This window comes from Neophocaena asiaeorientalis, unplaced genomic scaffold (assembly GCF_003031525.2).
Source record: "Neophocaena asiaeorientalis asiaeorientalis breed wild unplaced genomic scaffold, Neophocaena_asiaeorientalis_V1.1 scaffold35, whole genome shotgun sequence".
Taxonomy (NCBI): domain Eukaryota; kingdom Metazoa; phylum Chordata; class Mammalia; order Artiodactyla; family Phocoenidae; genus Neophocaena; species Neophocaena asiaeorientalis.
In genome coordinates, this window is record NW_020172984.1 from 505,253 (window position 1) to 575,969 (window position 70,717).

General features: G+C 51.1%; 3 protein-coding genes across 3 annotated transcripts; 1 reads left to right on the forward strand and 2 right to left on the reverse strand.

Annotated features, from left to right (window-relative positions):
- Window positions 1-3,572: 3,572 nt before the first annotated feature.
- KCNA10 (potassium voltage-gated channel subfamily A member 10) lies at window positions 3,573-5,108 on the forward strand. Its single transcript, XM_024742113.1, has one exon. It carries the CDS (start codon window positions 3,573-3,575, stop codon window positions 5,106-5,108), a length of 1,536 nt encoding a protein of 511 aa, XP_024597881.1.
- A 21,091-nt stretch (window positions 5,109-26,199) lies between these two features.
- Window positions 26,200-37,898, reverse strand: LOC112397813 (chymosin). The gene is made up of 9 exons (XM_024742094.1): window positions 37,827-37,898; window positions 35,274-35,424; window positions 34,318-34,435; window positions 33,188-33,306; window positions 30,676-30,875; window positions 28,782-28,895; window positions 27,875-28,019; window positions 27,181-27,279; window positions 26,200-26,449 (listed from the first exon to the last, which is right to left on the reverse strand). Exons 1-9 carry the CDS (start codon window positions 37,886-37,888, stop codon window positions 26,312-26,314), a joined length of 1,146 nt encoding a protein of 381 aa, XP_024597862.1. The 5' UTR covers window positions 37,889-37,898; the 3' UTR covers window positions 26,200-26,311.
- Window positions 37,899-58,564: 20,666 nt separating this feature from the next.
- PROK1 (prokineticin 1) lies at window positions 58,565-63,192 on the reverse strand. The gene is given in 3 exon segments (XM_024742104.1): window positions 58,565-58,684; window positions 60,430-60,555; window positions 63,121-63,192. Coding segments are annotated over 3 exon segments (318 nt in total).
- Window positions 63,193-70,717: the final 7,525 nt, after the last annotated feature.

Below are 70,717 nucleotides of genomic sequence, written 5' to 3' on the forward strand. Positions count from 1 at the left end.
TGGCCCCTTGGTAATCCCTTCTTCTCCCTCCCCACCCCCATCCCCAGGCAACTGCTGATCTGCTTTTTGTCACTCTAGATTAGTTTGCTGTTTCTAGAATTTTGTATAAATGGAACTACTCTATATGTACCCTTTTTTATCTGCCTTCTTTGACTCAGTGTATTTTCTTATTACAGATTGTAAAAATGGAGTCTTGATGAGGAAATACAAATTGTCAGGGATCATAAAGCAGGGGAAGTATTGCAATTCCCGGATGCTCTCTGCCTCACTTCGTTCATTCCTCCCTCATTCATTCATTCACCGGAGGTTAATTGGGCTCAGCCCTGGGCTAGGTCCTGGAATCATAACGGTGCACGAAACAGATATGATCCCTGTTCCTGTGAGCGTGAACTTCTCACTTCTCTTTTCACTGATGCATTCACCTGCTTAACAGGTATTCACTGCACATCCACAGAAAACCCTGTTTGAACTTGGCACTGCCCACACCACCTCCTACACCACCCTGACCCTCATCAGCCACATTGAGCTGGTCACTGGGCTGATGCAGGTGGGGATCATCAGAGGTGAATCTTGTCCCCCAAGACCGTGCAGGGCAGAAGGAGAAACCATAAGATACTCCTGCACTCTCAAAGCTCACAAGAGAGCAGAAGGGCTGAGGCTGACCCTGCGGACGCGGGGGATCCAAACTGAGTGCAAATGTGAGCCATCTGGGCAGGGAGGCGGGGACTCAGGGCAGGCAGAGGACTCTCCAAGCGGGACTGGCCAGGCCAGGCTCGTCAGACAAGCAGGACCCGAACAGTCCCCAGATGGGCAGGGAGGAAGAGGAGAGACAGAGGAAGGGAACGTGGATGCCAGGCAGAAGCAAAACAGGCACAAAGTCAAGGAGGCAGGATCGGGAGAGCGGATCAGAGGACAGTGAGCTGAGAATTCCTCCTGGGGCCATTTGAGGCCACGTAGAATGTGCTTTCTGCCCACAAATACGTTGTGTTGCCTTTATGTATGGAATAGAGGGGAGGGGACTAGGCAGGGTAATTCCTTTCATTTTTGCAATAACTTACTAAGTGTTCTCACTGTCGTTACCTCATTTAGTCCTCAGTATGATCTTTGAGATGGGAATTATCATTATTTTCCCCATTTTACAGATCAGAAAACTGAGGCTCATAAAAATCCAGTGATTTGCTCAAATATATACAACTCCTAAGTGCTGGGGCAGAGCCTCAAGCCGGGTCTCTTGTTCCCAAGACCAGTTCTCTCTTCCCTCTGTCTATAATGACCAACATTTGCTAATCTAAATGTAACGTGTGGAGCAACTGTACAGCACACCTCTGTAGACCACAGAACACGCTGTTTGGACTTGGCACTGTTCCACCCCCTCCTACACCACCTGACCATCTTCAGCCACCCCCGTATCTGTCACTTTGAGCTGGGGGTGGAAACAGCAAAGAGGAGAGGGGGAGTGGGGAAGAGAAGTGGCCTGGCTCCCAGGAGAGGAAGTTACTTTGGCCAAAGAAGCTCTCCCTCATCCCCACATGCCTTCTACCCCCTGATAAAAAGGAGAAGGCTCTTGATACGGGCCCACTCTAGCCACTTGGAAGTGGTTCCAAGTCCCTGCCCCAGAGCCCCCAGACGTACCTCTTCCTCTCAGTCTGGATACAATGGGGTGGGATTCACCCCAAGAACGAAGTACCCCAAAGCTTCACCCAGGGCCAGAATTCCAAAGAAGAATGTGCAGCTCTGAAGTCACAAGGTGGACACAGAGCTGGAGTCCTGGTCCCACCTCTGCCCGGCAGCCAAGTGGCCCAGGATGGGACCCTCTAAATTATCACATGGATCACTGTGAAGGAATAGCAAATATTTCTCCAGGGCTTACTGTGTGCAGAGCCAGGATTCTAGCTCACAGCAACTGGCTCGGGTCTTGGCATTCTTAACCGCTACTCCATCCTGCCTTCCAACCCCCCTATTCCTCACATGATACCTGACGTGCTCAGCAGTGGGCACATCCTCCCTATTCCACAGCCCAGGAAGCTGCAGCTCAGTGAAATTAGGCAGCTTGCAAAGGCTGTACACTCCCAAGAGGCAGGGCAGGCCACCCTAGCCTGAGCTCTTCACCCCACACATTGCCCTGAACTGAAAAAGGAGGGCGTGGGACCGAAAGAGCTCTGAGCTCCCACACTTCTGAGGCCCTGGCCTGCATCTCCCCACGAGGCCTCAGCTTCCACGCAGGGCACCCACGGTCTAGTGGGTCTCCCAGGCCGGGAGGCAGGTTCATGTTGGGTCTCTGTGCCACTAGTTGTGTCACCTTGGGAAGGTCACTTGGCTCCTGTGACTCAGTTTCCCCATCTGTAAAATGGAATTAACATTTTCCAACCTCACATGATTATTGTCATTTAAGTGAATGTGAATAAGTGAATGTGGAATCACTTTGAAGAGACTACAACACTGTACCCTACAGGATACCCTTGTCATCTGTAAATGAAACTACTTCAAGGCTATGACCACTACAGATTTTACCTCTCCCACCCTGACCCCCAGTGTGCCTGGTTTCAGTGTTCTTATGTTGAAATCAAAGGTTGAATGGACCTAAGGAAGGACTTTTAGTCTAGGTTTGTGGATATCCAAGCTCACTGGGCATGCTCTCCTTAACCCCACCCCCAACACACACACACACACACACACACACACACACACAATTACTTACTTCCCACTGCCTGAATGATTTTTAATGAAACCATTCCCCATAAGCACCTTGGACTTAGGCCATAAAAATACCAGAGGCTATTGTCTTCGAAAGTCCCTGTTAAGTGGGGAAGTTCACAAAAACAATGGCTATAAATGTAATGATCTTTCCACCAGGCACTTTATATATGCTACCTCAGTTAATGTACCCTCAAAACAACCCTAGGAGTTACTTACAGAGGAGGGGTTAAGGCACAGATGGCTCATTGCTGGGGAGGGCAGTGGTTGTGTGCCTGGCCTCCATCTTCTTGTTCACCCTTCCCCACAGAATCCCAGCTGGCTCCAAGAGGTAGTGGTGGAGCTGTTAAGAAATGGTTGAACTCTAGATATATTTTGAAGATACAATACCCAACAGAATATGTGAGGGACTGGCCGTTAAGTGTGAGAAAAAGAAAAAAGTTAAGGATGAGATTGGGCATGAAAAGTGTTGGGTAAACTGGAGGACCTCATACAAGTACAAAGTTACACATTTTATTAAGAAACGTGAACTTTTCCATTATGGCCTCTCTCCGCCATGGTGTACAGAGACCCTTTTTGGCTGGAGGAAGTTTTCCCCTCTCAGCCAGGCTCCGTCATTGCCACTTCTCCTAATTATTAGTGTCCGCAGACTCAGAGGGAGCAAATGGATTTCAAGAAGAATGTTGCCAAAATAAGCAGAAGGTTCCATCCCAAGCTAAAAATAAACCAGTTTTTAATCCGTTGGAAAACTTACCGCAATAATCCAGAGCCAGCTGTACCCTATCCTAGCTCCTCCATGATGCCCTTCTTCCTCTCCACAGCTCACAGCAGGCAGGGAAGACTGAGGGTCTTCAGGCTGCTTCCCTGACTCCCCTAGGATGGATGCGTGTGGCTGGAAAGAAATGGAGGTTGCCCTGGTCGATTTTGATAACTCAGATGAAATCCAGGAAGAGCCAGGCTACGCCACAGACTTTGACCTAACCACCCCGAAAGGCCAGCCTGGGAGCAGCTCCTTTTCCAACTGGAATATCCTCATCAACGACAGCACCAACCATGAGACGGCCTTCTCCAAGCTCCCAGGAGACTACGTGGATCCCCCAGGGCCTGAGGCAGTGGTCTTGAATGAAGGAAACCAGCGGGTGATCATCAACATTGCTGGGCTAAGGTTCGAGACCCAGCTCAGAACACTCAATCAGTTCCCAGAGACCCTCCTGGGAGACTGGGAGAAAAGGATGCAGTTCTTTGACTCCATGAGAAATGAGTATTTCTTTGACAGGAACCGGCCCAGTTTTGATGGAATCCTATATTATTACCAGTCTGGTGGGAAAATCCGGCGCCCGGCCAGTGTCCCTATCGACGTCTTTGCTGATGAGATCTCCTTCTATGAACTGGGCAGTGAGGCCATGGACCAGTTCCGAGAGGATGAAGGCTTCATCAAAGATCCTGAAACATTGCTCCCCACCAACGACATCCACCAGCAGTTCTGGCTCCTCTTCGAGTACCCTGAGAGCTCCAGCGCCGCCCGTGGTGTGGCCATGGTCTCTGTCTTGGTCGTGGTCATCTCCATCACCGTCTTCTGCCTTGAGACACTTCCCGAGTTCCAAGAAGACAGGGAACTGAAGGTGGTGAGAGACTCCAGCCTCAACACGAGCAGGACAGTCCTCTCCCACACCATGTTCACCGACCCTTTCTTCATCGTGGAGTCCACCTGCGTCATGTGGTTCACCTTCGAATTGGTGCTCCACTTTGTGGTCTGCCCCAGCAAGACCGACTTCTTCAGGAACATCATAAACATCATCGATATCGTCTCCATCATCCCCTACTTTGCAACCCTCATCACGGAGCTGGTCCAGGAGACAGAGCCGAGCACCCAGCAGAACATGTCCCTGGCCATCCTGAGGGTCATCCGCCTGGTGCGGGTCTTCCGCATCTTCAAGCTCTCCCGCCACTCCAAGGGGCTGCAGATCCTGGGGCAGACGCTGAAGGCTTCCATGCGGGAGCTGGGGCTGCTCATCTTTTTCCTTTTCATTGGGGTCATCCTTTTCTCCAGTGCAGTCTACTTTGCTGAGGTGGACGAGCCAGAGTCCCATTTCTCTAGCATTCCTGATGGCTTCTGGTGGGCGGTGGTCACCATGACAACTGTGGGCTATGGGGACATGTGCCCAATCACCCCAGGAGGGAAAATTGTGGGTACTCTGTGTGCCATTGCAGGGGTCCTCACCGTCGCCCTCCCTGTGCCTGTCATTGTCTCCAACTTTAACTACTTTTACCACCGGGAGACTGAGAATGAGGAGAAGCAGAACATCCCAGGAAAAACTGACAAACACCTCAACAGTGTGGGCTCAAGAATGGGCAGCACAGACTCTCTTAGGAAGACCAACAATGGCTGCTCCTCAGAGAAGTCTAGGAAGTGATGTGTCCAGGGCTTCTTGGCCCCCTGAGTCTCCCGGGTCTCTCTGTGTCTCTCTCCCCCGCCCACCTCTTGCTCTCTGTCTTTTCAGAAACCAAAATGTATCATTCGTGACCAACAGGCCATCTTTGATTGGAAGCTATTTTAATAAACTGATACTTCTGCTGTATTTTCTGAGCTGTGTCTTTTCAATCGACTGTAGAAAGGTCCTTTCCTATGAGGGGGTAGTTCAGGTCCTTGCTACTCACCTGTGGTCCCCAAGACCATCAGTATCAGCATCATCTGGAAGCAAGGAGATACAGAATCAAAGGCCACCTCAGACCTGCTGAATCACAGTCTGTATTTTTACAAAATCCCAGGTGATTCATTGTCACATTAAAGAGGGAGGAGCCCTGGCTCTGGTGTCCCTAAGAGGAAGCACATTAAACCGCCAGGGATGGCTCTGAGCAATGAGTGAGTGCTCAGAGTTGTTTGATGATAATACCATACAGCTATGTAGCATTGCATACATTTTCCAAAGCTCTTTCACCTACATCACCTCACTGCATCTAAAAATAACCAGTAGAACAGATTTGATGATTATTTCCCCTTTGCAGATAAACAAACCAGGAGACAGCAACTTACCTAAGATCACCCGGAAACAGTGGCACAGTCAACGCTGGAGCCTGAGTTTCCTACCTACTGGTCTGGTGCTCTTTCTACTAATGAAGAGAATGTGATAGAATTGGGTGCAGAAGGAGAGGAACTTGAGGGGTCGGTCTTTCAGAGGATCCAGGAGGCAAACTTCTGGGAAAGCATACTCTTCCCGCAGGGTCCCCCTGCTCCATGCAGCCTGGGAGGCAATGCCGGCCTGGTCCCCTTGCTCCTCAGTCCCTCCCTTGGACAGTGAACAAGCAGAAACGTTCCCAGATGTTTTTCTCCTGGCCCATCTCCATGAATTTGTGCAAAGACTGGGATCCTGAGTTTGGGAAGTATATATACCAGGGCCTCGGAGAGCTGCTCCAGGAAAGTCCACCTGCCTTGGGGTTCAGCTCCCACAGAGTCATCGGGAATTGACCAGTAGCCTGTGGGGCAGCTGGGGCAGGAACAGCAGGACCCTAAGACATGTGTGCAGAGGCCAGGCACCCCCCACCCCGCCCCAAGGAGGGCTATTGTCACAGGAACTGCCCTCTTGGGAGAGGATCTTCCTCAGTCCATCAAGCTCCCAGGATTGGGGAATGGAGTAGGGATTCTCCAAAAGGCAGGAAAGGAAGTCTCCCCTCTGTCCCTCCCTCCTCACCCCTCAAGTAAGGAGGCCTGTGCCTTCCTCCGACCCAATACTCAATGTCTGGCCACGCCTCAAAGGCGAGTCAACACCGGAATAATGCCCCTGGGCTGCAAGCCACAGCACAGCTCCACTGCACACCCACAGCACACAGCCCTGGAACACACCCAGATCCACACAACTGCAGCCCCAGGTACCATCACACAGCTTCCACTTCAGGACAGTCGAACAGATGAACTGGTGTGGGAGAAAGCTGCTTCTATCCTTTCCTATGTCCTTAGTCTGGGCCCTAGGAAGCTGGACTTAGTCATTTTAAGTCCCCCTCCTGCTCTAAAAGTCTCAATCTCCTTCTTGCATTTTAAACCCAAGATGTAATTTAGCACTGAGTCATGAAACGACCTAGCCTTGGCTTTACAGCCCTTGGACCTCGGCAAGCTGGACTCCTGTCCCAGGCCTGAGCCTCGGAGTTCTGGGCTCTGGAATGTCTTCCTCACAATTTTCTAAGCTCCCTTTCAATTCTTCCTCTTCAGGTCATTCTCCAATTCTTTACCCACACTTCACTTCCAAGCATGTGGGGTTGACCAGATGTCTTGGACTTCCACCTGTGGGATTGCCCTGAACCCCTGTGCCAGCCTCCAGTGCCAAGATGGTGGTCTAGTGAACAGATTGCTCCCACTGTCCTTTGTGGAATTTCTTTTACAGGATCACACAAGCTCAGATGCCAGGATGGTGATTGCACTCTGATTTGGGGTGATGTAAATTTTTATATACACCAGGCCCTTACAAAAACCATTTGCCCAGAATCCAAAGCATATTTGACAAAAGAGCCCACATGCCCACATTCTGCCTTCTGGGAGCCACGTCATCATGATCTTTTACACCAAAACTTCTCCCCACAGAGAAACCCTTTGCCCTCTCACGTCAGCTCTCCAATTTTGCAACGTGAGGAAACTGGTTCAGAGGTTCAAGGACACATGGCCAGGAAGCAGCACAGAGGGATATGAATTTAGGTCTCTTTGATGCCAAAGTGTATCCCACCAGGCTGCCTGCCCAGAGCACCCTAACCCGGAGAACGGCTTCTGCTGGGGCAAGGAAGTGGAGCTGTGTCATGCAGACCGACTTGGTGCATCCCTGGGAGCAGGGAGGCTCTTCTCCTAAGGCCCCTGCTTTCTTATTCTCTCTGATTCCATGTTCAGTGGCTGAGCCACAGGCTGGCCTTACACCTTCACGTACTGCAAACAGGGTAAGATAATGAGACCCCAGAGCAGACTGGACCAGTGCCCCCAGAGGCCAAGATAGAGCCCTGGAGCCTGCAGCCCCAGCCATTTTCTTCCTGGGATCCTGCAGGAAGAGTCCAGTCTAGCAGGACAAAGGGAGCCACTCTTTTTCTCCAGCTAATCCAGTTACCCGACAAGGTTAGGAGGTCTGATCAGAGGCTTCTGAGGCCCAGAAAGCAGGTCCAGGCCTTCAGCCTTGAGTCAGGGAGTGGGGCTGCAGAAGCAAGCCCTCCACTCCCCATGCCGCTGTTGCCAGTAGGGCTGGTGTCACAGTCCTGTGGGCCAGCGCTGAGTCATTTATTTCTTCCCCAGCAACCCAGGGAGATGGGCTATGGGAGCCCCTTTCACCATCCATCTGCCCAGCTTCCTGTTTGCAATGAGATCTGTGGTCCACAGTGGAGCACCCAAGGTGACTCACTGACAGAGGGAAAGGAGAGAGGCAGGGCAGACAGGACAGGGCTGCCGAGGGGGTCAAGTGCGAAACACAGAAGGAAGGATATTCCCACTCTCATCAAGGAGGGAAGGACTGGTCAGCAGCTGGGCTCAGAGAAGCCTGTCTTAAGGAGGGCAGAGCAAGGCCTGAGGCTTCATTCAGCCACTTAATATTTATTGAGCTCCTACTGTGTGGCAGACAATTTATAGCCACTGAATAAGGACACAGAAAGAACGAAAGTGTCCCCTTAAATTTCCACAGTAAAAATATGCAAACAGTGTAAGAGAAACAACAGAAACATTTTCAGAGAGTGCTACAATTTGCAGAAGGCTTCCAAATCTTGTGTTTTCTCTTCTACCATATCATGCCAGCTATCTTTGGGAAGAACTGTGCAAGTCAGGACTAACAGTTGTGTCTATTCATCATTCTCTTTGAAAAGTGCTTTATAAACCACAAAGAGTTTCCAAAATTTAAGGATTTTTTGAGTAGAAAGCTCCCTAGACTTGGAATCGAAGGACCTGGCTGAATTTTTAACAATTGTATGACTTTGGCCTCGATGAGCCTCAGTTTCCTTACATGGAAAATGGAGACGAAAAAAAGGCCAACCTCACAGCAAACGGGGCAGTTTCCCCCCTCCCTCCACAGCAAGGAGTAGTCTCAGGGTCCGCCCAGCATCCCTCTCCCACCTAAACTGGCCAACCAGGCTCCTCAGGACCTCTGCAGGTGGCCAAAGTGGCTGCTTAGGACCTGCCCTCTGTTTGAGACATGTCCTTTTGTGACTTCTTACTTCTCTCGTTCTTATACTTGTACGCAACCTCTTTGAACTTACTTCCAAATCTAAAGAAACATACAGTGTTACACCTGCCTCACCAGGCTGCTGGGAAGAACTTCCCCGCGACTTACTCAGCACTCCCTGACGGGACACAAGCTGCTGCAGGAATGCGATGGGCAGGATGCTTCCGGTTGCAGGTGGCAGAAACGCAATCAAATGGAACCAAAAGAGAGGGCTTTATTGGCTCACGTGACTGAGAAATGCAGGAGAGCTGATGGTAGGCCTACTGGGCCTGGAGACTCACACGCCACCTTCAGAGCTCTCGTCACTTCTGTCCATCGCCCTTGTCTGCTGGTCTCTGTTGGACAACCAAGCATTCTCCATGGGGAGGGAGTATAGCAGTCCCCAGGCCCCAGCCTTATCACCATCTAACCAAAAATACATAAATACGTATAATCATCTTTGTATCTAATTACTATCTTTAAGTCCTCACATGTTAGATCAAAAAGATAGGCATTTTTGGGCTTCACTGGTGGCGCAGTGGTTGAGAGTCCACCTGCCGATGCAGGGGACACGGGTTCGTGCCCCGGTCCGGGAAGATCCCACATGCCGCGGAGCGGCTGGGCCCGTGAGCCATGGCCGCTGAGCCTGCGCGTCCGGAGCCTGTGCTCCGCAATGGGAGAGGCCACAACAGTGAGAGGCCTGTGTACCGCAAAAAAAAAAAATAAAAAATGATAGGCATTTTTGTCTGTCTGGTCCACCGCTATAGTCCCAGGGCCTATCTCAGCACAGAGCACGTGTTCAATAAGTGCTTTTCTGAATTAATGAATTGTCCCTTTAAGCTCTCCCTCCCAATTACCCTAAAGATACCAAACCAAGCCACTCTAGGCCTGTTAAGATTTTGTTCTACTCCCACTCTCCCCCAAATCCTAGACCTTCAGGCTGAAGCCAAATATTCCATAATGTAGAGTATGATGGGCAGGTGCCCCTTGGAGGCATTATAGGGGTGGGCTCTGAGGCCTGGATGTAGCCAGGGAGGGGCCCAGGGGAGGCCTGGCCTAGAGCATGCTCCAGCCATCTTTAGGGAAATCTTCCTGTCCCCTCCCACTGGGGCTGCTCGGCCTGGTGGACAGGAGAGAGGATGACAAAAAGCCCCACTCTGCAGGTCTTCCTGTCTCGGATCCCTTCACAAGATTCCCAGTGGAACAGCTGAGCCTTCAAAAGTTTGCTCGGCTCAAGCATCCCGGATGTCCAGCCTCCCCAGTCAGTTTGAACTGCTCCCCTTCATGCCCTGGCTGCCCAGCCCTCGCCCACCTCAGCAGGCCCTCCTCCCATGGAGTCCTCCAGGCCCACCTCCACAGCAGCTTCTGGGGAAGGAGTGCGTTCCCCACTGGTGCCAAGGCACCCAACAGCCCTCTCGCCAGCCCCACCCTTCAGGTCCTGGGATGGAAAGGAAAGAGACACCCAAAGTGTTCCTGCCCAGAAGCTGATTCCAGCCCCCTAAAAAATAAAATGCATTCACCCCGTGGAGTGCAGCACTCCAAAGTCCCTTTGAAGTGAGAGGAAGGAAGCCACCCAGTCTCCCCAGAGACCACTGAGTCGGCCCGGCCGGCACATCCTAGAGATAGGAGAACGTTTGCCCTCAGACGCAGGGATGAAAAGGAACTGGAGGTGCAGGAAGCCAGGGAGATGGAGGAAAGGAAGATCAGACGAATCTTTGTTATTGCATCTCAGGGGAAGCAGAGGTAAGAAGCTGCTTGAGAAATGTCACCGGATAATGAATGCTATTTCACTCGAGCGCTGAGGTGTCAGTCAGATGCACGCAGAGGGATAACAGCCATCCTCCTTAGGGACTCTGGGTGGATCTTCTGCTCTTCTGAGCCCCCTCCTTCCCACCTGACCCTATTGTTCTATTGTCAACAGGGAGAATAAATATAAATATAACAGGAAAAGATAAATATAGCAGAAAGATAAATAATACAAAACTCCCAAGGCTATTGTGAGAATTAAATAAGATAATATATGAATTCCTTACCAAAAGGTAAAACATGCTACAAAGTAGGAGGAGATGGCTGAAGCCTAAGATCAAAACTCCCCCGCAGGTGGTAAACCCTTCAAGGGCTTGTGCCTTTTTAATGTTAAGATCGCAACACAGTGCCTGGTGCATAATAGATGCTCAACAAGTCAAGGGAGGAAAGGAGGAAGAGAAAGAAAGGGACATCCAAGGCAGAACTGAGGCCACAGGAGGGCGGACTGAGAGGCCCCTGAGTCCCCCAAATGATAATCATCATCACCCATTTACCTGGAGAGTTTGGGTTGAAGTAATTTCTTGACACAGAATCTTCTGTTCAGGCCCTGAATTCTCTGTTTTCTGAGATTCCAAGCAGGAGAAGAAAATGAACACCCACCATGTGCCCAGTTCACTTTCTTAGGCATGTAGGCAGCATGTGCTCTCTCTCCTCCAACATTCACCCCATCCCTGCTATGAACCAGACACCAAAAAAGGCTCTGGGGTTACAGAGACTGAGAGGGGTCTCTGCCCTCAGGGGGCGGTAACAGCCTTCTCAGAAGAGCCAGAAATCCACACCCTCCCTGAGGATGGGTCTGAGGCCTGTGCCTCCTAATAAAACATCATCTTTCTGAGCTCTCCCTGTGAGTGAAAAGCCAGCCACCCCTCTCAGCCCCTGGCCCCTTCAGACTCAAGGGGCACCAAGCCCGCATGAGCCCACCCCCTAACCAGTCCTGGGATGGAGCCCACAAAGGGGAGCCTATAACCGTAGCTCAGACTCCCCCGAGGCGTTCCACTCCTTTAGAAGTGTCGGCACATTCAAGTGGGAAAGAATCTGAAGCCCAGGAGGGCAGTCCTGCCAGCACTGACACAGATTCTAGTCCTGGAGAATTCTCTTGCCAGAGAGAGCAAAAGGACAGTGATGTTCCCTTCCAGTTCTGAAGGATCAAGTACCAAGATGCTTCCCTTTGAGTGGAGAGAGGGGAAAACAGGGTTTTGCGTTTTCCAAAAGAGGCTCATCTGGCCTTGTCTTAGAGAGAGTGAGGACCTCACTGCAGGAGGTGGAGAGAGAGGCCAGGCGTGTGGCTCTCTTTCTCTTCTTTGGGGTGACAGAGAGGCACTGAGGGGAAGGGAAGGTTTTTGGCCGGGGCCGGAAGTCTAGCATGTTGGTAATGGAAGAGGCATTTTTTAAAAAGCTTAAATAAGTGAGTAGAAAGAACAAAGAGCTGCAACTCTTTGAAACTGGATAAAGGGGCAAAAAAAGAGGGGAAAGGCTAAGACTAAAAATAGTTCCTTGTAAAGGAAAGAGGTGTTCAGATATCTTGAGGTTTGTTATAATTTTCTCAAAAACATCATCTGTAAATGAAATGCTCAAGTGTGTAATGACAGATGGGTGCTTTTTTTAAGTTAAGTAGGCTTGGAGCACCTTACTTGCTAGGGAACCACGAGCAGAAATGGCCGTGTTGCATCTGGAAAGTCAGGATGTGTAAGGAGCCCAGGCTTGACAGTCCTTACATTACAAGTCCAGGTTGCTCAAACTCCCTGAGACTCAATCCTTTCAACTATAAGTTGGGGTTATTAGGGGTAATTCTTCAAGAGAATTAAGTGAGATGTCGACTACAAAGCCCCCTTCATAGAACTGGCACTAAATAATTCGTAGATTTCTGCCCCACACCCCTCCCCTCCATGAGATCTCAAAAAAAGTTTCCAAACATAGGCAGGATTCCTGTTGCCACTTGGCGGCAGCATACCTGAGCTCAGGGTGGCACAGTACTCGGAACACTCCTGAGCAAGCCTCTGGCTTCTGCCTCTGTGGGATCCTTAGGACAGTATCGCATTTTCCCACAAAGCAGGGATGCCTCCTTCCATGCTCCCCTGTGACACCTTGCTGCGTCTTCAGAATTCTTTCTTATGCCAGGAATAACCACAGTTGTAAGTAATGCTGAGGGAGGTTATAAAATGATTCCACACACATGGTTATCTCACTTGAACCTCACAATAACCCTTCAAAGTAGTCGAGGAGGTTTGGGTATTTGCCTTACTTTAGAGTTGATAAAACTGAGATTCTGAAAAGTTCAATGACTTGTCCCAGGTGTCCGTCTACTCTTTGGTGGGTGGGGACCTGAGCCTGTGGCCTCCCCCTGACACCTGACACCACAGCTGCCTCCCCCGAGCAGGGTCTCACAGAGCACAGCTTGTCAGACAAGGAACATTTGCTCTGGAAGAAAATGGGGGCAGGAATGGAGAAGAAGCCCCTTCCTTCTACCCCAGTGGAGATTAGTCTTTCCTGTAGGCCAGATGTTTGTTTACTAGGGCTACCATAACAAAGTACCACAAACTGGGTGGCTTACACATCAGAAACTTATGGTCTCACGGTTCTGGAGGCTAGATTAGGGCCCACCTAATGACCCGTTTTAACTTGATGACCTCTGTAAAAACCTATCTCCAAATAAGGTCACATTCTGAGATCCTGGGGGTTAGGACTCCAACATATTCTTTGGGAGGGGGGGCACAATACCCCATAATAATTTTGATCTCCTCTCCCAGTTTCCTTTACAAGTGAGGAAACTGGTTCAGAGAGGTTAAGTCACATGCCCAAAGTCACACAGCGAGGAAAAGCAGCAGCCACTAGCCCTGATACCAGAGTCTGTGTGGGCCCTACAACACCATGCGCCCTCCCTCCGTGGAGCCCGCTACCTGCCATGGGAACAGAGGCCACCCCACTGCAGAGTTGCCCCTCGGACTGTGTCAGGGATTAAAGTGAAGAGTAGGAGAAACGTTCCCAGCCAGCAACCTTGACCTTCCCCCTCCGTCCCTGCCGCTGCCTCCTCAGGCTGAGCAGTGGGGGTCAGGAGCAGTGAAGGTGGGACAGGTGAGGAGTGGGTGGGAAGGAGAGTGGCGGAAGGCAGTCAGGCGAGGGGTGCTGGGATCGCTTGGCGAGTCCCCTGAGGGTGAGCGCCTACCCCATCCCGAGTTCCTCAAGCCAGTAGATTTGCAATCAGCAGAATGCCTGAGTAGGTTCTGGAAACAGCTCCCACTAGTGACTTGTAAAATGAAGCTTTTTCCTAAACCACTTGAGTCATGTTTTGGAGTTTCTCAATGGCTTGGTTCCTGCCTCGCAGGACCCCTGAGATCAAGAATTACTTCCACACATACACACACACACACACACACACACACACACACCCTGCAGGCCTGACTCTGCCTCCGACACAATATCCCTAAGCCCTTTTCCAGGGAATGAGAAGCATCCTGGGCTGGGGGGAGGGAAGGAGGAGGGAGGCAGGAACACCCTGGGGGCCCTGGAAAGGGCACAGGACAGAGACGAAGGCAACGCAGGGCAGCCTGACATAAAAGACGTTTCTGGCGGGAAGACTTACACACCCTTGCTCTGCCTCTGTTGTCGCACCTGGAGCAGGGGACCCAAGCTCTGTCAACGTCCCACTCCTCCCACAACCACACCCTGTAATTCTGCCCCACTCCTCCAGGAAACAAAACTCTGCAAGAGCAGTTATTTTTTTCTTCAGCATCACCTTATTCCTTTGTCTGGGTTGTGTTCCATTTGCCCAGAAAATGTGGGGAGACCCATGCTCCGTGCTGCCTGTGCAGCCCAGCGGATCTGTGTGGATTAGCTGTGCGACTTGAGGCCACTCACCCTCTCCGGGTCTAGCTTTACCTTCTATCATTTCAGGCCACTCCAAACACCCCTCCCTCCAGGCAGCTTGTTCTGATGTCTCCTCTGCCTCGCCCCCACCCCATCCTTGCCCATTCCATGCCTACTGCCTCCTCCGCTGTAAGCTTCTGGGGAGCGGGCAGCTGCCTGGCTCATCTCCATAGCCTGAGAAGCCCCAGTACTACGCTCCTGGCACAGAGGCAATGTTCGGTTTTATTTACTAAACTAGAAGTGTAATGACACTGTGATTCTTTAGTGTTGAATGACACTTTACATGGCTATCTATTGCCACATAAAAAATTACCCCAAAATTTAGCAGTTTAAAACAATATGCATTTATTATTTCATGGTTTCTGTGGGTCAGGAACCCAGACGCAGCTTAGCTGGGCCCACTGGCTCAGGGTCTCTCATGAGGCTGCAACCAGGTGTCAGCCAATGCGGCAGCAGTCACCTTAAGGCTCAAATGCGGGAAGGGATCTGCTTCCAAGCTCACTCATGTGCTCGTCGGCAAGAATTAGTTTCTCCAGGACTGCTGGACCGAGGGGGAACTCCTCTCTGGCTGTTGGCCGCAGGTCGCCCTCAGTTCCTTCACTTGTGCACCTCTTCATAGGGCAGCTGACAAAAAGGCAATCTGCTTCCTCAGAGCCAGCTCGTCGCTGAGCACGGGCTTTCTTTAGTTGTGGTGAGCGGGGGACTACACTTCGTTGCTGCGTGCGGGCTTCTCACTGCAGTGGCTTCTCTTGTTACGGAGCATGGGCTCTAGGTGCTCAGGCTTCCGTAGTTGTGGCACATGGGCTCAGCAGTTGTGGCTTGCAGGCTTATTTGCTCCGCAGCATGTGGGATCCTCCTAGACCAGGGCTCGAACCCATGTCCCCTGCATTGGCAGGCAGATTCATAACCACTGTGCCACCAGGGAAGCCCCTCAGTGGGTAGTTCTTATGTGTTCCCATTTTACAGCTGAGAAAACTGAGGCCCAGAAATGTCATAATCACATGGCCTAATGAATGGCAAGGTTGGAGCTGAACCCAGTCTGACATCCTCAATTTTATATAAACTTTTAAAAACTTGTTTCTCTATCAAGACAGTACAACTTCAAGTGAAAGAAGTTCCATACAATTACAATGTACAGTGAGAAGAAAGCATTTCTATTTATTTCTCTAAAACTTAGTGTCAAGGCAGTTCCATCTTCTCCAGTCTCTTGACTTTGGTGAACAGATACTGCCTGAGGACTTGGAATCAAGTCTAAGCCCCAGCTGGACTCAGGTACCAGCCCTGGGACCTCAGGAGGACACAATGGCATTGGCAGTTCGAGGTTCTGGAGGTAGTTTCTTCCCTTCCCCTACAGTGGTACCCTCTCCCCAACTTAGATATCTATATGCCAATATTCTCCTTCCTTTCATAGAAACAATTCTTAGTAAAGAAAACAGCAGGCTTGGTGGATGGGGCATGGGATTTTGAGGAACAAGTGTCCAGCTGCGATGTCTTAGCTTCAGTCCTTGGTTCTCTGAGTTTTTGTAAGGAGATTATCCTGCTATGATTTGGGGGGCAGGGGTGCTGATGTTGGGAGTACTTGATGGTATTCTAATGAACTGGTCCTGCAGCAGCCATAGAGAAAGGTCACCCAGTGCGGACGAGGCAAGGTATTCTCTGAAGGAACTGGATTCTCGTTGTCGGTCTTCCAAGGAGGAGGGTCTTGGGCAGGTGGAGGGTGCCCCTGCCTCTACTACAACCTCCCTTTCTTGGATCTAAACCTCAAGGAGGGAAACTATCTGGACATGAGCTTCAGGGAAGACGGCAATAAGATAACATGGAGGCAGAATAATGGTCCCCAAAGATGTCCGCATCTTATTTCCTGAAACCTTTGAATATGTTACTTTAACACGGCAATAGGGGGACTTCCCTGGTGGCACAGTGGTTAAGAATCCGCCGGCCAATGCAGGGGACATGGGTTCAAACCCTGGTTCGGGAAGATCCCAATGCTGCGGAGCAACTACGCCCGTGTACCACAACTACTGAGCCCGCGAGCCACAACTACTGAACCTGAGTGCCTAGAACCCATGCTCCACAACAAGAGAAGCCACCACAATGAGAAGCCCATGCACTGCAATGAAGAGTGACCCCCGCTCGCCGCAACTAGAGAAAGCCCACGTGAAGCAACAAAGACCCATCGCAGCCAAAAATAAATAAAATTTAAAAACAAAACAAAACATGGCAATAGGGGTTTTGCAGATGTGACTAAGTTAAGGATTTTGAGGTGGGGGAGGTGATCCTGGGTTAGGTGGGACCCACAAGGGTCCTTATAAGAGGGAGGCAGGAGGTCAGAGTCAGGAGATGTGCCGACAGAAGCAGAGGTCGAAGTGATGAGGCCATGAGCCAAGGAATCCAGGCAGCCTAGTAACTAGAAAAGGCGATGTAATCAATTCTCCCTAGAGCTCCCTGAAAGAAGGCAGCTCTCTTGACACCTTAATCTTAGGTGTCAAGGGATCCCTTAGGTGCCCACTGAGACCAATTTTGGATTTCCAACCTCCAGAACTATGAGATAATACTTCTGTATTGTTTCAAGCCACTAGATTTGTGCCAATTTGTAGCAACAGCAACAGACAACTAACGCAGTTGGTATCTGTTATAAAGGAATCAGCCAGGAGATAGAGTGGGTCAACACACAGCTCTTAAACCCGACCACCTGGGGATATGTCACTCTTGTTTACTCCACTTTGTGTCATCCAGAGCCTGTGCACTAGAGCCGTGTACCCCTACCTGAGCCAGAGAGTTAAAGGGAGCAGCGCCTTTAACTGGGGAACACGTGGTGATGGCAGCAGTGATGATCAGAGACCCCCGAAGAAGAGGTGACTTGCCAGTAAGGTCCAGCCTCTGCTCTCCAGCGAGACAGCCTCTGAACCAGGCCCACCCTGGAGGATCAGGTCTTATTTCATCAAAGACTGAAGTCACAGACTTTAGGGCACCCCCCACCAGACATCCTCCGCAGTGCCAGGAGGCCTGACGTGAGAGTCATCTCCTCTCAGGGTCTTAGACGCTGGGGGCTGCCCACCAATGGATCTAAGGAGACAGTCAAACCTGCCGAAAGCTTCAAGGCAAATCCTACAGGCAGTGCCTCTTCCCCAGCCCGTCAGGCCCAGTTTGGGCCCCCGAGCCCTGCAGAGCCTCTGCTGGAGCAGCCTGCAGCAACTCCCCCTTCCCAGATGTCCCCATCACGCCACAGCTCTCGGCTGCCCTCTGGCTTTAGCTCTCAGATCCTCTCTCGAAACCTGTTGGGACTATAAAAATGACATCTCAACTGGGGCCCTTTCCAGAGGCTGGTGAAGTCCGGGTGGTTCACCAGGAGTAGCAGAGCGGAGGGAGCTGGTCATAGGCTGCCCCAGGGAGGGAAGGGCTTCCGTGAGCCAGCGTAGGGCATGCTGCAAGAGCAGCTGAGTGGGTGAGGGTTCACGGTGCCAGGCCTGCTCCCCGTCCTCCATGCAAAGACATGCTCCACCTCAGGGGCTCTGAAGCACAGGCTGAATGGGGACCACACCTTCTAGACTAAAAACCGGGACACTCATTGGCCTAAGAAACAGTCTGGCAGATGGAGTTTGATTTTGGAATTACCAGGGTTTTTAGGACACTGCAATCAATTGAAAGAACAATGGGACAGAGTATTTAAATTCTAAAACACAGTCTCTCCCAAGAAATCTCACCATCATAAAGTTCCTGATAATTGGCACCCCTACAAAGCTCTAAGAGGGTGAAGGTTGTGTTTTGCTCACCACCGTGGCTTTAGCACCTAGTACTAGGTATGTTACATAAATATTTAATGAGAGAGTAAGAGAGCGTTCACTTTGACAAGGCCCAGGCAAATTCCCAGAATATTTGTCCCAGACCTCAGGCCAGGGCCGCCAGCTGCGTGGGAAAGGCCACAATCCCCTGTGTCACCCTCTTTCACCTCTCTAGTTCAGGAACCTCCAGTGGGGCAAGGGATTTTTCAGTGTCCTTCTGCCCCTGTTCGGGGAGACATGCTGAATCCCACCTAGCACTTGTACCCCCTCGAGGCCTGACCAGTCCCAGAAGGAGCTGCTGTGTTTCCAAGCAGGCAAGGCAGCTTTAGCCTCCCCGCCGCCCAGGGAGGGGGTCGCTATTTACTTTTCAAGGCTGGATGGGGAAGGACAGATGAGCAGCTGGGTGATGCTGGGCTGACAGACACAGTGGGGAAGGGAGGACACCCCTTCAGGATGCCACGTGTTATGGACTGAACTGTGTCGCTCCAAAATCTCTATGTTGAAGCCCCAACCCCCATTGTGACTGTATTTGGAGACAGGGCCTTTAAAGAGGCAATTAAGGTTAAATGAGGTCCTAAGAGTGGGGTCCTAATCCAATATGACTGGTGTCCTTATACGAAGAGGAAGAGATACCCAGGAATGTGCAGGCACAGAGGAAAGGCCGTGTGAGGACATAGCAAGAAGGTGGCCATCTCATCTGCAAGTCAAGGACAGGGGACCAAGGAGAAACCTACCCTGCTGACAAGTTGATCTTGGACTTCCAGCCTCCAGAACCAAGGGAAATAAATTTCTGTTGTTTAAACCACCCAGTCTGTGTGGTATTTTGTTATGGCAGCCCTACCGGATTAAGACACTTCTCAAGGCAAAGAAGACGCAGAGGTCTGAGTGGTCAGAGGAGACAAAGAGGCCTGGGAGACACATGCACAAGTGCCCAGTGAACTTTGCAAGGGAGCACCCTGTGGGTGGCAGAAAGCCCTTGCTCTTACTCTTGTGTCTAAGTAAATCCTTCAAATACAGTCTGAATCCATAGCCCACCAATGACTAGAATATCCATTTGTCACCTTCTGCCCTAGGCTCTCAATAGGTCTCTCATTCCTGAAGCTTCTCAGATCCTAGCTTCTCTCCCTAACTGGTCTGTGTCTGGGACTCCCTGGAAATGGACTCAGGAAAGTGCTTCGAGATTCTCTATTCTTTGCATATTTTCCAAACCCACCAGGGCCGCAGGTGCAGGCATGAGAGCTCTGGCCCCAGCATCCCTCCAGCTTAGGCCTGCCTGCCTCTTTGTCTTAGGAGCTGAGGTCAAGAGACTGGCCACCAGGGTGACCCTGGGAGTCCCAGGGGCACAAGCCTAGGTATCCGACAGCCAGTTTGCCTACAGTCCACTCCACTGCTTATGAATGACTCTCTTGATGAGAAATACCCCCCAGGGAGTTGATCTGGAAAACTTGGCTGAGATCTGGTGCTCCCATGGGAGGGCCTGGCTTACAGGACTTCCCAGGTCGCAGTCCAAAGCTGCAGGAGGTGTAGCTGCCCCTACTCAGGAAGCTCCTTGATACCTCTCACAGGCCCTAAAAATAAAGCTTCAAGGACACAGCTATTCTGGTCTCAATGCTAGAAGGGGCCCTGGGAAAGAATGAGACTCTTAGGTTTCGTGGTCCGAACCAGAGGGGTAGACAAGGACAAAATGGGGGAGGCCCAGCACCTCCGATGAAATTTTATTTTCGCCCAGACGAGGTGCAAAGGGAGCAGTCTCCAAAAAGGAGGCACAACGCCACAAGCCAGAATGGGGAGACAACTTTGGTCTGCATCTTACCAGCCCCAGCCCGACTCCAGGGAGTATCTCGTGCAGCAGGTCCCCACTGCTCACCAAGCTCCGTGGAGCTGGAACTCCTTGGGGTGGAGGGCTGTTCAGCCGACCCGGAAGGGCTAACACCGCCCCCAAGCCCCTCAGGCACACACTCGGTACATCCTCACCTGCGAGTTGTAGCTCAAAATGTAATTCTGGTATGACAGATGATCCAGAAAGATGGAGACGGAGGATCCCAAAAAAACAGAGAGAGAAGGGAAAGGCTAACCAGCGAGAGGTCCTGTGAGCGAGGGGTTTGAGGGCAGGGACCACACCTCCTGTGAGTCAGTGCCTCCTGCAGAAGCTGACACCGTGCCCTGTACGTAGTAGGCACTGAGTGAATTCTATTGTTTGGTTGGCCTGGGGTGATAAGGAGGAATCTTGCCAGATTCTGAAGAATGTATACAAAGTTGGCTTTTGACATTCTGTCACTAGAGGGCGCTCCAGGACAAGTGCTTAGCTGCCTCATGCTCTTAAGCGTTTAGAGGACAGTTTGGAGTGTGTTTATTTGTTCAACAAACATCTTCTGAACAATTGCTCTGTGCCAGACACATAAGTGCTATGAAGGATACAAAAGGATTGAGACATGATTATTGCCCTCAAAGACAGGGTCATCTCTTTAGAAACATAAGAGGCATGAGCAAAAAATAATGTCTCCTTATTTATCTACCAGCAACTTCTATCGGTTAAGGGCTGATTAATCCTCACACACTGTTCCTTCTACCCATAATGCTCTTCCCTCTCTCATATCCACATGCCCTCCCACCTCTTGCATGTCTTTGCTCAAACATCACCTTCTCATGGAGCCTACCCTTCTCACCTCACTTTAGAGCAAGCGTGCTCCCCGCAGCACTGCATCATCTCACCCGGCTCTACTTCCTCCCCTGGAGCTTCAAACGGATAGGGATTGAGTAGGATAATCAAATAGTCAGCTTAGAAACCCCATTAGGGAATTGTAGATAGAGGGGGAACTTTAAGGGGCTTTGGGAGACCACAGGAAGATGAATGGTCACTCCAGAAAGTCATGGGAAAATCCCAAAACGATGTGGGCTTGCTTGACTCATAAAGTAGAACTGGCCACTTAACATCAGAGCCAGATTGGCTCGCTTAACAACAAAATCCAGCTAATTTGATCAGCACAAAATCATGCAACAGAGGCATGAGACATGCTCCAAAGCAATAAAACCACAAAACAATGGCAGCATGAGACCTATATCCCGCCCAGTGAGCTCAATAAGTTAATGACCCCCAAAACATGCTCTTTGACCCCTAGGACATGCTCTTTGCACAATGTCCTAAAAACAATAAAACAATAGTGGAGAAGAAGGCCTACAACCTGCCCCGTGGTGGGCACACACACAAAAAAACAATCATTTATGGAAACGTGACATCTACTCAAGAAAGACAAAGAAGGTCTTCTCCCCTTCCCCAGTCTTCTTCTGATTATAAAAATGTAAACCACTAAGCACTCAGGGCAGCAAAACGCTTCCTGCCCGGTTGTAAGCCTCACAAGCGCCCTATCCTAATAAATCACTTATCTATCACTTTGCCTCTCACTCAATTCTTTCTGCACTGAGACATAAAGGACAGTGCTCCTGGAGCCCCCTGAAACGACACCTATCGGTTTCAAAGCCGTCCAACCTGCTACGCAGTTTACACACTTCTTGTTTCCACAGTCTGTGCCCCCCACAGAGTTCCATGAGGGTGGAGGTTCCATGTGCGGTGTTCACCGAGGGACACGGTGAATAGAGCAGAGCTTCACACCCAGTAGGTACTCAAAAAATGTTTTTTAATAAACAGGACAGGTGACAATTCTAATTAACCTCAAGTAAACCGAGTGGCCAGGGGTCAGCCAGCGAGTATTCCTGCCATGTGGAGGGTCTGGGTGAGGCGGGCATCATGGGCAGTAAGGGGGCTTCTCAGAGGAGGGCACATTTAAGCTGGTCTTAAAGGATGAAGAGCAGCTCACAGGTCAGAGAAAGTGGAAAGGGAACAGCTTGAGCAAAGGCCCAGAGGCCAGCCCCGCAGGCTGGTAGGTGTGGCCACGGCCGAAGGCTACCCCAGATGTTTCTTCCGGCCTCAGCAGGAAGCTTCTGCCCACCCTGGCCCATCGGGGGCCGCAGCTCCAACCAGAGCTCCTGGGCAGTATCCAGGCCATGTTCCTCTGCCTGCCTGGGCTTTCCCTCGCCCTACCTTCCCACCACCGGCTTCCTGCTTTTGGTGTGTGTTTCACTTGCGTTTCCTGCTGTCTAGGGCTTCCTGACGTGGGCAACCTCCACCATTCCCGGTGCAGAGATATTCTCCCCTTCTGCTGCTGCAAGCAAGAAACAAACTGCACAGCCCAGAAAACAATCCATCATTTTGTCATAACATTTCCATTTCAAAGACTTCCTTTCCTTTCCAAAGCTTCTCTCTGGCCAAAGCTTCCTCTCATTAACAAGAGAAGAACTGGCAGGAAAATGAATGACAAGGAGGGAGAGGAACTGAAAATAGGGCTCTAGGCCTGAGGCCTCTGCCTGTGTGTACTCAGGGCCAGGGCCGGGGCAGGGACTGGTAGGAGACCCGGAGACTCGTGTGTGTGTGTGTGTGTGTGTGTGTGTGTGTGTGTGTGTGTGTGTGTGTGTGTGAGAGAGAGAGAGAGAGAGAGCCTCTGTTTTGCAGCACTTATGCTTCATGCCACCGGGTCAGAGACTTGCCCACTCATATCACAAGGCATAAGCCACCCTTGGGCTCTTTCTCAGCCTCCACAGTGTGCCAGGAAGTTCCCTGGGCACTGAAGATTCAGAGAGTAAAAATGCTGTGCTGTCCATCAGGGACTCTAGCAGAGAGACCAGCATGTCAGTGAACAACAAAGGCAGGATAAACGCTGTTTGAAAGATCCCTGCCGAGCAATTAGGAAGCTGGGAGGCAGCAGTCTGGCGCAGTGTGGGTGTCACCTCAGAGGACACTGAAAGCTGGTCTTGAAGGGTGAGGAACAGCTCACAGGTCAGAGAGAGTGGAAAGGAGAAAACAGGCAAAGGGAACGGCATAAGCAAAGGCCCAGGGGCCAGCCCTGCAGGGTTCTGGGTGTGGCCACGGTAGCAGACAGATGGCAGCTACTACATAGAGGGTGGACGTGAATGGCCACTGAGACTTCCTCAGCTGCCCCGCCAGGCCCTGGTTCTCGCCAGCAGACAGCACAGGTAGGAGACCTGGTAGTGAGTCAGCCAGGTCTCTCCCAGCATCACAGCTCCTCACTGGCCTCCAGGTTGGCTTCTTCACCAGGGAATGGCAGATGTGCCCCCTTCCAAGGCTCCTTTATCCCCTTGCAGACCCCCAGTGATCTGGGCCTGCTTCAGAGCCTGGTGTGGGCCCCTTGACAGAAACTTGAAACCCTGAAACCCTGCAGACAGCTTGGCCCCTTCTCTCCCCTTCGGTGTCCTCCCAGCATGTGCTGAGCCGTTCACAATGGGAGGGAAAAGGTAGAGAGCAGGCCTGAGTGTGCAGTGAGGGCGGGCGGTTGTGAAGATGGGGAGGAAAGAGGAGACCAGCAGTGAGTAGTATGACTCGTCAGGACGAGTGAATCATCTGTCCATTCATTCACTCATTCATGCAACAATACCTGATAGGGGTATTCCATGAGTTAGGTCTCCAAGATATCAAAGAGAGGTACACAGTGTCTGTCCTCAGGGAGCTCACTGTCCGTGAGGGAGACAGACAAGACAATAAAAATACCAAGTGTACCCTAGGGAAAGGGCTGGGCCCGGCAGGGCCACAGGAGGGCACCAAACCGGGCCTGGTCAGGAGATCCTAAAGAGGTCTGGACTGAAGGGAGATTTGAAGGACACTTAAACGTTGGACAAAGGATAGGACTGTGGAGAACATTCCAAGCAGGCCTTTCTCTGTAGCTAGGAGAAATCCCAGGAGCAGACTGTGAGGCTGCCATGGCCCATGAGACCCAGAGGGCGCTGCCCCCTCAGGACAAGGGTCTCTACCCGGGCCAGGTGGGCTGTGGGTGCGGTGGGGGACCATTTGGTCCAAGCTACCCATTTAAGAAAGTCATCACATAAATACGATGACTTTCTACATTACCTCCAACTGAGGCCTGGATGTTTAAGATACAATTTGTTAAGGGAAAACCACTGAAATATAACACAATTTTTGTGAGCCTGTTTGGCTTTTTTTTTAATCTACAGGAAGACTAAAAATAATGAAAGTGGCCCAGTTCTGTCTCATTCTTGGCAAACAGGCAGTATTGGTCTTAGATTTTAAAAAGTGCCTAATGCCAGAACTTACGCAGCACCACACTCGCCTCCCCGACCCCATAAGGCTGAAGCACCAACGCTGCCCTCTGCCCTTGAAGTCCCAGAACATTCTCCTGTGTCCTCTGCCCAAACCCACCCCAGGCCCCTCAGCTTCCCAGGGCTGCAGCCTGAGCCCTTCCTCTCCCACGTCACCCACCACGGTGCAGCCCTGCTTCTTCCCTACCAGAGGTCCCCAGTTCCCTCCACAGCCAGCACCGGCTGCTCAGCCACAGACGAGAAAGCCACTGACACAGCATCTCCACCACCCTGGGTCCCATCTTGTTTGTCCTTGGGTACAGCTGGGAAAGACCCCAGGAGATGCCCCCAGAGGGTCTCGTCAACAGGACCCCATCCGCAGCTCCTGTGGGAGCCCCCTGCCCCCTTCCTAAAGGACAGCCTCCTTTGTGAAGTGTCACAGCCACACCTGTAGCTTCAGGCTCTCTGAGACATGCCACGTGACTCACCTGCCCCTCAGCTGTTTGCAGGGCACGTGTGGTCAGGATACAGTGAGGGCAGGGACTAGATAATAATGTGGTCCCAGACCCCTTTCCAAGGCCTTCTGAGAGTTCAGCTACTGTAAAGGTGTGACTTAAAGCCCAGTGACTGTACAGGGGGCAAGATTGTCTGTGATTTAGAAAAGTGAAACCTGATCAATGGTACCGTCCCCTTTAGGGAAAAGACTGTCAAAAGAAGGGGTGCAGGGCTTCCCTGGCGGCGCAGTGGTTGAGAGTCCGCCTGCCGATGCAGGGGACACGGGTTCGTGCCCCGGTCCGGGAGGATCCCACATGCCGCGGAGCGGCTGGGCCCGTGAGCCATGGCCGCTGAGCCTGCGTGTCCGGAGCCTGTGCTCCGCAACGGGAGAGGCCACAACAGTGAGAGGCCCGCGTACCGAAAAAAAAAAAAAAAAAAGAAGAGGTACAGAGAAGGGAAGGAGGGTCGAGGGAGCAAACGTGCACAGCTCCTGCCAAGTGACCAAGCACTGGAATCTCCCCAGGAGGTTGGTCAGCTGCCCCTCACAGCACCTCAAAGTAGCATGACTGAGAAAAGCCTCTTACCTTTGCCTAGAGGCCCTTGTTCTGACCCCCTGATATTTGTATTTCTTCGGCGGACTCTCCCCTCCTCAGAAGACTGCAGGGACCTGTGAGCATGCGTGGTCTGTTCACTGACAGCTGTGGTCTTTGCTGACCTTTGACATGTCTGCCTCTGTGAGCCAGGGGACATGGGCCCGCTCTGGCGCTGTAGCTACTTTTCAGACGCTGGAGAATCAGGTGTGGAGCCTCTAAGACTGAGGATGGGACTCTGGGCTGTGGTTCTTCCCCACAGCAACCTCAGGACACTCAGATCTTCCCAGAGCCCTCTGCCTGTTCCACTAATGTCTTCTCCAAATGGCAGTCAAGGCCTTGTCTTAATAGAACTAGAGCCATTCTCTCCCTAGGCCAATATTCTCTACTCGGCCCGACCTCAAGCCCTTGTTCCCCGGGCGTAAGTCTCATCCTGCAAAAGTCTCCCTTACTGCACTCTTTCCCCAGAAAGACGGGAAGTAGGAAAACAGGAAGGCAAGACTGGTCTTGCTTTTAAAAACCTGACCTGAGCTTGAAATGGTCAATTCCCTTGTGAAAGTCTCCATCCATCCACAGTGTCCCCTGTGCTCCCCTACCCATGTGGCCCCCGTTCTGCCGAACACACCATGTGACTGTCACATCCCACCCCCAGAGCGGTGCAGGGATTCAGCCCCAAAGGAAGCCAGGCTTTGCAGAGATGTAGTATTTATTGAGAACCGTCTGCTTAAAAACCTCACCTATGTGTGTGCATGCGTGCAGGGGCATGTGTGTATGTGCGTGTGTTTGGGGACAGTGAGGTTCTTGGTCAGAGGTGCAATCAGACGGCCTTGGCCAGCCCCACGCGGTTGTTGGCCCTGTCAAAGACGCTGTAATATTCCCGGATGAAGACATCCCCCAGGATCCACTGCTGGGAATTATTTTCACCCTGGAAGCCACTGGTGCAGAAGCCCTGGTCCTGGGAAAGGGTAGGCTGACATGAAGCTGGTCCCAACCCCAGTTGCTGTGCCTCTCTGGACCCCACCCCCAGTCACTCTCTCATCTATTATTTCCTCTCACCCTTGAAATCACCTTCTGAGCTAAGCAAACAAGTATCAGATTCATCTACTCAACAGATGAAAAAATTGACATTCAAAAATGAAGTGTCAGATCCAAGATCACCTGGTGGGTCCCCTCCCCATTCCCCCTCACTGATCCTCCCCACGCCCCCGTCCTCCTGCTCTTAGCACCTACGGCCCTGGTGACCAGCCAGAACAGGCCTGGGGACCCAAGACCTTGGCAGTTCGGGATGCTCAAGATTAGGTCAAAGCTGAAGCCAGCAGGGCAGTAGGGATGAGGCTTGGGTCCCCACAAAGCCCTGGTTATCAAGAAAAATCCCAGACAAAGCCCTAGGCCCCAGCGCTTAGAAGCTAGCGCAGTGGATGGAGGTTCCTACAGGTGGCGGTGGTCCCTCCCATCCCACCCTCCCTCAGGCCGCTGGGCTCGGTCCTTCCTGTCCGCACCATTTCTCCCAGGGTGAGGCTGCCGCAGCCACAAATGAGGCCCAAGGACCACAGACCCCACTCCGAAAGGCCAGGTGGTTTAAATGCACGTCCTGCTCTCTCCATCTAGCCCAAGCCAATGTGCTGAGTTGCCAGGAGGCAGGAGGGGAGCTGGGTGAGCCCAGGCTTCCTCTCCGGAGACACATACCTGGTTGGTGTAGGCGGAGGGGGTCAGTGGGTACATTCTGCTGTTGATCTCAAAGACCACCGTAGGCATGCTGCTCAGGCTGCCGCAGTCGATGTCAAGCTAAAGACCAGAGGGAGGTCCTCTTAGAAGGGCCGTGGGTGTGATCTGACTGCCGGTAGCAGACAAAGTCCCAGGTGGGACCTCTGCCTCTGCACTGCAGCCAAGAAGTGGGGAGGGACCTGCTACTCAGAGGACCCCCAGGGAGGTCCTTAGACCTCAGAGGAGTCACACCGATGGGGACCAGCCCAGGGACAGACACCAGCTCGAGACAAGGAGTTGTTTGCCTTGACATTTCCCCTCCAAGCCCAGCCAGAGCTCCCAAGGACACTGAGAGCACTTAGCTGTCAGGGAGGAAGAGGGGAGACCCAGGGGTGGAGGGGGACAAGAGGGCGCAGCAAAGCTCGGTGAGTCGGGGATGTATGACCCTCCCTGCGGACAGGAAGTCAGATTGCAGCCACTGCACGAGACATAGGACCTCCAACAGCAAGTGAGCCAAAGCCAGAAAAGCTAGGCCATCTTGAAGGCCTCCCAGGAAATCCCAACCCCTGCAGGAATCCCAAACCCCTCACCGTTTCCCTTTGTCATTTCTTCCATGTGCAAAGGGGTTCCCTCTTCAGGGGGGTCTGGGGAGGTGGGGATAAGGGTCTGGCCTCACCTCACCATACCGGTTCTGTGTGGCTCCGATGGCCATCTGGATGTTAAGGATGTCACTGCTGGGTCCGACCAGCATGGAGGTGCCCGTGTCCAGGATGGCCTGACAGCCACCATCACAGGCCACCACCACACCGCCGATGGTGACACTGCAGAGGGGAAATAGGATGGCCTCGCAGCGCATCCAGCATCCACCCCTCCCTCTCTGGGTCCCTCCTAGCCTCCCCTGCCAGGATCCTTGGCAGGAAAGAAGTCCAGCCACCCCAGATCCTTTTCTTTGGGCTCCTTCCTGGAGCCCCCATAACTTCCTGAACTCAGAGAAAAGACCCAAAACCATTTTCTCCCAACTCAGTGGCTCAGTGGAGGCCACCTGACCTTCTATGGGACAGAAACTTCAATGAAACAACAAAGTCACGGGCATTAAGGGGTGGAATGAGTACCACACTGGTGGCCCAAAGATCTGGTTTCAAGCTTTCTCCTGCCATTTATTTGCTGCAAATTCCCCAGTCTTCTTATACTCAGGCTTCTTATCTACAAAATGGGTACATTAACCACCCCGTTCTTGATTTCCTCAAGGGATGCTCGAGAGGTTCAAAGTCGATGTTAGTAAATTACAAAATGAGGATAATCACAGCACCACCCCCACAGGGCTCTAGTGAGGACTAAACCAGGCAGTCATATTCTCACCCAGCACAACGCCTGGCAGGTAGTGGTGCTGGATAAGCACAGCTAGTCTTATTAATGAAGTGTAAGTGAATGTTTAGCATTCTCACTGACAGACACTTGGCCTTGGAGCATCTGATTCATACGTTAATGTGATGGTCTTACGAGCTACCGGGCTGACACCCAGACCCTCACATCCCCACACCTGGAGACAGCCTCTGGCAGGGTCACAGCTGCCGCTCACCCACCTGTCCACGGTAAACTGCCAGTACTTCTGCAAGGTCACAGGTACCCAGTGCAGGGATCCTGTGTAGTAGGAAGGGTCAATGGCCCCCAGCGTGAGCATACTCTCCTGGCCATTCCTGAAAACGAGGAAAGTCATGATGTGGGACTCCGACACCCTGGCTCTGCGAGGGGGTAGCCCAGCCCCACGCAGGGTCAGATGCGATTCAGACCCTGCCGCACTGCCCTCCCTGCCCCCAACACCCACCTCCACCCCAAAAGCTTCAGATGAGCTCTCCCACCTTCCCGGTACTCCAGGCTTTTCTTTGATACCAGCTGCAGCATCCTTTCTCTCTGAATTCTACAGCACCCACCCAGGCTGAGGCAGCACTAGAGCCCAGAGCATGGTCATTACTGTGGGAAGGGAGGTCAGGAAGTAGGAGGTCACGTGGCTGCTAGGCTCTGCTCAGGCCACTGTGTCCCTGCCCCCCACCACTCAAGGCTTTCGGCCCCCAGCCCTTTGGCCTCGAGTAGGAGAATGGGTCTTCAATGAGGTCCCACATGCTCTGGATGAAAACTGCCACCCCAGGGCTTCCCTGGTGGCGCAGTGGTTGAGAATAAACCCTCTCTGCGCCTCCTGGGACTCTGTCTCATGGCCAGGAAACACCGGCACACTGTGGGTTACCTGCTTCTCACTCTGCAGCTCTTGTTCCTTGGCCTCATCAAGCTCTGTCCCACCTTCGGGCTCTGACACATGCCACCCCACTGCTTAAAATGTGCCATCCCTTTGTCTCACCTGTACATCACCCACTCAGGCCTCAGCGAAGCTTCCCCTGGCCACTCTGCACACACATATCTTGTCAGACTGGGCTGCCTGTCACTATTAAGCCTTCAGTACATGCAGATCTCCCCTGCAGGGAGTGCTCTTATCACAACTGTCATCATAATTGGATACGTAATTATGATGTGTGTGTTGTCCGTTTCCCCGGCTAAAAAGTTGACTCCCAGTTTGTCTTGTTTACTGATGTATCCCCGTCTCCTGGCACAGCCCCTGCACATAGTAAGGACCCATAAATATCCACTGAGTAAATGAATGAATGAATGCACCTATCTACCCCCTGCCTGGGTTACCCAGCTCCTTCTCCTGGGTGTGGTTCCCTTCTGCCAGTCCTGCCACCCACCCCTCTGCCTAGCAGAGCTGCCCCATCAGGCGGGTAGAGTGGGGAACACTGGACTGGGAGTCAGGAGCCCTGGGCCCCAGACATGGCTCGTCCACCAGTTTGAGGGTGACCATCCCGCCCAAGCCTCAGTTCCCTGCATATTGAAAAGAGAAGGTTGGACTCCTTTAGAGCCTGCTCTAAACATCTGTGAGTCTCAGTGACATCAATAAATGATTACTGAGGCCTGCCGCTTTGGAAGAAAAGAGGTTAAAAGCCCATATGCAGAGATGGATTCAGGCTTCCTTTTTTTTTTTTTTTTTTTTTTGCGGTACGCGGGCCTCTCACTGTTGTGGCCTCTCCCGTTGCGGAGCACAGGCTCCAGACGCGCGGGCTCAGCAGCCATGGCTCACGGGCCCAGCCACTCCGCAGCATGTGGGATCTTCCCGGACCGGGACACGAACCCACGTCCCCTGCATTAGCAGGCGGACTCTCAACCACTGCGCCACCAGGGAAGCCCCAGGCTCCCATTTTTAAATGCCAGAAATGAAAGTCAAATTCTGGCCCAGTGGACTCTGGCTGCATCAATGATCATGCTGGGGACCTTTAGACAGAAGGTTGGATGTTTCTGGAAGCAAGGAGAGGTTTGCTTTGATGCTGGTGACTATCCTTGTGTTGAAGCGTCCCCAAGGGGTGGACACTCCTCAGCTGACAGCCCCTGCCAGGACGTGGAAGTCCAGCCCACACTGGGTGCAGCTCCTACCTGTCCAAGTAAACCGAGAACAGGTCTTGGGCCACCAGGTGTCTGTTCATCATGTTGTCAAACACGGGGACCGAGTACTCAGAGGCGAGGGAGGGGTAGGCCAGCCCCAGGATCCCATCGAACTCGGAGTAGGTGAAGACATCACCAGGTTCCTGGGTGCTCAGGCCCACAGTCTGCTGGTGGTCCGCAATGTTGGAGACCTGCAAGAAAGGCAGAGTGACCTCCACCGGGGGCCCTGCAGGCAGAGGACCCAGAAAGGTCGAGGGTCAGGCTCTGCCAGCCCGCCCTCCCTCTTTTAGACAGCGTAGTTATGTGAGCTTAAGAGAGAAAAGCCTCCTTTCCCAGCTCTGTGCTGTGGTTTTGAGGGAACTGGTCTGATGAGGCAGGGGACTGGGTGGCAGGGGAAGAGAGAGCATGGCTGGGGGTACGGACAGCAGTGCTCATGGTGCAGAGGTTGGGGGTGAGCCCAAAGAAGGGCATAAAACAAGGGACGCTCCAAGGCCCTCTGCCAGCCTAAAGCCCTCCCATCAGCTGCTGCACCAGGGCATCTCCCAGGGAAGAGCCGTGGGAGCAGCATGATGGACAGAAAGAACAAGCACGCAGTTTGCATCGGAAAAGATCCCGCTGGGCCTTCCCTGGTGGCGCAGTGGTTGGGAGTCCGCCTGCCGATGCAGGGGACACGGGTTCGTGCTCTGGTCTGGGAAGATCCCACATGCCGCGGAGCGGCTGGGCCCGTGAGGCACGGCCGCTGAGCCTGCGTGTCCGGAGCCTGTGTTCCACAACGGGAGAGGCCACAGCAGTGAGAGGCCCACGTACCACAAAAAAAAAGAATAAAAGATCCCGCTGTGCATCCTTGCTCTGTCGTGTGCTGTGTGACCTTGGACAAGTACCTCTCTGAGCCTCAATCTCCTCATCTGTTACAGGGAATAATAACACCTGCATCTCAAGCCAGTGCTTAGACTAAAGAATATGAATGCTGAACGTTTATCACGCACTTACTAAATATATGATCAGTGAACCTATATCGGCACTCTGCAGAGAAGTGCTAACCCCAAAGTGTCCTATCAACCTGCCTGCTTCCCTGGAAGGCTGACGCGTCCACTAGCCTATTCTGAGCTCCCACAGTGGCCCACCAGGCCTCCTGCTTCTACTCTGTCCCCTTATAACCCATCCTCCACACAGGTAGCCAAAGCGAAATGGAGAGTGGACATCCTCATGTCACCCCTTGCTCCACAGCCTCCTGAAGGTATTCAGGATGAAACCTGCGTCCTAGAGTCCCCTCATGCTCTGGTCCCTTAGCTCACTCTGCTCCACCCACACTGATCTTTCTCTTCCTTGGGTGCCCCACTCATTCTCACTTCATGTGAGACTTCTGTGGGTGGCAGGGGGGAGGGAGGTCCTGACCCCTGAGCCTCTCTCTCCCACCCCCTGCCCAAGGTGGGTGAGCGAAGACAGCAAGATGCACCACGGCTCAGGCCCACAGCAAGGGCCAGCTCTTCCGTGAAGATGCAGGATTTCCCCCCAGAACCCAAAATAGCAGAAAATAGCAAAACCTCGGCCGAGGAATCGGCCTTCCAGACGTCCGTCTGCTGGGCCACCTCAGCCAGTGGCTCTGGTGCTGACTCCTGGGGAGGCCTGAGCTGGGAGGGCAGCTCCTCAGCTGAGGAGAGGGCTGTCAGCAGAGAAGGGCTGTGTCCTTTTGGGCTTGAAGTAGAAAAGACTTCAGCCAGACTCTGGGAAGAACTAAAGGAAGATCAAGGGGAAGAGCACCAAGGGATGCTGCTTGAGTTTTAATCTCAGATGGTGGATGAGGACGAAAAGAAAGATGTTAACGTGTGTCGGGCACTTACTATGCGCTGGCCACTGTATTAAGTACTTCAGAAGCCAAAAAGGAACAATAGCAAGGGGAGCCCTTGCCCAGAGGGCACAGATGCTCTCTGACATGAAAGAAGATGCAGCTCTGTGACTGATGAAGAATGAGGTCAAGCCCAGAGAGTCAGAGACGGGGGTCTGACACTCAGCTCCCATTGTCCCCCAGCTGTGCCACTTCAGGCAAGTTATCAGCTCATCCAAGCCTCGGGTCCCTCATCTGAACAATGGGGATGAGAACACCTTCCTCAAAGGGCTGTTGAAAGGACTCAATTTAAAATGAGATCACACAGGTGATGCTGAAGAGCTCAGAACTGGCAAAGACTCAGGATTCAGGACTCACTATGGCAAGGTCAAGTGAGAAAAGGGTTAGGAGGATGGAAACCGGACCCAGAGAAGCATGTCAGGTGGGGCTCTGGGGACTGACATGCGAAGGAAACGGGGAAGGGAGGGAGGGACACCCCACAGCTGCTGCTGGCTAACATCCCTCTCAGAGTCCTCCCCCACAGGGCCACCAACAGGGCCAGGACCCAAAGGGCCTCTTGGCACCAGCTGTGGCACAACCCAGAGCCCGGGTTTCTGGGTGCGAGAGTGGCTGGTATGAGGGGAAGGCGAGGGCTGGCTGGCCCCAGGCCCCACTCACAGTGACGGTGTCGTAGCCCAGGAAGCCCTGCATGCTGCCCGTGCCGTACTGGATGGACAGGGGCTTGCCCATGTTCTGGAAGGTGGACGACATGCTTGGGTCGAAGCGGTGGTGATTTTCTGGAACACAGACTCAGGGTTAGTGGGGCTTGTAGCATCTTCTCACCACTCGACAGTGCCAGTGGGAGCTGAATCCTCACCAGGTCTTGTAAGAATATCGTCTAAATACTAACGATTCTCTCTACTGAAAATAAGCAAGAAAATTATTCCTTGCTGCTCAACCCAACTCTCTGACCCCCAGTGCTACCTTTGTAGCTACCAAACAAAAAAAAGGAAGAAGAAAATCATCCCTGTGGTTTCCCGAGACCGGCTTCTACCAGCTTTGTAATTTCCCGCAACTCTTTTTGCTTCACTAAACATTGGTTTCCTCACCTGGTAAGTGGGGATAAAAAGAGCACCAACCTCCCAGGATTGTGGGAGAAATAAACTATTTACATATATTAAATGTTTACTCAGGGGCTTCCCTGGTGGAGCCGTGGTTAGGAGTCCGCCTGCCAGTTCAGGGGACATGGGTTCGCACCCTGGTCCAGGAAGACCCCACATGCCTCTGAGCAGCTAGGCCTACATGCCACAGCTACTGAAGCCCGTGCAACTAGAGCCCGTGCTCCGCAACAAGAGAAGCCACCGCCATGAGAAGCCCACACACCACAACTAGAGAAAGCCCGCTCACAGCAACGAAGACCCAAAAAACTCAGCCAAAAAAAAATAACAACAAAAAAGTTTACTCAGTACCTCTCACTTCATTCTCCTAGGACCCACTGGCATGTTGTAGCCCCATTTTACAGAAAGAAAAACTGAGGACCCGCGAGGGTAAAGAGTCTGCCTTGGCTCCTAATAGAGCCAAAAAATAAAAAGGAAGAAAGCAAAGTCCCCTCATTTCTCACTGGTGCTTTATACATCAGCCTGTGATTTGCACACCTTCCCAGTCTGTGGCCATTTGGAAGGGTTGAGCGAGCGAGGCTGGGCATGTCCAAGCAAGCTCTCCTTCCCCCTACGTTTACCCCCAGCCACCCTGACCGTGGCTGGCAGAGCAGAGGGGTAGCCAGGGCGGGGCGGGGGGGAGTCACTCACGGCAGGCGTCGCTCTTGCAGTAGACAGAGGGCACCCAGAGGTCAGAGGAGCCAGTGTCAAACACCACAGTGAACTCCTGGGACGGGGTCCCAATGTAGATCTTCCCGAAGTACTGACTCTGAGGACAGACAACACTGGGTGAGGGTTGATGTTCGGCACGGAGCCTGTTCAGTTCTGTAGGGCCCGTGCTTTCTGCCCACAGACCTAGGAGGCTGAGGGGGAAGAAACGGAAGGAGGATCCCTGGGGGGTTCTTCATTCCCCGGTCCCCACGCTGAGCTCCGACCCCAGCCATGTTTGTCTTGCCCCTCCCGCAAGCCCTACATCCACTGCTGGAATCAGCCCCCAAAGCATACACTGGACCAAAAGGTAAGTCCTCTCTGGTAGGGAGTCTGGGCCACCCTGCCAGGGGCAGGGACATAGTGATGGGGCACCAGCTAGGTACAGACCCCAGACCCAAGCTGTCCTGGCTGCCCCTCCTTTCCCGCTCTCCCCACGGGTCAGTAGTGGGGCCGGGGCGGGGATGGGGATGACCTGGATAAGGAAACGAGGGCACAGAAGAGAAAAACAGCAGGTTGTTTACTGCCAAGAGTGACAGATGAGAGAGACGGTCTCCAGAAAGGAAGAGGGCACAGGGGGCACTCCTGCCATGTCCCAGGCAGCTGCCCCCTCCCTGCCAAGCCCAGCCCAAGACATGGGTTCCCTGGACCCACAAATGCAGGCATGAGGTTGGATCTGGGAGCAGACCATGTACCCCGGAGGGATGCTGTCCTCAGGAAGGTCATCTGAGGTGCAGGGATTGGTTTTACAGGGCCTGCTGGCCCCTGGGAGATACTGAGGGGTGGGAGACGGCCCCACATCCCCCGGGGCGCCATGACTCCTGAAAGAAGAAAAGAGGCAGGGGGCAGCCAACACACTGTGTGGGAATCATTACGGGAAGGCAGGCAGAGCCACTCACATCCAGGTAGCTGGTCAGGGGCTCGCTGGCCACCTCCCCGAAGCTGGAGTACTTGCTGCTGACGGCAGACTGATGTTTCTGCAGGAAGTCCTCCAGGAGCCCATGCTCCTTTAGTGCCTTTCTCAGGGGTTTGCCTTTGTGCAGAGGGATCCTGAGGAAAGGGGAAGAATTCGTGGTGAGGTGGGCATCTCCACAGGGCTGCCCAGCCTCAAAGAAGTGACCAGAGGCTCTGGGCTCCATAAGCTACCCCCACAATCTTGTACCATAACCCGAAGTAAAAATTGTATTCTACATCAGTTCACAAATCCTCACCAGCCCTTACTAAATGCAATGCACTCTGACGTTTCCTACTCCTTTCCCTTTTTTAATGGTGGTGGAGACTCAATCGATGTATTTTATAACCCGCTAATGAGCTTTGCAACTCCAAGGTTTGAAAGACACTAAGCGTATTCTCATTCAGTCTCCAGTTCTTACTGTAGACCTACTATGTGCCGGGCTCCATATGGGGCACAGGGGACACAATGGGGAAAAGGGTACAGTCTTACCCTCCAGAAGCATACTGTCTGGAGAGAAAAACGGTGTCCCCCACACTCTGGAAAACGCTATGACAATGTTCCTACCCTTTGCCAACCCCTGTTCTCTGCTCTCTGGGCAGCCTAACGTGGGTGGAAATTCTTCAAAGGGTTTCAGCACAGAGTGTGGTCCCCAGGGAACTTGGTTAGAATTTAGATGTTGGGTGATGGAGGCAGATCAGCAGGAAGAGAATCGAGAAGGAAGACGGCAGAAGCTGGGTCAAGACCTGGTCTCCCCAAAGCCCGCAGAGCTTCAGCTTCTTCTCTGCGAAATGCATTATCTCTTCCTTTCCAGCCTTCTCGGGGCCCTGCTGTGGACCAGCTGAGTGGCTTAACCTCTCCGGCTCTTAGTTTCCTCTCCTGCAGATTGAAGGACTGGAGCGTGATGGTTCCCAATGTCCCTCCCAGCTCTAAGAATCACATGGTTCTCCTCCTATTTTAAGGCCTATTTTAAGGACAACTGGAGACTACAGGTGTGAAAGTGCTCTGAGAGTAATAAAATGGCAGCAGCTTTAAGACCCATAAAGAAAACGGGTTTTCTCATGTTGCTCATGTCCCAAATGGATCCCACATGGAACAACCTCGTATGTGAGTTATGGTCTCTTGTCTGGCGCCTTCCCACCCCCAGCCCTCAGGTGTGACATCAGCGGGGACCTGATCTATAAATGAAAGGTTCTCGAGACATTTCTCAGCCTTTGTCTCTGATGATAGAAAAGAACTTCAGCCCAAAAGGAAGGAGGCTGGACTGAGCTCCTGGGAGCAAGCCCACAGCTGCCCTTTCCCATGTCCAAGCCCCCAGTGCTTTCTGCTTTTTCCAGGTCCGGTTCTCACTGGCTACCAAGATCCACTGGCTGAGTTCCTGGCGACTCCCACACTAGTAACTGCAACTCTGCTGAGCTGTCCCATCACAACACAAGACCCAGAGAGCCTCCCTCAGGGCAAGCGAGCATCAAAGGCAGTCCACCGCCCCACTATGGCGGCCCTGAACACAGGCTCCAACCACCATGAGACTTCCACCCACTGCTGCCTCCAGGCCTGTGCTGAGGCCACCAGATGCCTGACACTTGGAAGAACTCCACTTTCAGGACCACCACAAGCAACCCCCACTGGTCAAAGACACTGGACCTCTTTTTAGGGATCCTGCTTCCCAGGGATGGATTCAGGTTTCCCTGGGCTCGGACCTTGACAGGGCTCGAACCTGGGAACCAGAGGTAGCGTGACAGTCTTTGGCAAGAGTCTGGGACCAAGACTGGGACCACCTGGGACCAAGTCCTGGCTCCTCCGTTTTCAATCATGTGGCCTTGGGCAGCTCACGGACCCTCCCTGAACAACAGTTTCCTCGTCTGTAAAATGCAAATAATATATCTACCTAATCTCTGAGGCTTAGTATAGGTAAAGACCTAGTTAAGTGTCTGGCACCTAGTAGCAAGCAGCTCCATAAGTATCAGTTATTATTTTGGGAGGAGAACCTGGGAACTTCACCCACAAAGGATTTGGACAAAATAACGAGAACTTTATTTTGTTTAACAGATGTACACATAGCTCTTACAATGTGCCAGGCACGGTTCAGAGCATTTTACAAATACTAACTCATATACCCCGCATGATAACCCCATAAGATGGATACTTCTGTCATCCTAATTTTACAAATTTATGTTAAGTGGTGTTAGAGAGTTACGTTAGTGATGGAGCTGGGGATCAAATCGCAGGCAGTTTAACTCCAGAAGCCATGCCCTTAATCCCCCAGGCAGCCCATCTGACCCCCTGTTCTCGTTCATCACGCCCTGAAGAGAGTAACGGAACACTTTAGAGGGAAAGGCCCAAAACACGAAGGCAAGACTGACCGGGAGCGACTATCTTGGGAAACTGCAACATGTCCTTGAGGATTCCACGGGGGAACAATGGCTGGAAGACCATGGAGAGACCCACACAGAGCTGATGCATGCGATGCCCATCCCCTCCCCTGGGGCCTGACACCCACCTGGTGATCCCAGTGCCCTGGGAGAGAGCGAGGACTGAAAGTAGCACCACGAGACACCTCATCCTGGACCTGGGTCTGACCACCACTCTAGCCAGTGCCCACTCCCAACAGCCTTTATAGAGAATGCGGGGTTCCCTCTGGCTGGGAGCCCAGGCTGCAGAGATAGCCCCTAAACTCAGGCCACTCCACAAACACATTAAGATAGCACCCAGACTACACAACACCTGCTCTGATAAGGGCCACTCCCGGGACTTCAAAGCTGAAGGGTACACATGCCTGATCTTCAGGCCAGGAAATGTCACTCACACCTTCCTGATCTGATTTCCCCTTTCAAACAGGACTTCTTGGGCTAACACAGGTGGAGCCACTGCCAGAGTCCTATCTCATGTCCCACCTTATGGTCTGTAAAGAGGCCTGTTTCCAGTGAGCCCCTTCCTGCCCTAGCTGCCTCCCGTCCCTGGGCCTGACTTCACGGGCGCCCCAGCCGGCCCTATCCTGGAGTCTCCCTGCCCAGTCCTCCCAGGCCAGGTTTCCTGGGTCCACTCAGTCTTCTCCCCAAGTGGCATCTGAGGCCAAGAGTGCCTGTTCAGCCTGTCATCTCCATCTAAGAGAGACACAGATCCAAGATTCCTGCTCCCCCAGGGTGTGGCCCTTTGTTCCATGTTGGAAGGGCATTGGGAAGGGGCGGGAGTAGACACCAGATCCCATGAATAGTTGGGAGGCCTGAGGAGGGTAAATGGGGAGGGCAAGCATGTGCCACACATGGAGGGGTAGGAGGAAGCTATGACATGAGGGTCAGGTTTGGGGAACAGGTTAAGCACATCTAAACCACACACAGAGGACCCAGAAGAGCTTCTTGGAGGCACACATGCAGGGGCTTGTGATGAGGAGAGGGTCCCAGGGTCCAGGCCAGATTGGCCAGATATGCTCTCAGGCCTGTAGCCTGGGAGAGAATTAGGGCCAAAAGGAAAACAAAGACTTAGCCACAAAAGTGGAAGTCACATCCCAGGACAGGAGTGAGGGGAGGCTATGAACTGGGAGCTCAGGCTCAAGTTAGAATAAGGCAGGGGCTTTGGGACCACAGGTGCGAGGGAGACTAGAGTGCCAGCCATCCACACCCTGTAGGACAGATGTCTGCAAAGTGAGGGAGGCCTGGTGGTGTGGAAGAGGGGAGCATGGGCCTGGAACAGAGAGGGCAGGTTGGGCAGCTGAAGAGGTGAGCATATGGTGGGCCTGTGGTGGGCCCCGGACATGGGCAGGGGGTGGTCTGGGAGGGGCAGATCCAGAAGCTCCTGTATTTGACTTGTAAGGGCCTCAGGAGGCCAGTCGACAGGGAATCTGAGTGTTTTATGACAGGCTTGAGGAGGACAGGCAGACCCCACCCTGGCCATGGCAATGCCCACCCTCATATCCTTTCCCAGTAGCCCAGGATGCTGCTGCTTCTCAGGCCCCAGGAAGCAGCCATGGGCACGTCCAGCTTTCCAAAAGCACCCTCGCGACGTCATCAAGGCACCCTCTCTTTCCAAAACCAGGGAAGCAGAGAGAAAAAAACGCCACCTGATGGTACAGCTTGTTTCCCATTTCCTTCCCTGAGAACGTCGCCCTGCCAGGCCAGGCAGGGCCTGCGTGTCCTGTCCCAGTGGCCCTGCATCCAACTGCTGTTTCCTCCCACACATCAGCACCCAGCATGCCACATAGTAGATGCTCAATTAAATGCTTGGTTAAGCAAATGAATGAATGAATGGTCTTACCGCCACTCTTGAGGAATACCTAGCAGGCCGCATCTTTATTGTGCCCTTCAGATGAAGACATGGAGGCTCAGAAAGGTTAAAGGGCTTGCCCGTAAGGAAGAAGAGCTTGAACTGCCACAAGACTCTTGGTCTGATGCTCTACATACACTATACCACAGGGCCCGACAGGCTGTGAGAAGTTCATGAGTTTACAGTGTCGAGTCTGGGGCAGCACTGCTTCTAGCTCACTCCTCTCAACTTTTGGACATTCCTTGGGACAGCCATACTTATGAGCAATGGGGCCATTGGTAGCATCTGGGGCTGGGACCCGCAGGGGTCAGCACATCAGGCAAGAGTGCTATACCACCCCGCTCCATGTCACCAGTGGCCCAGCCTGACCCAGCAGCAAACACTACTGAACAATGAGTCTTGGAAGTCAGGCTCAGCCCCCTCCCCGTCAGCAAGGTGACCCTCAAAGCCAAGAACCAAAGCACTGGTTTCTCCGTGTTTATTCACAAGATTGGGATCATTCTAACAGCATTCAGGTGCACGCTATCAGGAAGGCCGCCCCAGACTGCACAGGATGTTAGGACTGTATATCCCCAGGAAGCGGGCCAAAAATTGCAAAAAGCTTTTAGGAAAGCCACGATAAGATTTCATCACCGGGTACCCAGAGCCAGGTGGGAGCGACTCTCCTTGGTCTAGATTCCTTGAGTCTGGGAACTGACCCACAAAAGTGGCTCAAACAAAATCAGGGCCCCGGGACAGCCTTTCCTGGGTACCCAACCTTGTGACCTCCACTCAGACGTGAGTGGCAACAACACCAACTCACCTCATCCTGAGAATCTCCTATGGGCTCACACTGGACAGAGGCGTGGAGCTGGTGCCATCTCCAGCCCCAGGGAGCCACAGTCGGGTGGGGGACAAATTGGCCCTGGTATGTTACCCTGTTGTGATCCAAAGGGCCAGACACCTCCTCTGCAGGGGCTCGTTGGCAGGGGAGCGTGGTTTCTGTAAAGTACACGTGGGATGATCCTGGACTTGAATCCTGGGTCTCCATGTGTAATTACCCTGGGCTTGAACTCTGGGTCTCCCACATGGTGTTGTGACCTTGAGCGAATCCCTTTACTTCTGTGTGCCTCAGTTTCCTCTTCTGTAGGGTAGAGACGATGACACTGAGAGGGTCATGTGAGGGTCAAAGATAAGAGAGTCCAGGGCTGCTGTTTGTTAGGCCTTCTACAAGTAGGAGGCATAGCGACTGCGGTTGTGGGACCTTGAACATTTCAATCGTTCCCCGGCCTCGGTTCCTCATCTGTGAAATGTGGGATTTACAAGCTCATGGAGCTGGTCTGAATCTCAGATGTGTCCACAGCAGCAGTTCTTTTTGTGCTCTATAAATCAGTTGAATTTCTGCCCTGTGCCCGGAGCCCTCCAGACTGAGGCGCAAATTAACCTTAGCCATTTTTGCACAGTGCCCCACAGATGTGCTTTGGCACACGTGACTCTCCAGCCCACCAAGTTTACGGGGGCGTGGGTGGGCAGCAGTGCCCTGTGGTCTTTCCTTGTCCCTGCCTGGGTCCCTGTTGCCTCCATGTCTCACCTGAGCCCCCAGCCTTCTGGAAGCTTCCATGGTCATCCTCCCCAAGACAGGCCACGCGGCCACTCCACCCTGATCTTGCCACCTACCTGCGCCACTGACAGGAAGCAGGGTCCATGTCCCCGCCACTCAGAATCTGCCTGACTCCCCTGCCTCTGCCTTCTACACCCTCTGAGGAGCCCCAAATTCCCCCAGGGCTTCAGGAGAAACACATCCTGACCTGGAAACCCTGCAAGTCCCTTCTGCTTTCTGCCCACATCTTCCCTGAGCAAAAAAAGGTAAAGCTGGCTTTTCCTTTCCTGAAGAAAAGAGAAAGGAGAAAAATGAGAGGAGTTTTTTAAAAAGTCATAAATCAGTACCTCAAAATATTATTCAGCCACACTTAAAGCCTATACCATGCATCACGTGCTTCGTTAGTGTCAGACACCATGCATTTACTCTTTTAAAAGGTCTCCATGTTACAGATGAGCAAACAGGAGCTTAGAAAGCTTAACTAACTTTCAATATCACTCAGCTAATGATAAACGGAGCTGGGATTGAAACTTGGGTCAGTTTGATTCTTGACGGTGCAGTCTTTCAGTCTAACCACGTGACCCTCCCAGCACCAAAATCCTGCAGTTCAGCGAACATGACATCACATCCACACTCAACAAGCCTGGGGCTGAAGAAGGTGGGAGGGGTCCTAGGGTCTTTAATGCAGCTCAGCTGGGAGAGACTTCAGAAGAGCAGAAACCTAGAAAACACATCAGAAGACTGCCCTGCACATTTGTAAGTTCCTACCCTTCTCCCCTCCTGCCCGCAAAGTGATCCCTGTGAGTGATATACTGGCCGGTCCTCCAGCCATGGTCAGCAGAAATTTGGGGGGATACCAGCACCCAGCCTCCAAACCCATAACTCTGTTTGTTCTGCATCAAGTGACCTGAGCCCTGGGAATGTCTGCCCAATGCCTCATGGAATTGCCAGATCCTCTTGGGAGAAGGGTGGGGTTAGGGACCCTGCCCTGCACACACAGGAGAGCACATTGTGAGTTATGGGAAACAGCAACAGGGAAGCCCATTCCATGCTGAGCACAAGGACAGCTGTGCTTTCAGAATGGGAGGCAGAAAGGGGAGGATGGGAGAGAGGGAAGGGTCAAGGCAATCCCCAGCCCCGATGCAGAACTCGGGGCCACCGGCAAACCAAGTCTCCGGATCACTGGTTCATGCACCTTGAGATCATGTTTTGCTTTATAAATACAGTGTTAAGGAATCACTAAATAGTTGGGGAACAGGACTTGGTCAAAAACTAATAGTATTGTATCGATGTCAGTTTCCTGGCTTTGATATTTGTACTGATTTTGATTTTAATATTTATAAGGAAATGTCCTTGATTTCGGGAGATATACTGAAGTAAAGGAGCATTGTGTCTGTAACTTACTCTCTAAGAGATCAGAAAAAAATATATATATATATATGTATATATATACAGAGGGAGAGAGAATAAAGCAGGTGTGGTCAGGTATCAACATTTGGGATATCTGGGTGAAGGTCTCAGGAATTCTTTATATTTCTGTAAATTTGAAATTATTTGTAAATAAAAATTTTTAAAGATTGAGATAATCTAAAGACCTCTCCAAATAAATTCCTTATTTATAACTTTGACATCCAGCATATTCAGAAGGAAGAGGATGGAAACCAAACAGCAAAAGAACCAGCTACTCAGCACCCAGGGCCCTGGTCCAGGGGAAAGCCATTCAGCTAAGGCTTTGGGAAGCAGGGCTGGCAGCTTCCTAAATCCCATTTGGGACTGTTTTTTAAGCAGGGAGTTGAAAAGAGGAAGAAAAGTGGGGTGGAAGAGAGGAAGAAAAGGATGGGAAAATTCTCTGGTAGAAATCAGGTCCCTCCCAACTGTGCCTCCAGCTTCACAAGATGCCCACATCATGACCGGACAAAGCAGGGCTAAAAGGGGACAATAAAGGTGGACAGGGAGAACACGAGCCACTGCAGGACGATGAAACAGAATCTGTGTCACGCATCTTGAGATCATGAATGTTTGCTTTATAAATAAAGTTTTAAAGAATCACTAGATAGTTGGGGAGAAGAATTGGATCCAAACTTTCAACTTCAAAAGCTTCATGACATTGGATTTGACAATGATTTCTTGGATATGATGCCAAAAACACAGGCAACAAAACATAAACTACAACAAAACAAAAAACGTTGTGTATCAAAGGACACTATCCACAGAGTGAAAATCTAACCCACAGAATGGGAGAAAATACTTGCAAACAAACCAAATATCTGATAAGGGGTTAACATCCAGAATACATAAAGACTTCCTGCAACTAAACAACACACGCCAAAAAAAAAAACAAGTAACCCGAGTACAAGATGGGCAAAGGACTTGAATAGACATTTTTTCAAAGAAGATGTACAAATGGCCAGGAAACATATGAAAAGATGCTCAACATCACTAATCATTAAGGAAATGAAAATAAAACCACAGGGAGATATTAGCTCACAGCCATTAGGATGGCTATCAAAATAAATAAATAGATAAAACAAACCCCAGAAAATAACAAAGGTTGGCAAAAATACAGAGAAATTGGAACACTTCTATATTGTTGGTGGGAATGTAAAATGGTGCAGCCACGATGGAGATCAGTGTAGCAGTTCCTCAAAAAATTAAACAGAATTATCATGATACAGCAATTACATAACCAAAAGAATTGAAAGTAAAATCTCAAAAAGATATTTGTACGCCCATGTTTGTAGCAGCAGCAGCATCATTCACAATAACCAAAAGATGGAAGCAACCTAAGGTTAGATGGATGAATGGGTAAACACAATGTGGTAGATACATACAGTGGAAGATTATTCAGGCTTAGAAAGAAAGGAAATTCCTTACAATTTGGTGGCCATTAATTTAACTTTGGGCTTTTTGGTGTATGCTAATTTAGTCAGATTTCAAGAAGATACATAGACATTTCAGTCCTCATTAATTAAATGAGGATATTTTAAGAAGTTGAAAGAGAATTTGATTTCAAGTTGAGAGTGTATTCTCTTTTAAAACCCACCTGATTATTAAATAGCTTCAACTTTATTTTTAAAAGCTGTGACTGGTTGAGTAGATGGTCCTGAAAGTACAAGTGAGATATCAACAGGCTGTGTATACAATTAAATGGTTTTATTTTCAGTTTTGCAGCACAAAACACTGATTAGTATAAGAAACAATCCACACCATTATTGGATTTTGGTTTTTGCCTGATTCAGGTGTCCCTTGAGTGATATCCCTTAAATGTTCGGGGCTGGGAGTCAGAACCAGTTTACTGGCTTCTCTTGTCCATTGCTTAGGTTTGTTCTTGTTGTCAAAACTGCTCCCCGCCCCCCGTCAATGGTGTGACACATGCTCATGTACATTATGTTAAAATGAGTACAGCCTTGTATTTGTATTTTCAACATTGCCAAGGTGCTATGGGAAATTAACACAAAATTAGAAAAAACTAAACTTATTAAGAAGCAAAAAAAAAAAAAAAAGGAAGGAAGGAAATTCTGACACATGCTACAACGTGCATGAAACTTGAAGACATTATGCCAAGTGAAATAAGCCAGTTTCAAAAGGACAAATACTGTGTAATTCCACTTATATGGGGCACTTAGAGTAGTCAGATTCATAAAGACAGTAAGCAGAATGGTGGTTGCCAGGATGTGGGAGGAGGAAGGAAATGGGGAGTTATTGTTCAATGGGTATAAATTTTTCAGTTTTGCAAGAAGAAAAGAGTTATGGAGATGGATGGTTGATGGCTGCACGACAATGTGAATGTACTTAATGCCACTGAACTGTACACTTAAAAATGGTTAAAATGCTAAATTTATGTTATGTGCGTTTTACCACAATTTAAAAAATTAAAGTTCACTTGTAACTAAAAAGAAACACACGAGGAGAGGAACCAAGATGGCGGAGTAGAAGGACGTGCTCTCACTCCCTCTTGCGAGAACACCAGAATCACAACTAGCTACTGGACAATCATCGACAGGAAGACACTGGAACTCACCAAAAAAGATACGCGACATCCAAAAACAAAGGAGAAGCCACAATGAGAAGGTAGGAGGGGCGCAATCACAGTAAAATCAAATCCCATAACTGCTGGGTGGGTGACTCACAGACTGGAGAACACTTATACCACGGAAGTCCACCCACTGGAGTGAAGATTCTGAGGCCCACGTCAGGCTTCCGAACCTGGGGGTTGGCAATGGGAGGAGGAATTCCTAGAGAATCAGACTTTGAAGGACAGTGAGATTTGATTGCAGGACTTCGACAGGACTGGGGGAAACAGAGACTCCACTCTTGGAGGGCACACACAAAGTAGTGTGCTCATCGGGACACAGGGGAAGGAGCAGTGACCCCATAGGAGACTGAACCAGACCTACCTGCTGGTGTTGGAGGGTCTCCTGCAGAGGCGGGGGGTGGCTGTGGCTCACCGTGGGGACAAGGACACTGGCAGCAGAAGTTCTGGGAAGTACTCCCTGGTGTGAGCCCTCCCAGAGTCTGTCATTAGCCCCACCAAAGAGCCCAGGTAGGCTCCAGTGTTGGGTTGCCTCAGGCCAAACAAGCAACAGGGAGGGAACCCAGCTCCACCCATCAACAGTCAAGCGGATTAAAGTTTTACTGAGCTCTGCCCACCAGAGCAACAGTCAGCTCTACCCACCACCAGTCCCTCACATCAGGAAATTTACACAAGCCTCTTAGATAGCTTCATCCACCAGTGGGCAGAGAGCAGAAGCAAGAAGAACTACAATCCTGCAGCCTGTGGAACAAAAACCACATTCACAGAAAGATAGACAAGATGAAAAGGCAGAGGGCTATGTACCACATGAAGGAACAAGATAAAACCCCAGAAAAACAACTAAATGAAGTGGATGGATATAGGCAACCTTCCAGAAGAAGAATTCAGAATAATGATAGTGAAGATGATCCAGGACCTCGGAAAAAGAATGGAGGCAAAGGTCGAGAAGATGCAAGAAAGTTTTAACAAAGACCTAGAAGAATTAAAGAAAAAAAAAACAGAGATGAACAATACAATAACTGAAATGAAAACTACACTAGAAGGAATAGCAGAATAACTGAGGCAGAAGAATGGATGAATGATCTGGAAGACAGAAAGGTGGAATTCACTGCCATGGAACAGAATAAAGAAAAAAGAATGAAAAGAAATGAAGACAGCCAAAGAGCCCTTTGGGACAACATTAAATGCAACAACATAAAAATTAGAACACTCCCTAACACCATACACAAAAATAAACTCAAAATAGATTAGAGACCTAAACGTAACAACGGACATTATAAAACTCTTAGAGGAAAACATAGGAAGAACACTCTTTGACATAAATCACAGCAAGATCTTTTTTGATCCACCTCCCAGAGTAATGGAAATGAAAACAAAAATAAACAAATGGGGCCTAATGAAACTTAAAAGCTTTTGCAAAGAAAAGGAAACTACAAACGACAGAAAGACAACCATCAGAATGAGAGAAAATATTTGCAAATGAATCAATGGACAAAGGATTAATCTCCAAAATATATAAACAGCTCATGCAGCTCATTATTTAAAAAAATCCCAATCAAAAAATGGGCAGAAGACCTAAACAGACATTTCTCCAAAGGAGACATACAGATGGCCAAGAAGCACATGAAAAGCTGCTCAACATCACTAATTATTAGAGAAATGCAAATCAAAACGACAATGAGGTGTCACCTCACACCAGTTAGAATGGGCGTTATCAGAAAATCTACAAACAACAAATGCTGGAGAGAGTGTGGAGAAAAGGGAACCCTCTTGCACTGTTGGTGGGAATGTAAATTGATACAGCCACTATGGAGAACAGTATGGAGGTTTCTTAAAAAACTACAAATAGAATTACTATACCACCCAGCAATCCCACTACTGGGCATATACCCTGAGAAAACCATCATTCAAAAAGACTCATGCACCCCAATGTTCATTGCAGCACTATTTACAATAGCCAGGTCACGGAAGCAACCTAAAATGCACATCGACAGACAAATGGATAAAGAAGATGTGGTACATATATACAATGGAATATTACTCAGCCATAAAAGTGAACGAAATTGAGTCATTTGTTGAGATGTGGATGGATCTAGAGACTGTCATGCAGAGTGAAGTAAGTCAGAAAGAGAAAAACAAATATCGTATATTAATGCATGTATGTGGAACCTAGAAAAATGGTACAGATGAACCGGTTTTCAGGCCAGAAGTTGACACAGATGTAGAGAACAAATGTATGGACACCAAGGGGGGAAAGCCATGGGGGCGGGGGGGCGGGATGGTGGTGTGATGAATTGGGCAATTGGGATTTACATGTATACACTGATGTGTATAAAACTGATGACTAATAAGAACCTGCTATATAAAATAGCAATAAAATAAAATTCAAAAATTAAAACAAAATAAAAACAACTCTCTCATGAACCAAATATAAAACGTGATATACTTCTCTTTAAAACTCACAATGTAAAAGATGGACAACTCCACATGTTACATCCTCTCTTTGAACATCTGGAAAACTAGCCCCTCCCTGGAGTGGCTCCCCAGGGACCAGCACCATTGTTAAAAAGGGAAGGACCCAGAGTCTGAGTCATGGGGTTTCCAGAACTGGAGGAGACTGACACAGCCCTCAGTCCTTGAGTGCTCACTTGGTGTCAGGTGCCCCAGACTTACCCTTGGTCATGTGATCCCCACTCCTCCAAACCTCATCATCCTCATCTGTAAACATCTACCTTGTGGGGTTTTTGTGATGATAACTGAGCCTATGTCAGGTGCCTGGTTGACAGTAGGCATTCAATAAATGTACGCTCTTATTATTATTCTCCTCTCTTCTAATAACCACCAAAGGCATACAGAGTGGATATCATTACCCATATTTTACAAATGAGAAAAATGAAGTTTAACGAAGTTAAGTCACTTACCCAGCTCCCAGATCAGAATACGGTGGTGCCAGGATTTCAATCCAGGACCCCTTTGACTCCAAAACCTGTGATTTTTCTACTCCACCCTACTTGGGCTTCATTTCATGGATGAGAAACCTGAGGATTAGTGACCCTGGGCAAAAGGAGCAAGCTCAGAAGCCCACAGGGGCCAGGCAGGTAATGCAAAAGAGTATGACAGACAGTGTAAGGAAAATCATCTGCCAGAGATTCTACAAAGAATCTTTGCTTTAACTAAATTATGGGTTAAGCATGTAACATAATATGAGTCTATAGGGTACTAGAGATTGTGTTTCCAATTCTAATTTGTAAAGTAAATATCAAAAAATAGAAATACACAATTAATTTAATTCTCTTCCAAACTTTTAAGCATGATGTAGTCAACACTGTGTGGACCAAACAAATTATTTGCAGGTCAGATGCGAATCCCAGCCACACAGTGGCCACCCTGAGGCAGGTGTGGTGGAGACCCGGACATGTGTGTGGTGGGTTCAGGTGTGTCTAAACCACTACTGAACTGCCACAAAAGCAGAAATATAGATCAATGGAACAGGATAGAAAGCCCAGAGATAAAATTTCTAAAAAAAAAAAATGGTTCTGAAGAACCTAGGGGCAGGACAGGAATAAAGACGCAGATGTAGAGAATGAACTTGAGGACACAGGGAGGGGGAAGGGTAAGCTGGGACAAAGAGAGTGGCATGGACATATATACACTACCAAATGTAAAATAGATAGCTAGTGGGAAGCAGCCGCATGGCACAGGGAGATCAGCTCGGTGCTTTGTGACCGCCTGGAGGGGTGGGATAGGGAGGGTGGGAGGGAGATGCAAGAGGGAGGAGATATGGGGATACATGTATATGTATAGCTGGTTCACTTTGTTATGCAGCAGAAACCAACACACCATTGTAAAGCAGTTATACTCCAATAAAGATGTTAAAAAGCAAAAAAATAAACCACTACAGACAGCTGGCTACCACTCCCACCAGTTAGTGTCACTGTGGGAACCCAATGGGATGCCACAGACTTCCCATTTTCTAAGAGATACAGGAAATGCAGCTTTGGGGGGAAATATACCAACTTTTAAATACAGGTAACCATTTATTTTTTACACTGTGCAGACAAAATAAGACAGGTCTGCAGGCAGCCGCCAGCGTCGGTCTCCACGATGAGCCACTTCACTCACGGGCAGAGCCCAAAGTCAAGAAAAGTCTCTGACTCCCGGGCCATGATGGAACCAACCAGTGGTTTCTCCAGCCCAGACCAGCCCAGAACTGAAGCAGGAGGCACGGAGGAGAAAGGATGGGCTGAGCGAAGGGAGTGCAGGATGCCCAAGCCTGACACAATCCGCCTGAAGAGGCAGGTCTACAGAGAATCTGACTTCAGAGCTCACTTCTTTTCTCTGTCAGTCAGATCTTTGCCTGAAGCTACGCACAAAGATTTCTGGCAACCCCTCGTCAGTGGGAGGACTGCACAACATCCGGCCACACTAAGTAAAGAGGGTCTTTTCCTCTGAGATGAATGTGTGTTAAAAATATCAAGTATTAATCACTGGCAACATTCATTTATAATAATGCTTGTCTCCCTTTCAGCTTCCAAGTCGACACCTGGCGTGACTGCTTTGAAACTGACACCCGTTCCATCGTGGGAATTATAAATAGCCCGAGTTAAAATTTTCATTTTGAACTGAATAGACTGACTCCATGTGATGGTTTATGGAATGAAGGGACTACATTGGGCACTAAAGTCCTGGGTGGGTCTATTTGAGGTGGTGTTTAAAATGTTAAAAAAAAAAAAAAAAAGAAAGAAAGAAAGAAGAAAGACAGCAATGGTAGACTGGGAGGGAGGGTCCTAGAGTAGCTCTGACCTGCTTCCTCCCTGTGGGAGGTCAGCCTCCCTCCCACCTGGCCCATTTCATGATGGGTCAGAGGAGGGAGGGCACATAGGCTGTCTCATCCCATCTTGACTAAGTTCACAGTCCAGTTTCTATACTTGCTCTTGGTGACTGATTGGTGCAGACACCATCCTTTACTGAAGGGGCACAAAGCTCACTTTATATGAACAGAAGGAAAATCCCTCTATCGGCCTACAGAGCACTGTCAGCACATGAGCTCACTGTGCCCAAGGTTGGCACCATCTCATTCTGGGCCCTCAAAAACCCTGCAAGGGAAGTCCCAGTGGGAATGCCATTTCACAGAGGAGGAAACTGAGGTTAAAAATTAGCTGCTTCCCCGAGGTCCTCCAGGTAGCAAGTGGGCAGAGTCAGGATCTGACCAAGAAGAGGGAGTCGCTGGGGTCTCCTTGCTTAATCCCTTTCCATTGTTTTTCAAGCAGCTAAAACCCCAGGCCCCCCTTTCCAGGAATTTGGATCCAGCAGCTCTGGGACAGAGCACAGGACTCTGGGTACCTAACGAGCACCCTCAAGTGATGTCCACCACCAAGGAGGGTTGGGCAGCATTGCTGTGGGGTCCACCTCTTTACAACCCGGTGAGGTGGCAGAAGTCACTGTCCCCAAGTAGCAGAGGTGAAAACAGACTCTGAGAACCCCTGACCCCTCAGGGAGCTGAGTTGAGAATCTGAACCTTTGGTTTCTGTGCCACCAGAGGAAAGCAGCGTCTGGGAAGAAGGGCGGGAGATGATGGTGACAGCATATGGCCCCATTTCTGATTGTCCCCAGCTCCCCAGGAGCTCAGGGCATCCCTGGGGCAACCAGCGAAGGCCTTCCTGGCCCACAGACTGCAGTCTCCATGGGTCTCCCCTGGTCCGGGGCTCCTAGGAGGGTGCAGGCTGTCCAGCGGCGTGGTGGCCACAGGAGGCCTTTCCCATGATCAGAGGTGCCCACAGGCCCTAAGGAAAGGAAGGACCAAATACCCCGGGAGCAGACTACTGACAGACCACCACTAAGTGACCTCACAGCTGCCCGTTGCCAGTTAGGGCCCTGGGGCCATCTTGTTCACCGGAGGCTCTTCAGGGAGCCCAGCTGGGGCTCAGTGCCCTGCTGGGGCCAAATCCTCCCAAGAGCGTAGTCTCCCCATCCCCTACCCCCTGAGACAATCCTCCCTCTGCCCCTCCCCATGAGGCCTCCCCCAGGCGCCTTCTCAGTGTCCCTCCCTGGAGGCTAGTGAGGCCAGATAAGGCATCCTGATCTGCGCTCTCAGATCCCCTCACCTGGGAGTGAGCTGTGGGCTACCTCTGCCCCTGGGGCTCCTTACGGAGATTCCCGTCCCCAGCAGGCTCCTGGGGCGGGACAACCCCAAGCCGAGGGGCCTGGACCTTATTTTCTGCTGCCCTGACTCCCCAGCACCCCCAGCTGACACCGAGCATCCGTTTGGCAGCTCAGAGGCGGGTCTCTTGCAGCTGGGCCCCAGATGGGGGCCTGGGAGCCTATGTAGGACACGTGTTCGCCCCCTAGCGGGGGCCTTGGGGCACCAGTGCTGCCGCCTCACCTGCAGGTCTTCCTAGCACCCAGGTGGGGCCCCAGCAGTCCGCCTTCAAGTGACCGAAAATTATAGCCTCTTGGGGGGGCCCTCTCTTTGTGTTCCTCTTCCACCTTCGCCACTTGGGTGACTAAGGTTTTCCCAGGGACAGTCACACCCACTTTGAAATCTAATTCTGGATGGACACAGACCCAGGCCCAGCCTCTACCCCGTTCTCCCTGCCTTCTCTCCTGTCTTGCCCATCCTTGTTTTAATATAAAGGCCACACTCTAGATTGACTGGAGCTTTTCCTAATGGAAAGTAGTCTCTCAGTCCCTTGAGGGAAAAAGTAGCATTTTCATTATATGTTTAATTTATTTCCTCCAAAGGTTGGGGTGACAGACAGGGTAGGGCAACATTTCTCAGGGGGTGGAGGTGCAGGGACCACCTGCATCAGTCACAGCTGGAGGGGGCTTGTTAAAGGCTCCACTGAATCTGGGTCTCTGGAGGTAACCCAGGAACCAGCATTTAACATCATGCTTTGGGCTTCTGTGTACACTGAGGCTTGGAAACTGCAGGTCTACGGGGTGAATGACATTTCCTAGTTACTGGGGCCACCAGCCACCGAGATGCCTATCTCAGGGGACACACATGCTTTGGCAGGTTTAATTTGAACACAATCTGGGAAGAACCAGAATAAAATTCAGAGCCCACTCTCCTTATGCTTTTTCTAGAAATAAAAATTGAATAACGCAGTATTAAGATCATAGCCCATATTGAGCAAACATTCCTTTGTACTTGGAAACAGTGACTCATGTGTATAAGCAGGGTATTAAGAAGCTCTTAGATAAGATTTGTGTATCTATGTTCCCAAATGGAGTGTTATTGAGCTTTTCCCACATAAGCCTGTGCTTTTATTTTTTTAATTTTTTTATATTTATTTATTTATTTTGGCCACACCAGGTCTTAGTTGCATCACGCGGGATCTTCGTTGTGGCATGCGGAATCATTTTTAGTTGCGGCATGCAAACTCTGAGCTGCGGCATGCAAACTCTGATTTGCGACATGCGTGCGGGATCTAGTTCCCCGACCAGGATCGAACCTGGGCCCCTTGCACTGGGAGCACAGGGTCTTACCCACTGGACCACAAGGGAAGTCCCAAACCTGTGCTTTTAAACGACATAATAATAATGGAGCGTGATCCGGACAAACCAGGATTTCTTCCTACCGTGTTCAAATTCTGGGGAAGGAAAACGCATCCAAGAGCAGGTTTTTGTTTCTTCCTGGCAGTTTTATGAGTTTACCTCACTGAGGAGATGCCCCAGGTAACACTGCCTTAGTGTGTCAGGCAGAAAGATCCCAGTACTGACTGTCTGAGACGTCTTCATAAATAAACAAAAAAATGTATAAAACATTCCCACAATGCTGCCAAGGGCCAGGGCTATCCTAAGCACTTTGCGTGCACTGACATTTAATCCTCACAGCACCCCTAAGAGGTAGGTAGTATTGTTACGTAACCAAACTTGGGTCTCCTTGCCTGTGCTCAGTAAAGCCAGTCTACCGACGCCAGTCTACTTCACCAGGTTGTGGTGAAGGAAAGTGCAGTGTTTATTGCAGGGAGTCCGGGCAGTTAAGACTCAAAGGATGCAAACTCCCCAGTGGCTTTCAGGGAAAGGTTTTTAAAGACAGAGTGAGGGAGAGGGTTGTGGGGTGTGTGATCAGCTCATGGACGTTCTTCTGATTGGTTGGTGGTGAGGTAAAGGAGGGGGTCAGCATCATCAGCCTTCCGGTTCCAACCAGTCTGGGGTCTACGTGCTTGTAGGCAGCACACAGTTAACTTCTCCCACCTGCTGGGGGTTTCAGTATCTGCAGAACTGCTCAGAGAACATGGCTCAGGCTATTATCTCCAGTGCTTGACTTTGTTTAATGGCTAAACTATTATTATTTTGTCTTGCTTGACTGTTTTCCTTTCTGCATTTTCTCACTTCTCTGATTTTACCTTTATTCTCTGGAACTCAGGGAAGGCCTAGGAGGCTAAAGTTTTTGTACAAACAAGAAGCAGGCGGGGGCTTCCCTGGTGGCGCAGTGGTTGAGAGTCCGCCTGCCGATGCAGGGGACATGGGTTCGTGCCCTGGTCTGGGAAGATCCCACATGTCGCAGAGCGGCTGGTCCCGTGAGCCATGGCCGCTGAGCCTGCACGTCCGGAGCCTGTGCTCTGCAACGGGAGAGGCCACAACAGTGAGAGGCCCGCATACTGCAAAAAAAAAAAAAAAAAAAAAAAAAAAGAAGCAGGTGGAGGACATGAGGAGATTTGTCCCGGGAAGACCCCATTGGGTGCTGCTCAGTTACCCTATTACTAGTATCGGCATTTTACAGACAGGGAAACTGAGGCAGAGAAGCTGAGTAAATTGCCCACAGTCCCTTTCTAATTAGCAGCCTGACCAGGGTTCAACGTCACACAGTCTTGTGCTGTTAACCACTGTGTCACCCCAGTAGCAAGGCAACTTTGCTGCTAATTCCGTGAGATTCGCCAACAGAGCAAAATGCAAAATGACAAGAAAATGTCAAGCTGCCATTTAACAGAGTTGTGTACTTGTTCCTCGGGACTTAGTTTCGTGACAGAATCTCACAGGCTCCTCTCTGCCTTGTCTCTTGTCAGAACTGTGCCCGTGCCTTCGTATTCATCAGCGTTTCTCTCTGCTTAGGCCCAGTTAATCCTCCTCACTAATCTTCAGCCCCCAGATAGAGGCCCCTCTGTCCTCACTAGGTCGGGAGCTTTTTCCTGCCCAGGATGAGGCAAGGCCCTCCGGGGGCTCTGATCCCTTTTAAGAACCACACCTATGTTTTTCCTCCAAGGTGCACTAACATTTAAACGAAACAAAAGTCCCTATGATCCATGGGCAGTGGAACCTTCCAAGTAGGGGGCTGAGACAAGAAAGAATCTTCTGGATGGAGGACCTCCTGTGGCCTGGGCCCAGTGGTCCTCCTGAGGCCCACACACTGTTCTCTCAGGCTCATGGCTGGCTGCAGGCTCCCATGAGGCCCTTTCTTTATAAACTTTGAGTGGAAGTCTTCAGTGGCAACTTGCAGAGGTCGAGAGGGGCTTCAGGGGGCCAAGGGGGAAGCCGAGTCTTTGCCAACCTAAAAGTTGTTCTCTGCAGTGACTCTACGGCTTTGAGCTTCTGAGGCTAGGGATGGCCCCCGACCAGGGTTGGAACAAGGAGTGGGTCATATTTCACCCTTATTCCTACCCAGGATCCTCTGCCCGGAGCCTCTGTCCTCTGGATGTGCAGCTGCTCCAGCCCGGGCCTCCACCATTCAACCCTGAGGACACAAACAGGACTCAGACACTGCCCTTCCTTCTCCCGCGGTGGAGGCTGACCTAGACATGGATGCTTTCTAAGAGCAAGTACCAACTCGCTGTCTGCAGTGTGTCCTTCGTGTTGGTGGATGCGGTGGAGCTGGGGGATGCATTTGAGTTGACCTACAGGATACGTGGAAGTCACCAGAGATCAGAGGAAAGCAGGGCATTCCCCACAGAGGGAGCAACCTGGGCAAAGACAACGTGGCATCCTCCACAAACTGAGACAGTCCTGAGGCCGGGAAGCCTGGTGGGGAGGGTGGGAGAGGCAGGGAGAGGGTGACAGGCCTGGACCACAAGGGGCTTTTCGCTCCCTGACTAGACTGGGCTTTCTCCTTTGTTGCTGAGAAGCCATTGGGGGAATTTTTCACGGGGAAAGAACCAGGGAAATGCGCTGCCTAGAAGGATGACTGGTGGACACACAGGGGTGGAAGTTAAGGGGAAACTGGAGGCAGAGAGAATAGGTGGAAGCAGTTGCCCCAGACCACACCAGGCAGGATGAGGGCTCAGACACAGCAACGGCTGGAGGGAGAAGGGGCAGGGTCGAGAGACGTTTAAGAGGTAATAGAAGCAGAATTTGGTGGCCAGTTGACAAGGAGCTCATGAAGAAAGGACAGTAGGAGACAGAAAAGTCTTAAGCTTCAGACTTGATACTAGGGGGCAGTGGAAGCACTAACCATCATGACCAGCAGAGAAAACGAAGATTTGGGGAGAGAGGCAGCTCTTCCTGTGCCGTGCCCTGGTGCACACAGACAGGCCAGTGGGGCATCCAGTCATCTTCCTCTGACCCCCATCCACCTCCACTCTCCTAATCCTGGAGAAGCCGTGAGAGGAGATGTCTTACAGGAAGATGACAGAGGCTTCCAGGAAAGAAGTTTGTAAGGTGGGACCAGACCCAAAGGGGCAATTAAGCATTTATCCTGCACTGCTTACTGTGGAAGCCCTCTTTACAGAGGTGGAAACATTGTCCCTCTAAACCTCTGATTGAATCTAACACTTGGAGTGTCTGGGGAGTGGTTCCCATCTGCTTTGAGAGGTTTCATCATTCTGATGCTTCCGTCTTTCCCACCTCAGCTCTTCTGTGCCATCCCCATTTTAGCCAATAGATGGCACAAGACTCCACCAGTTGGGAAGGAAGGGTTGCAGCAAATAAGGGGAAGTCAGGCTGTCACTAAAGGGACCCACATCTTGAAGGGCTGCCCATTTACTTCACCTAATTCTAACTCTTAATTCGTCTAAAATATATTCTTATTATGGATATATTATTCTTATAATTTGATTCTTTTTATAACTATGTTTATGAAGAATATATCCTTGAATATAAAGAATTCTCACAAATATACTTTTCTTAGCCTCTGCAGCCTCCCCTGTGTTCTCTCCAGTCTTCAGGAAAAAATACCAGGGAACTGGAGCAGAGACCAATTATCCATTCCTTGAAATTCTGATACAGAAAGTGAGAATCGGTCCAGTTAGTGTAAAGGGAAGGTTCGGCCCATCCATGGGTCTGCAGATCTGCCAGCTCCCTGTGGAGATGGAGAGGGGGCCCCCTCGTGCCTGCAGCCACCCCGCCTCTCCGCTCCCTGCACTGAAGCCTGCAGCGATGCCCCACCCAGGTTGGCTCTGCTTGCAGAGGGCGGCAGGACTGGGAAAGGCCTCACACATAGCATGACCTGGCAGCAGCCAGTGGTTCCTGGAGATCCAAAGGACAGGATGGGCAAACTGGATTCCTGGATGTGGAAAGGAACTCTGTAGCCAGTACCTGAGCCTGAAAGTCAGGGGCAAGGAGACTCACGGGCTGGAAGAAGGGGACAAGTCCGCAGAGCAGGAGTCAGTATCTGTCAACAGAGCCAAACTGAAGAACACGCCCTGTGTGGGGCACAGGCCCAGCCTGGGTGGGTCCTGCAGTAAAGCCTGTCCTGAGTACACCCTGGGCAGAGCTGTGACAGGGTCAAGGGCAAATAAGGGAAGCCAGGAGCCCCTGGACCTCAGAAACCAGTTTTCTCAGAGGCTTCTGAGAAACACAAGGACACAACGTGTTTTCATCTTTTTTTTTTTAACATCTTTATTGGAGTATAATTGCTTTACAATGGTGTGTTAGTTTCTGCTTTATAACAAAGTGAATCAGTTATACATATACATATGTTCCCATATCTCTTCCCTAGTGTTTTCATCTTATGTTTTGCATTTTCCTAGACTAGGGATTGAGGTGAGAAGGCACCATGGGGATAGTAGCCTGGCACTTAGGAGATATTCCCAGCCCCTGGTTCAGACACAGGCTCAGGGCCTCACCAGCCCATCCTTGATATGGACTTTCTCACCCACACACGGTGAACTGAGTGGCATCAAGTATTTGACACTAAACAAAAGGGACTAAATTTCAGAAAAGGGAGCTGCCACCATCCTGAGCTCACTAATGGTCTTCCCACCCAGATGCCAGCTCATGGCCCCCGTCTGCATCCAATCCATCTGAACCACACCCTCTCTGCCCAGAGCCCACTGAGCTGCCTCAAGCCCTTCATTAAAAGAGACCCTGAATCCACTTTCTCCAAAAAATTGCCCCAGCTGGGTGGAGGAACTCCAGTTGCATCTCTCTCCTACCTGTACACAGCCCAGTCCTGTCCCCTCCCCACATCCCCACACCAGTGCAGCAGGAACACCATGGCCACTCGTCCCTTTTTCATGCTTTTATTCTGCAACTAGTGGTCAGTGTGCACAGCTTCCGGCATCAACATGCTGACCTGGGCAAGCCTCGGGCAGGCGCCAGATGTGAGGTGCTGAGTGAGGCTGGTGTTTCAGAAGAGATGGAGGCCAGTGATATAACGCCCAGACAAACTGCTTTGAACTTCAGGCAGACCTCACTCTCTAGAGAAGATGACTTATCTAGACGAGGGGCACATGCAGCCTGGCTGTGGTCCTGGATAGTAATGCCTCCTGTGTCTGAAATCAGTGATCGGCCTGCCCCACCCCCGCTCCTGACCCCTCCCCAAGCTGGCCAGATGCCAGAGGCCTCCTCAAGGTCACAGACATGCTCTTGACCCTTGGAAGGAGCTGTCGAAGGTAACTCCCTCATTGCCACCTAAAATGTCAACAGCTGGTTTAGACTGAACCACCACCGTCTGCGTTTCATGGGGGGGTGATGGGACTGGGGGCATCACTGGGTAACTGGTAACTTGTGCTACGAGGGGCCTTGGAGGCCTGCAGTTCTGGCCTGGGGGGCAGGCCACAGGCTGGCCCCATAGAAGCCGTCTGGAGGCCGACTGACCTCCTGGCTCCCCACGCCTTCCTCGAGCTCACCGACTCAGGCAGAAGAGTACGTGCAGGACGGAGAGAGGCAGGGCAGGCAGATGGAGACATGAGGAAGGAATACGTTCCTGCTACTTGCAGCCCCTCGGGCAGCCTGAGCAGCGCACACAGACTACTCCCAGGACCACAGCCACCAGCCTGGACCCTGCAGGTCACCCTGTGGCGTGTGTCTCGTGGGTGCACCTGTGTGCGCTAGGGAGGAGGGGGGTAGGTAGGCAGTGTGGGGAGTGGGAATGCGACAGCAGTGGGTTGCAGGATTGGGCCACAGGGCAGAAATAAAAGTCCAAGAGAGACCACCCCAGCCTGTGCTCAGGAAGAGGCCCGGTGGGTGTCCGGAGACCAGACAACTCCTACAAGTTGATGTTCTTCAAGTCAGTGGAGCAGTGGTACCTGCCATCCTGGCCTCTGGAGCACAGCAGGCTGGGCAGGCAGGGGCAGGTGTGATGCTGGTGTCTTCTGAAGAAAGGGACCTGGGGAGAGAAGGGAAGAGGGTGGCACCTTCACCAAAGGGAGATGGGCCCTCAGGGCAGGAGCCTCTGGCCGGCCCAGCCCTGGCCAATGTCTCTCTGCCACCACCCCAGCACAACAAAAACAGTTTTACAGAGGAGGAAACTGAGGCACAGAGTGGCTAAGCAACGTGCCAAAATCACACAGCCAACTTGTGGAGGAGCCAGGATTTGAACGCAGGCAATCTGGCTGTGACACACTGGGATCAGCCACAGCCCTAAAACCCCACAGGCCCTCACACTGCCCACCCGGGGCCCCTCGCTGACCCAGCACACGTGATCACTCACAAACTCACACCTACATCCGTAATTGAATATCACTTATAGCTCACCCATTATACTCTCCATCCCGTGTCGGGGGCCGGGTATGTAGCTACACAGGACATGGTCGCTGCCGGGTGATTCATACCCAGAGGAGGGCGAAACCACTGAGCTTTCCTCAAAAGGGCTGAATAGGAGAGGTTCAGAGCATAGGTGCCTGGAGCCTGGGCTCCAGTCCTAGGTCTGCCACCTCCCAGCTGTGTGGCAACTGACAAGTTATTTAGCTTCTCTGTACCTCAATTTATTGTCTGTAAAATGGATTAGGGGCTTCCCTCGTGGCGCAGTGGTTGAGAGTCCGCCTGCCGATGCAGGGGACACGGGTTCGTGCCCCGGTCCGGGAGAATCCCACATGTGGAGCAGCTGGGCCGCTGAGCCTGCGCGTCCAGAGCCTGCGCGTCCGGAGCCTGTGCTCCACAATGGGAGAGGCCACAACAGTGAGAGGCCCGCATAACGCAAAAAAAAAAAAAAATGGATTAATAACAGAGGCCACCACCTATGGTTGTAAAGGGGTTTACACTATAAACCTAAAGAGGCTTAAACTCGCAAAGAGCACTTAATACCAAGGGTGACACATAGCAAGCACTCCGCATTAGCTTGTATTACCTCTGCTGCCTGCTTTGGGAATATAGATCTGTGGCTGAACCCCCTGACACACCCCAAGGCAACGAGGACTGTGCTCTGTCCCGTCTGTCTCCCCCCACCTCCTCACTCCCAGGCAGACCCTGCCAGGGAGGACCACAGCCGGAGGATGTCCCTGGGTGCAGGTGTGCTCCCCAGAGGGGCTTGAAGGGCGTCCTGGAGCACAGGAAGCCCCGGGAAGGGTGTACAAGCCCACAGTAGCTGCTGCGTCCACCTCACGTTCAGAAGCGAAGGCCTTGTGGCCTTTCTGTGCCCTCTGGGCTGGGAGCTCCTGAGGGAGCAAGGCAGGCGCTGGGCACCTGGGGCACAGAAGGGTGAACCTCCTTAAAGTGTGTGCACCAGGGGCCTGGCCAGCCTCACCCTGCCCCTCCCCCACCCCAGGCCCTGGCTGGGAGCCCATTTTACAGTCTTCCCACGTCGTGTTCTCGAGGGAAGGATGCCGTGCAGCAAAGGGCATTCAGGGGCCTCTCAGAGCTGGAATTCATCAGATCAGCAACAAACATCAGACGTGTCAGTCTACTCCCCTCGTTGTATGCATGAGGTGACTGATGCCCAGGACCCTTCAGCAAATGAGGAGCTGGGGTCCCAGCCCCCAGGTCTAACAGGCTGTGTGATTGGGACCCCACTGCACCCCAGGCCACCCCCAAAGCAAGGAGGCAGTGAGATATTCCTAGAATGGAGTCAGAACACTGCGGTCCAGTGCCGGCTCTGGCTCGTGGCCTTGTGCCCTGAGCAAGTGTGGGCAGTACCTTGTGGCTGCCGGGGTAGCACTCCTCTCCTTCCCACCCCAGCGGGGTGCACACCCGCAGCCCACGCAGCTACAGGCTGACTGCACAGCAGGTGCCCGCCCCACACTGGACGTCCCGCTCGCAGGCCTGCGGGGTGGAAGACAAAGGGGTCGTTAGTGCCCATTAGGCCCATCCCAGAGAAACCAGAAGGGACGCACATCCAAAAGCCCTTGAGAGAGGTGCTGGGAACAGCACCCAGGCCGCGGCCTTCCGGGACACCTAGGGCAACGCTGCCCCCACGCCTCTCTCGGCGGGATGCTCAGGGCTCAGCTGGGCAGCAGACCTGGATCGGAGGAGTCCCCAAGCTCCTTCGAGGTCACTCGGTAGGGAGGCTGTCCTCTTCTGACGGGACTAGAGCTTAGGAGATGGAGCTTTTCTAGCACCAGGAGATGCTCAGTGGATGCTGGTGGGATTGAATTAATTCAAATCCTTAGATGGGGGAGGGCCCCAATGGCCTGCACCCCAGGGTGTCAGTGCTGAGTTTCTGTGGATGTGGACTCTCCAGCCCTCACCTGGCAGCACTCAGGGTTAGTGCCTCCCCTGCCCATGGTGTCCCCCTCGGTCCTCACTAGAAGCCCAGCCTCACCTGTGGGTCCAGCACCCCTTGACAGGTGTTTCCCCTGGGGCTTCTCTGCTGACCTGCCTGGCCCCCAGAGAGGGATGGACCCCTCTTGGGCTGGGCTCCCAGAGCAGGGGCTAAGTGACCTGGAAGGTGCCGTCTATATAGCCACACAAGCCCACTTTAAACAAAAGCCTGGATTGGGAAAGACAGAACTGAACGGCTCCAGACTCACAGGAGGCCACACTGGAGAAGCACCCAGGCTTTCCACTTCCAGAGAAGCTTTGCAGCTTTTCTGAGCCAAAATTGGGAGCGGGATTTGGGCTCTTATTTACCAACACAAGGCCATGGAGGGCCCTCTGGCTGCCTGTGGGGCAAGGCAGGAACTGTAAGACCCGCAATGTGCTCGGCCCCAGGAGGAAAGTGAGAGATGCCGGGGCTGCTCGTCACGCAGAGGAGGTGTAGGTGGCAGTCACCTTGCCACTCAGGTCTCCAGCCTAGTGAGGGCACTTCTCACACACCAGCCGGTCCCTGAAAGCTCAGGGTTAGGGCCGAGTAGATCCCACCTGACTCTTCCACCAGAGAGGTGGGGCATCGCTGTCGCCCTCTGGGAAGAGGGACCCCCCAGGCCTGCATTTGGGATGGTCACAGTCCTGGGAGCAGGGGAGTGCGGGGATGGTAGAACGCAGCCTCTTCCTAGGGTCAGACTCAGGGCAGCAGCAAGGCCTGGAGCACAGAGGGAACAGTTCTAACTACCTGTGGTCGGGTCTGTCATGTGTGTCCTCTTATCGCAGCTTCCTCTCCTTCTGTGCTTTGCAAAGTGTCAAACTGGAGCCTTTATTAGGAAGATATTTCCTCATGTCTCAGACCTGCCTCCCACGCCCCTCCGCTCCCCCATCCCAGGCCAGACTCAGGGTCAACCCGCTGCACCCGTCCCTCTCGACGGGGTAACCACGGCTTCTATCCTCTGCTCTTACCCTCCTGATCTCCAGGCTATACAATAGGAAGACAGCCTTTGGTGGTCTATATTCATTAGGTATAATTCTGCCCTGACAGTTGTATTTATGCTCTGGGTCTCCAAAGCATTGGCTTGCCTTTGATACTTGTTCTTCTTTGAAACTCAGTCTTTTTCCTCTAAAAGGGAGAAGAAAGAAATTTCCCTTTCTGTGAACATTAAAATTAATCCAATTCCAGGAATGGTTTGGCCTTTCTCTACATTTCCATTCTCTGTGTAAAAAGTTAGAGGAAGTTGAAACAAAAGTGAATGTCCCTCTTTTCTTTTTTTTCTGGTGGCTTTTATCTGGAAAATTCTCAGGTAAGCCATTACTTTCTGTTTTGGTAAGAATTGTCCCACCACTGTCACACAACATGTGCCCGTGTGAGGGTAGGTCCAGGTGAAGCCAAACTTCTGAGAGAGAACCACAGTTGGGGTGTCTCAAATACTATGATGTGCCCGCCCGGGTGTGCCCACAGTGAGACCGGATTTCTACTTGTTATCCGACACTTGCTTATGGGTCGCTCAGCCAGATGTTGGCGTCGCCCTTATTCTTATCAGACCTGGGCACCGAGTGAAAACACATAAACCACAAGGGAAAGAAAGAGTTTCAGGACAGGCTTTCTTTAAGAGTAGAGAAAGCAGAGATTAAACGTACCCAATAGAAGCTAAATAAGGTCACAGTCTTTAAGTCAAATTGCTACGTCAATTACACTTGACATGTGGTCTAGACCATATATGAAAACCAAAGTTTACACAAAAGATAGATTGGGGGTGTTAATCCACATTCTACAAGAAGTCATTATTACACAATAGGAATCTTCTTTTGACCAAAGTTCCAAACTTCAGAATTTGCAATGCTTTCCTAATGCATTGAGAGCAGAATTTGATTTACACACAGTTTCTCAAAAGCAGATCCCCTTTAGCAGAGTGAGGTCTAACTAACGTGAAAATTCTGTGAAATGCCTCTCGGAAGTGCTGTCTGGCGGCTGGTTCCCCACGCCCTTGGTTTGCCTCCTGTTCGGTTCCTGGCTCCCAACCCATGCAGACCCCGACGTCCTCCCAAAACCCAGGGAGTAGAGAATATTGGACGACTTACCCCTGTGATCACGGCACAGTCGGACACAGTCACAAGGAGAAGCATGACTGAGACTCGCGTGGTACCTCTCATGGTCACTTTGGGGTGATGGCAAACACTGCTGTCTCCGCTCAGCCTCAAGCCCGCCAGCTGGGAAGGCCAGGCTCTCCCCAGAGATTTATACCGTCCGATCCAGGCTGCCCATGGATGCCTGTCTCCTCTATTCTCTTCCTCTTCACACTGTTATTCAGATGATCTCAGAGATGGAGATGAGACCTGAATCCCTAATGACATCAAATCACCACCAAAACCAATAAATGAACCATCGGCGGCAGTGACGGTTGCTCTGACTCTCAGGACGCAGAGATCCAGTCGGCTCTGTGCATCGTACCCCACAGTACTCTCTGCCTCTGGGACATCCTTCTATTCTGCTTGGGGCGGGGTGGGGAGGGCTTTGGCAATAAATCAAGGGATTTACAGCATCGCCATTTACCCTCCCCTGCGCCAAACCGTGTGACAGACGCTCAGGATCATCGGTTCCGTCACACGCAAGCCAACAAGAATAATCTGGGCACTTAACTGTCCGCTCAGCACGAGCTGGGGGCTGAGAGCACACAGTGGGAAGGCAGTGTCCCTGGTGCCCTAGAAGGTTAAAATTCCAATGGGGAGACATGAGACAGTGAGAAAACAAGGCCAGGCTTGTGGGGTTGATGTTCCTGAAAAAACTCACAAGGAATCGCCCTCTAAGAGGCTCAGGAACCAGAGGGCAGAAGATGAGCCAGGCCACAGGTCCCTGTGGAAAAGCGTGCTTGGGCTGGGCTGCAGCTAAAAGGTACCAGGAGCCACGCGCCTTCCTGTTTTATGCGTTGAGCATGAGAGTGGCCTTATCCAAAGGCGAACAAACACCGTGGATGCAGACACCAGTCCTGGGGAAGGTGACTCTGGGCACGGCCCCTCCTGCTGTGTGGGGAAGCGCCTAGCCCAGATCTCCCCATGCCAGCCGACTCAGAGAGCTCCCAGGACCCTTTACCAGACAATCCCCGCTTCTCTCCACAGTGATAAAAGCCATTGGCACCCAAGTTACGTCCCCCAATATGCTAAAAGGTGTTATGCACAGAAATACATGAACATAAGATTTCCACAGTTGAAGCTCTGGGAAACACTGATTACACAGTTCAACTAGCTTTTTTACTGAAGGATTTTTCAGAGCCTTTCATATGCTAACAAACATTTGAAAAACCAAGCAGAGAAATGCAACTTGTAGTTATTTCCTAAACAGATCCATCCACCAAACGCTTTTTTCTTGGAGTGTCTCAGGGGAATAGGGCTCCCACATAGACACGCTGACAGGCATTTATGAGTGCAAAGAGAGAGGACCCAGCACAGCAGCTCAGATAAGACCCCAGAGACAGACTGGGGCATCGACTTCTTATCCCAGGGTCATTAGTTTTATGACCCTGAGAATAGCGAGAATCTCTCTAAGCCTCAGTTTTCTCATCTATAACATGGAGTTAAGAGTAGCACTTACATCATGGGGTTTTATGAGTATTCGTCCATTATTTATTCGTTGACTATATATTTCTTCACAACTACTATATTGAAGGCACTGTTCTTGGTGCTGGAAATAGAGCAGTGAACAAAACAAGGTCCCTGCCCTCATGTGGGGGAGACAGGTAATAGACAAATAAACAAATAGATTTGTAATAACATGGCTAGGTTTGTGGAGTGCTATTAAAAAGGAAGGCAGGCTTTGTTATATAACAGAAACTAACACAACATTGTAAAGCAATTATACTCCAATAAAGATGTTAAAAAAAAAAAAAAAGGAAGGCAGGGAAGACGACAGAGCGTGACACGGGTGGTACTTTAGATGGGGTGAGGGTCTCTCCAAAAAGACACTTGAGAAGCCTGATGAAGTGAAGAAGTGAGCTGGGCAGAGCCTGGGGGGAAGAAGTGGTGCAAAGGCCCTGTGGCAGGCCCTTCTTGGCCAGTTCCGGGAGCAGTAAGGAGCGTGGTGAACAGGGGAAGGGAGAGGAGGGGATACTGTTGAAGCAGGAGCCAGGGGTCATGCCATACCAGCCTTGTAGGACATGGTAGGGGCCTGACAACAAGTGTGACGGGTGCCCTTGGAGTGTCTGGAGCAGAGGAGGGGCAGGATGTGATTTACACTTTGAAGGATCTCTCTGGCTGCTTTTGGAGAGTTAAGTGAGATGATGCTTGTGAAGTTCTCAGCACAACGCTTGGCACACAGCAGAATTTGCAACTATTGGCAATTTCTATTGTAAAAAGATGGGCCTGTCTGCCTTCATATGAAATTTTCCTGCAAGGTGAGAATCAAAATGACAAGTGTCTACAGCCCATCCGTACACCGTGGCACTGAGCCAGGCACACGACAGGAGAACCAAGACACAACCACCTGCCAGCAACTTACCAAGGGAGAAGGCAGCATGGTGCCAGGCGCTGGGAGGGGACACAGAGGCAGCCCTGCGCGCTCGGGACGCCCCACACAGACTGCCTGCCTCACACAGGTCACATCCCAAGAGACAACGTTAGATGACAGCGATTATCAGGCTAACACCCCCATTCCGCCCTCACCTCCCATTCTCACCCCCTCCCTCGCTCCCCACAACCCCCCCAAACTAATTATCCCACACAATGGCATGAAGAATGGTAACAAGAAATACCGCTGCAAACAGGTCCAATAACATTGATTGAAAGCACTTTATTTCTCTCGAATACTGGTGCTTGAGGAAAAGCCAGTTTAATTAGAGGAAGGCGAGGGATAGGCAGTGACTTGGTGGAAACCCCAGAGGAGACTCCAGGGAGCTTTGGAGTTTTGGGCCCAATAACTCATGTAAGCAGACGTTCACAGAGAGCCTTCCACAAGTCAGGGCCAGGAGCTCACGGCCGTCGGGTCTAATTTCCCTCCGGAACTGAGAGCTCTCCTGTCCTCTGCCAGGTGGATTTCAACAGTATCCTTGACATGTGTTAGCCAGATGAGGGTTACTTTTTGGCTGGCAGGTGTAGTGCAGAAAAGGAGAGTGGGAAGGAGAGAAGGGCCCTGAGCTAAGCCGGCAGGAACCGGAGACCGTAGCAGGAGGTCAGAGGTGAAGACAGTGGTGAAAGCGGGGAAATGGTGACAAGTGTTGACGCTGTACTTGCCTCCCTTGAGGGAGAGGAAAGCTGGGGAGAAGATGTGCTGGGCAAACCTTTCCCACCTCCTCCATGGCCAGAGGGAGTGAGGCGGGTGGGCGTTTGTAGGAGAGAGCTGCCTCGTGTCTGGGCCGGGCCCCTGCTTCTCTGCATTAGTGCTGTGGTGCCAGTGTCACCATTTTGCAGGACTGTTTTTACAGCCGTGTGAGTGTGTGTGTGTGTGTGTGTGTGGTGAGCAAGGGCCACTCACTCGCTCGGGCATAGGAAAAGCCTATGGCGTAGGAAAGCCCTGGGACGGAGGTGCAGGCCCAGGTAGCCCTGACCTGGCACAGTCCCTGAGGTCGCTCACCCTCCTACATGGGATAAGTTTGGCTCCTAGAGGGTCCGAGGCCCTTTCCAGCTCTACCATGAGGCCATGGCTCTGCAAACTAGAAAGCGAGTACATGTCCAGGGGCCATACTGCTCCTGCCTGAGAGTGACACATGTGATCACTTTATCAGTGGTTCGTTAGTAGTTAATGATTAAATAAGAGCTGACTCTGACTCACTGAAGAAAGAAATAAGCAATCAGGGACTTCGCTGGTGGTCCAGTGGTTAGGACTCCACACTTCCACGGCAGGGGGCACGGGTTCAATCCCCGGTTGGGGAACTAGGATCCCGCAAGCCACGCAGTGTGGCCAAAACAAGAAATAAGCAATCAAACAATGGAAACTGGAGCATCCAGGCCAGAAGTTCTTAACCTGTGGTCACAGCTCCCCAAGCAGTTGATGAACAGAATTCAGAGGATCCATGAACTTGGGTAGAAAAAATAATTGCATCCTATTATCACTAACTGCTAACTGAATTGTAACACTTTCTTCTCTTCTAACCGTAGACCACAAACACAGAAGTATTAATAGTACCTGAGTTCTTGTGACCAAGAGAAATCACAGATCTTTTAATACCATATGGCTATTGTTGCACATGGCTCAAACTATTTCTGCTCATCACTGCATTGAAACCATGGTAGCTGTTAGTCTAGACTGTGTTATTTGATACGTTAATAAGGAAGCACATATATTACCACATCACAAATTTGTTTTTAATATAAATATTTATATATTTATATATTCAATATAAATATATTTATATATAAATATATATAATATATAATTCTTTCTAATCCTACATATTTTATTTTATACATCTTAAAACACTATTCTAAGTGGAAGTCACGGGCTTCCAAGGTGCCCATAGTACAAAAATACCTAAAAACTCCTGAAGCAGAGCGAGGAGACTTAGAGAAGAGACTAGGTTTAGTGAGGTACAGGGTCATAAGTTCAGGCTAGCCAAACTTAGCTAGGACCTTAGGCTGGACGCATTCGGGGGAAAAGTTGTCAAAAAGAAGCAGAAGCAGCTGAAGCGGCCAATTAGAGCAGGCAGAGTGCACTGCCTGGGGTCACACAGAACAACAGGACTAATGCTGTTAGTGGCCATTCCCACAAGAAGGGGTCACAAGGTGAACCGGCTCCTGATCCGGATCCAGGTAGATTCCATCCTAGGCCCCTGAGTCTCCCTAACCCACAGACAACTTGTACCCCATCTACCTCATCTTCAGAACTCGCTGGATTTTTAAAAACCAAGGACCACGTTCCCATCAGTCCTTGAATCTTGAGTCCCCACCAAGTTATTTCCATCCCAACTGTCTAACTGAGGTTCCAATGACTGATCACGAGACCTCTTTATTCTACAACTGGAAGACGTAGTTAAATGGAAGACATGATTACAATGTATCAGAGACTATCAAGTACCTAAGAAGAAACACCCCACAACCTGGACCCGTCACCCGCGGTCACCCTGACACTGTCCACGTCACAAGCTCTCGCTCACAGCCGCTGCCCTTGAACTTACCCTTGAACGCAGCCCTGCTCTCTGCTTCAGCTTGCACCTTGTTCCTCTCCTTCCCTACACAGTGAGCTTCTAGGTAGATAGACCACCTTCCTCTCCTCCTTTACCCTCCTCAGCCCTCTCCAGCCTCACTTCTCTTCCTCCCCCACCAGTGAAACCACTTCCTCTAAGCTGCCCTTGTCCTCTAAATGCCAAATACACAGCAGAAATTAACACCATATTGTTAAGTCAACTATACTTCAATAAAATTTTTTAATTAAAAGATAAAAAATAGGGAATTCCCTGGTGGTCCAGTGGTTAAGACTCCACGTTCACTGCCAAGGGCCCAGGTTCAATCCCTGGTTGGGGATCTAAGATAGCACAAGCCATGAGGTGCGGCCAAAATAAATTAATTCAATAAAATATTTTTTAAAAAAATAAATAGGGACTTCGCCAGTGGTCCAGCGGTTAAGACTCTGCACTCCCAATCCAGGGGGTGCGGGTTTGATCCTTGGTCAGGGAACTAAGATCCTGCATACCACACGGCCAAAAAAAAAGAAAAGAAAGAAAAAAAATTAAATTAAAATAATAAAAAGGCCAAATACAAAGCGCCATTTTCAATCCACATCTGGCACACTTGCAGGTGTTGACACAGGCACCTACTCTTTCTTTAAATCCTTCTCTTACTTTTCATGACATCGTTTTCTCCAGGTCCCCCCACCCTTCTCAATCTCCTCCAGAGATGCCCTGGGGCTGCACTCCCACTAGCCCCCTGTCCCTCCACCCGCACCCAAGGGAGCTTCACAGCCACCTATGTTCTGATGACCGCCGACTTTTCTCCACCCCGACCACCCCAGCTCCTGCCTGTCTAGCCAGCAGCCCATTGGATCTCACACGCTGATAGCCGGGCACCTCACTTTCACATGCCCCTTCCTCCAGCATCCTTTATCACTCTCACGCCTAAACCCACTCATATTGCTCAGGGTTCTTAGTTGCAAATAACAGAATCAGTCCGCTGGCTTAAGCAAAAGGGAATTAATAAAGATTAGTAAGTAGTTTACTGAATGGCTTGGGGTCTGGAGAAACAGGATGGAGCTTCACATCCAGGAACAGCGCCCAGAACCACACCACAGAATCAGCTAACAAGGAAAGTGTCTCTCCCCCGGGGCAGATCGGCTGACATCCAGGCCCCACGCAGAGCCGCTTTCTTCCTGCTGCTTCGTTCCTACAGAAGGGAAGGCACGCGTGGGCTGGTTACAGGGCGCAGGTCCCACACGTGCCCTTCTGCAAGGACCCGGGGAAGTAATCAACTCATAACTGAACACAGGGAAGATGTTCAAAGCTCTCGCGCAGCTACAAAGCATGGGTGCCCGCCGCCCCATCCTTCCTGCTGTGTTCCCTTCCCCAATAGTGACACCGCAACACACTCAGTGGCCCAACCTGGGAGTTTCCTAGATTCCTGAATTTCCCTGCTTTCATCAGTCATGTCATCCTGTCACTCAGCCTTTCCCTGGACCTCAGACTCTACCACCATTTCCATCTTCACCACCAGCGTCTCCTAACATCTTCCTGACTGGCCCCCTCCTTCCAGGCTTACCCATCTTCCATACAGCCCAGAGATCTGGTCTTCACTCTCGGAGATTCAAAGTTCTCCAAGGAGTCCTCACCAACCTCAGGATCAAGCCCAAACTCCTCGGGCCGGCAGCCAAGGGTATGAATGGCCCAGCCCTGCTCCCCCTCCAGCTTCATCTCCATCACCCCCACCCTCACACATTCCCCTTTCCGGCAACACAAAACCGCTCACAGGTCCTCCCTGGGCCAATCCGCTTGGTTCCTCCATACCTTCCACATGCTGGTGTCCTTCCTTCTTGTCTGGGTGCATAAGCCCTAGGTTTCCAACCCAGTCCAGCCACTTACTGATGGGTATAAACTCGCACAAGTTATCACACCTCTCTGGACCTCAGTTTTCTCTTCTGAAAAATGAGAATGATACCCTCCTCCCAGGTGCATTGTGAAAAGTACATGACACAACCAGCCAGAGTGCTTAGACACTATTACAGGTTGAAAGGTGGCCCCCAAAAGACATGACCCCATCCCACTCCAACCTGTGAATGTGACCTTATTTGGAAAAAGGGTTTTTGCAAATGTAATTAAGTAGAGGATCTTGACATGAGATCATCCTGGGTTACCCAGTGAGTCCTAAGTCCAATGGCAAGTGTCCTTATTAGGGAGAAAAGAGGAGAAGGCCATGTGAAGATGGAGTTATGCTATCACAAGCCAAGGAATGCTAAGAGCTACCAGCAGCTAGAAGCGGCAAGGGAAGATTCTCCCCCAGAGCCTAGGAGGGCAAATGGCCCTGCCAACACCTTGATTTCAGACCTCTGGCCTCCAGAACTGTGAGAGAATACATTCCTGTTGTTTTAAGCCATCAGGTTTGGGGCAACTTGTTAGGCAGCCGTAGGAAACTAGCACAGACACTCATGCAAAGGCTATCCATCTCTTTCTGTTCCTCATCTCTTCCAGCGGGGGTCTCATCAGGGATGCTCCTGGAATGGGGACCCACACGGCCAGGTTCTGGCCACTCGACAGCACATCAAAAC

What these genes read in the sequence shown, in the direction of transcription:
- KCNA10 (XM_024742113.1), top strand. Translation starts at nt 3,573, where the DNA reads ATGGATGCGTGTGGCTGGAAAGAAATGGAGGTTGCCCTGGTCGATTTT.
- LOC112397813 (XM_024742094.1), bottom strand. Translation starts at nt 37,888, where the DNA reads ATGAGGTGTCTCGTGGTGCTACTTTCAGTCCTCGCTCTCTCCCAGGGC. An exon ending in CTGCAAGAGCGACGCCTGCC is followed by an intron (nt 33,307 to 34,317) that starts GTGAGTGACTCC and finishes TCTGTGTTCCAG; the next exon opens with AAAATCACCACCGCTTCGAC. An exon ending in CCTCCGCCTACACCAACCAG is followed by an intron (nt 26,450 to 27,180) that starts GTATGTGTCTCC and finishes ACCCTTTCCCAG; the next exon opens with GACCAGGGCTTCTGCACCAG.